At 40.7% G+C, this 72,089-nt stretch overlaps 1 pseudogene; it reads left to right on the top strand.

Annotated features, from left to right (window-relative positions):
- The first annotated feature begins 35,002 nt into the window (after positions 1–35,002).
- LOC138084754 (kallikrein-7 pseudogene) lies at positions 35,003–35,773 on the top strand (annotated as a pseudogene).
- Positions 35,774–72,089: the final 36,316 nt, after the last annotated feature.

Genomic DNA, 72,089 nt, shown 5'->3' with positions numbered 1-72,089 from the left:
CTTCAGTGAAGTTAGGACTTCAGTTACTGACTGGGCCAGCTACTCTCTAACTTGCTTTCTCCATATCCTTCCTCCAACCCCTATGAAATGCAACTTCAGTGGGGACTGAAGATAAGCCTGCATGAAGGTACCTTGGCTGATTTTTCCATAAATGTGCCAGAATCAATCATCCAAACGGAAACTGGACTTCATGACAGGCTGCAGATTTCAAAAGATGATGTTATTGTGCTGTGCAATTTGGGGACTATTCTCTGGCATCTGCCGAAAGTCACTATCTTCTTTTGTGTGTGTACTTAATTTTTTGGAACAGATTAGAAAAAAATCATTCAAAACCTAATTTGGTGAATTTAATTGAGCCTTTTACTTCTGACATAAAAAAAAAAAGGAAATTAAGATGACTGGATATTTTATTAAGTGTATAAAGAAGAAAAAGAGCTAAAATTCACTTTCCATGATGTTAGATGATTTTACAGAAGTCCTTCCAGTTAACCTCAAGACATCATTTTCTCTATTTCTAGATGTAAAAGCTAAGGCTCAGAAGGTTGAGGAACGTGCTGAAGGCTCCACAGGTAAGTGTCAGAGTAAGACTCTGAAGTCCATGATCCTTTCGTTGCAGCTCAGTGCTTGAAGAAGAATCCTAAAGAGGGAACCTATAATAGTTCAGATTAATGAAAGCAAAATCACCATTCCAAGGGGGAGAAAAATTTCAGGATACTTGGGCATATTCTTAGTACATAAAGTGTTATTAAACGTAGCCAGAATAAATGAGAAAATGTGGTGCCAGTTAATACAGGTTCCTATCATTCCCTGTGTAACTGGACAAATAATGACTGGTCTAGCTCTTATCAAATTATTTAATTTATTATTTAATATAAATTAATCAATTTATTAATATTATTTTATATTTAAGAATATAACATTATTTAGCATCCTTGAATGGAGAGTATGTTCTTGCTGTTGAGTCCATATAAAAGAAACCTATTTGTGGGGCACAAGTAGAGACACAGACATAAAGAATGGATACGTGGACACAGGTAGGGGATAAACTGGGGACTGGGATTGACATACATACGCTGCCACGTGTAAAACAGATAGTTGGTGGGAACCAGCCACACTGCACAGAGCTCGGTTTGGCGTTCTGTGATGACCTAGAGGCGTGGGGTGGGGTGGGCTGGGAGGGGTCCATGATGGAGGGGATGTGTGTATACACATAGCTGATTCACTTTGTTGTACAGCAGAAACCAATACAACATTGTAAAGCAACTATACCCCGATAAAAAATGAAAATACAGTCAAAAAAGAAAAGATTTTATTGCATCCCTATATATAAACATCTCATTTTTAATGTAAAAAGAGATATGAATGGCTTTGTTAACTGAACATCGGGAACACCTCATTCCCACTTGCTCCGGGTGCTCACCAGACTTAGTCCAGCTCTGACTAGAGTCATATTCAATCAGCCAGAGTTCCCACAACATCCTGTTCCCCTCCTCTACGTCAGCCCACTCTGTGTGCTGGGAACGCATCCCCTATCATAACTGACTCTTACTGTTCTGTGTCCAGATTAGCTTATACCTTCTTCAAGGCACCCTCCCCTGACAATCCCCCAACTCCAAATTAGATCAGCTGTCCTTTTTTTGAACTCCCAAATAACATAAGAGCATAATCTCTCAATTTGGTTTGCCCTAAGTTTGTCAAACAAGTAACTCAATGAGTGAATATTTGGTTGCATAAATTCCCTTGCATTTAGTATGATTAGAGCTACCTTACATTGCTTGGGAGACTTACCCTTTTCCCTTTTCAATATGCAAAATAAATCTTACTTCATAATGCCACAATTCTCTTTTCAGCAAAACAGCACTATGCAAATGCAGCCATTTCATTAAGTGACAATTGATGTCAAAGACATCTTAAACTAGATTTAGGCATTGTAAATGCTCAGAGCTCTCATCCTCTGGAGATCTCTAAACTGTGATTATGAACAATTAGAATTAAATTTATTTGTGGCATTTAATACCTAAAAATATTCCGTGTCCCTGGGCATCCTAATTGGTGACTTTTTTTCTCTGAAATATTCCTCTTAATTGCCTCTGGCAGTGGTGAAGACAGATCCAATTAAGGACTGATTCCTTGGAGTTAAAAAAAAACAACTAACAACACTGGTGTCAAAAAAGCAAGGTAAATTACAGTTGATGGACTTTTCAAAGCTGTTCAGGGTTCTCAAACCAGAGTGATTCCAATATAAAGAAATAAGAGCTTCTCAAAAGGGTTATACCATAGTGTTCTTGTCACTTATTGTAACAATGCACAAACACTGTGGCGTGCTGTTCAGCCAGAATCGTTGAAACTTAATGAACCGTCCTTGACAACAGGAGAAAAACTCACAATCTTTAGGGGATAAAAATCAAGACTTTAAACTTGGGTACAACTTATGACTTGTATTCTGTTGTGTCGCCTTAGTCAACTCATCTAAAATTTTGACTGTAACTTTACCTCTCTGTAAAACAGAAGTAATACTACCTTCCTTAGAAGCTTCTGGAAAAATGAGCTGAGATAATGAATGAGGTACTATCTCAGCACTGCAGACGAAGTGTCTTCTCAGTCAATGTCTTGCCTTTTCTTCTTTAGCTTTCTTCTCTAGCCCCCTCCCGACTATTTTAATAGACATGGCTCTGCTAAACTAAGATCTCTAAGCCCTCCTCTTCCTCCTTCTCCTCCTCCTCACGGACAGGTGAGACCCTGGCTCTTAGATTTTTGTACTTCATGGACTATTATTTTAATGGGGAACTGAGAGAGGGTTAGCTATTTCCTTTGCAATGTAAGGATATTTTGAAAAACAAGTGCTGTCTACTATCATCATCATTTCACTCACACACACACACACACACACACACACACACACACACACAAAGACCTTTTAACAACAACAACAAAAGGATATAATCCCAGGAGAATAAAATAGTCCTGACGTTGAATATATTTTTAAATCATGAAAAATTAATTCCTTCTATTTACTCTGTTTTTCTCACGTAGTCAGGAACATTAGTGAGAGTTACATGAGTGACCAGCACTGGTCTGCACCCTGGCATATGGAGCAATGGACCCAAGATGTCCCATCTTCAGAAGGACATCCTCCAGGCATGGCTGGAGGCAGGATTTCTCATAACTCAGGGGCCTGGGTAACTGAACTCATCTTCCAGAGACTAAAGAAGCCAAGTTGGGGAGAGGCTGAAGGCTTTATCTGCCTCAGGTATGTCAGGGCAATATCTGGTGGAAGGGATGCCCACTACTCTTATAGGAGAAGTGCTAGATCAATACTTTATTTACAGAGAGACAAATTTCCCAGTAGAATTCAGGGCTCTGCCTCCTCTCTACAGCTCAAGGCTCAGGATGAACACCAAGGAGGGTGCAGGCGCACGTGTTACTGTGTGTTTATGTGGGCGTGTTTGTGTACATGTGCAGACGTGACTGCACACACGTGTGAATGTGTGTGTATCTGTGTGTTGTGGAGCAGTTATTAGTCAAGTCCGATTTGTCAATACCATTAGGTGCTAAGTGTCAGTCACTCAGCCACATTCGACTCTTTTCAACCCCATGGAAGGTAGTCCACCAGTCTCCTCTGTCCATGGAATTCTCCAGGAAAGAATACTAGAGTGGGTAGTCATTCCCTTCTCCAGGGGATCTTCCTGATCCAGGGACCAAACTCCTGCATTGCAAATAACCTTCCCTAAAACAAGCTCTTTTAAAATGCACCCATCAATATGGGGGTTGGAGGCTCTGTAGGAGCAGCTGTGGTTTAAAATTTAAAAAAAAGACTAAACTCCAAATGTGCTCATACATGAAGAAAGACCCAAGGCTGGCCCACATGGCTCAGAGGGCACAATCTATCATCAAAAAGCTGAATAACTGACCATGGTACTGAGGAGAACTTAAGACTCTCCCCCTGCCCCAAGTTTCACCTGGCAGGGCACTGATGAAGCCTTCGATGGAGAGATTCAATTTTCTAAGACATCTGGTCAGTTAGTACCTGTCTCCCTACTATTCAGCTGTGAACACTCATGAAATCAGACCAATCAGCATTCAAATTCTGGTTTTACCATAGGCTACCTGTATGAACTTGGGCAAGCTATTAAATCTCTTTGCCTCAGCTTCCCCATCTGTGCAGTGATTATCCTACCACCATGAAGGGTGATTGTGAGAATTAGAAATAATAAATACAAAGATCCTGGAATTAGTGCCTGCCACATCAGAGATTTTCAATAAAAATGAACCTAATACCTTTGTTCAGTTGCACTCTTTATGTCAGAGAGGATGCTGAGTAATTTCGACATTTGGATGCAGAAAACCTGGTTTAGTTTTATGTATGCTGTTACAACCTTAGGCGAGTACATCGGGAACAGGAGCAGCTTGAGCTGGCTGATTTTAAAGACAGTTCCAGCTCTAATATCTACTCTTCTTGCTGGGTTGCGAATGAAATGACCAGCATGGGTGTTCACAGGTGTATCCTTGTCTTGTCTCCCCTTCCTGCCTTGTCTTCAAGCCTTCTGCCACTTTCTTTCCTCACCATTTCTCTAGGCATCCTCATGTACTTACTGTTTTCTCTCCCTTTCATTCAGGTGGCACAATGGTAAAAATTCTGCCTGCCAAAACAGGAGACGCAAGAGACACGGGTTCGATCTCTGGGCCGAGAAGACCCCCTGAAGGAGGGAATGGCAACCCATCCTTGTATTCTTTCCTGGAGAATCCCATAGAAGAGGAGCCTGGCAGTTACAGTCCATAGGGTTGCAAAGAGTCAGAGATGACTGAGTGACTAACACTTCACTTCACTCCCATAATCTGAATTAGATACACTCCCCAAATGGGAAAGATATTGGATGTGAACACATGTTCATTTTCTCTGATTCTGGCCCTGATGGGTAAGTTAAATCTTTCTTTTCCTAGTTTCTTAGATCTTGGTTGCTGTGAATATGAGATCTTGGTTGCTTTGTTTATTAGACTAATTTGGGGACTTTCTTCTGTTCTGGGTCAGAATTCCCCACTCCAGTTTTCTAACTTCTTGAGTCCCATTACAGAACTAGTCCCCAGATTCCCTGTCTTGAGGGAATAGGAAAAAGGCTCAGCCCACTGAGCATGTCTTGGTCCCTCCGTTTGCAAAATGACAGAGTTAGAGCTCAATGGATATAAAGTTTGAGTATGAGAATGGCTACATCAGACTCATCTGGAGGATACACTTGACACCAGTGTGTGGACAGACCTCTCAGATTTGTGGGTGGTTCCAGGATGGGTCTTTATTCTTTCAACAATACTCAGATGATTCTAACTTTCAGCTGGTTTTGAAATCCACTCACATAGACACTCCCTAATGGTCCTTCCAGTCCAAATATTCCATTATAAATTATATACAATTGTGACTTTTAGGCACCAATGCCAGTAGGGAAGTGTATTTTTGAGCTAGTGAATTTTTTATTGCCCCTCAGGCCTTAATATTTATATATACTTGGGATTGACTTGATGTTGAGAATGGCTAAGCTAAGGTGATCACAAGGGTATAAATTTTAGGTTTATATAGTGAGTTGTAGTCTTGCCTGGAGAATCCCAGGGACGGTGGAGCCTGGTGGGCTGTGGTCTATGGGGTCGCACAGAGTTGGACACAACTGATGCGACTTAGCAGCAGCAGTGAGTTGTAGACTCTTAAAACCTTTTATTTACATTGTATGTCTCAATTGTTACAACTCTGGGAATCCATCAGAATGGAGGTTAATTGTCCAAGGTTTACATCTATGAATACTGAGGCTAAAATGGCATGTCTTTCCTACTCATTGTTATATGGGTAAACCAGCCATATCAACTTGTTAGAAATGTTGTATTTCAGGCCCCACCCACGTCCCTACTGGGAAACACTCAGAATTTAGTAAGATCCATGAGTAATTCTCAAAATTTGAGAAACTTGATTATATGATTTCCCACCCAAGCTCTGAGATCAGGCACAGCTCATGGCATATAGATTATCAGGAAGTGAAGATATCATTTACAAGGAGAGAGATCATTGCAGCCAGTATCAAAATCAGGTTGTGCACAGTTTTCTTGTTGAGGATGCTATCTGGCACAAGGAAGGGAGTCAGCATCCATCAGACACCCAGGCAAGGAGCAAGAGAGGGACAGAGGTAAGAAAAGCATTCCCTCTGGAGATGACTCTGAGATCAGGGCTTCTTTCTGCTGACAGGTAAGGGGAACTGTGTGTCTCTCAGGGTCTGACTTTCCCATAGTGATACAGAAGGGAAGAAGAGCAAGGCAAATTGAGAACTTAACATCACCCAAACAGTAATTAATCATGTTCTTGGAGAAGGAAATGGCAATCCACTCCAGCACTCTTGCCTGGAAAATCCCATGAACGGAGGAGCGTGATAGGCTACAGTCCATGGGGTCTCAAAGAGTCGGACACGACTGAACGATTTCACTTCACTTCACTTCACTTCACTTAGTTTTATTCAGTAATCCTCAGTAACTTAAAAAGAAAGAACATTTGAAGTCTTTTTTGTTTTCTCATACCATTTTCTGACAGCACTGACTTATAGGCAGTACTGAGAAGTGCCCATTCCTTTATTCACTCATTCATTTTATATTTGCTAAGCACTAACCAGGCACTCAGTGTTTGGGCTATGAAAATGAAGAACACAAGTTCTTAACTTATGATGCAATGGGGAAGCAAATTGAGAAGAGGGATCATTTTAATATAAAATCGTACTTTTATTTCATTTTGCCTCATGTGAAGATATGCCTACTTGATTTTTTCCCCAAATATTTACATCTCCTGACCAGAGAGAAAAGAAAATGGCCCATCTAGCCCCATCCAGATAAAACCTAGATAAAACTGCATGAATTTAAGTTGCATTCCCCTCTATGAACCATTGCTATGTCCAGAGGACTAGAATCACGGGGGAAGTTTGAGCCACTAGGTCATTTCTGTGATTGGGGTGGGGACAGAGAAGTTATTAAAGACACAGGAGAAAGAGTGTTCGGAGGTGCTATTTCCAGGAAATAACTGTGTGATTATTTTGCTTTAGTGGCCAAGTCACGTCCAACTCTTGTGACCCCATGGACTGCAGCCCGCCAGGCTCCCCTGTCCATGGAAATCTCCAGGCAAGAATACGGGACTCAGTTGCCAGTATTTCCTTCTCCAGGGGATCTTTCCCATCCAGGGATCAAACCCATGTCTCCTGCATTGCAGGTCAATTCGTTACCGACTGAGCCTGCAGAGAAACCCAATACATCCCTGCATTTGAACTCAGAGTCTTCTAAGGGAAAGAATCTATGTAGGTGCACCATGACAGCTCGTTCAAAGATATGAATTTTAAGTTGGGTTTGGCTGAAAACTGGGTGACCGTAAACACACCCAATCACAAATAGCAATGTTAGATTCTCTATAAGGAATGGTATTTGGTGTCTGGCAGGCACTAAAATTAACTTATAAAGTAAAATTAAAATGCAATTTAAAAAAATTTAAAAATGACTTCTACCTCTGGGAAGATGCAATAGACATACTTCCTATTCCTCTTAGGAACAGAACTTAATAGTACAACAAAAGTTCTGTAATTACACCTAAAACAAATATAAGAGAAAGCAGACCATCCAGGGATTTTAGGGTTTGGGGAGCTACACATCAATGAGTTCCTGAGTTTTCTTTTTGCCTCATCTGTACCTGACATGGAGGTAGAGAAGACAGCAATTGGACATACAGAGGCAAACAAATAAGTAAATAAACCTTGCCCTAAGTCTCACACCATCCACAAAAGTTAGCTCAAAATGAATCATGGCCATAAATGTAAAATATAAAACTTTTAGAATGAAAACATAGGAGAAAACCTCTAGGGTCCAGAGCTAGGCAAATAGTTCTTAGACTTGGAACCAAAACATGATCCATAAAAGGAAAAACTGATAAACTGGGCTTCACCAAAATTTAAAATTTTTACTTTGCAACAGCCCGTGTTAAGAAGATAAAAAGACAAACTAGAGAGAAGTAGAATGTATTTGCAACTCACATATTCAACAAGGGACTAGTATCCAGATTATATAAGGAACTCTGAAAACTCAATAGCCAACAAAGCAAAGTGCTAAAAATCCAACTAGACATGAACAAAAGACATGGATATATTTTACTAAATAAGACACAGATGGCAAATAGGCAGGTGACAAGGTGTTCAACATCAGTAGCCATGAAATAAGTGGAAATTAAAAACACTTTGGGTGAAAAAAAGTCAATTCTGAGGCACTACATACTATTTGATTCCACTTATATGTAATAGTCTTCAAATGACAAGACTCTAAATATGATTGGTTGTCCAAAGTATGGAGGAAGTCAGGGTGGAGGGAAGGGGGTGTGGTTATGAAAGGGCAAACTTGGGGATCCTTGTGCTGATGAGCATGTCCTGCAACATGTCAATATCCTGGCTATGATATTGTGCTACAGTTTCTGTAAGAGTTTAGCATTGGAGGAAAGTAGGTACAGGGTACCGGACCTATGTGCATTAGCTCTTACGACTGCACATTAATCTGTAATTATTTCAATAAAAAGATTAATAAAGGGGGGGGGGAGAAGGAAGGAAGAAAGAAACAAAAGAAGAAAAAGGAAAGAGAGAGAAAGAAACAGCAATTGGTTCTTCTAAGAAATAACAATATTAATCTATTCTCAGAGCAGAATAACAAACCTCCACAGAGGTTGAGTATAAAAACTGAAGTCTTCCTGAGGGCATGGTCTGGAACAAAACATGGCAGCAAGGGTGAAGAGCTGACTTATTGAAAATAATAAATAATAAAGAATTTTGAATTTTCAGAGGAATCCCACGAAGGAAGCAGTAAAAAGAAAAGGAAATGAAGAAAACAGGGAGAGGCAGAGGGCCAGAAGCTTATTGCAAGAGCCTCTCAAAAGGAAACAAGGCCAGAGAGAATTCCACATGGATGAAGCAACTGAGGAACTGTTACCAAAAAGGATATCTAACAAATTATTTTAGTTATCATATAACAACACTTCATTTCTCCCAGACACTTGATAATAACTGTTTTTGTTAGTGTTCCTTTGGGGGTCTAAAAGAGAAATGGTCCCATTTCTTATTTGGGATGATGGAAGGCAGAGAAAAAAAAAAAACTTCCTAAAGTGAGACTTCAGTGAGAAGAAGGGCGTGGTAAAAATAGAAAACTGGAATTAGAGGTGATCAGGAAAATAAATCTCTATAGTTTTACAGAAAATTTGAAGTCCCTGGCTACCAAACACATAGTACATAAGGTAAGTATTAAAGCTCCAACTTCCATCCCTACCATTTTATAAAAATTGTAAATGAAAAAACACCCCAGAAGACTGATGGGGCAGTGGATTTCCTACTGACAGACAGGTTACAGACTCAGTATGCAACCTGAGTTACAAACTCATATGCTTGATTTCACGAGTAATTATTGTTGTTTAGTCACTTAGTTATGTCCGATTCTTTTGTGACCTCAAGGACTATAGCTTTCCAGGCTCCTCTGTCCATGCAATTTCCCAGGCAAGAATACCAGAGTGGGTTGCCATGCCCTCCTCCAACCCAGGGATCAAACCGCAAATCCTGCATTCGCAGGCAGATTATTTACCACTGAGTCACCAGGGAAGGCCCAACATCAGTAATAGCATTGGTCAAGTCCTTTAGCATTTACAAGGATGCTCTGTGTGCCAAGTAGTAAGCTATGAACTATCAGCTCTAAGACCCCTGTTCTATGCTCTTCTTTGTGACGCAAAAACTGGAATTGTGCACACCACCTTCCTCCTTTACCAGTGGGCTCCCTGCTGGGTTCCATCCATCGGGGACCTTAGGAAACTGGAAAACACAAGCAAGGAGAGAGCACGTGCCCTTTTGCACGTGCTTGTGCTTCCTGCCAGCCAAGGCTCTAGCCAAGGCTCTTCCCCTTGGCAGTGAGAATCTGTTCCTTAGTCTCCAGCTTTTTTCCCCCCAGCAACCTCTAAACCAACTTCATCATGTCAAAGACAATAGAACTGACTAGATTGTAGCCCTTCTCAGGAGTCTAGTTCCAACTGTTCTTGGTTTCTTCATCAAGCATCTAAGGTTTGTTAATGCTGATCTCTTCCCATTGTTGCCCCATCCTAAGAGGTGGTAGCTGTTTGCTGCAAAAACTATCTCAGTGATGGCTCAACATTCCCTTTTCACATTTTTTTGTTTCATAACATGTTCTTAGCCAAACTCTAACATTAAGTTTTTTCAGTGGAAATACTGTATATGCTTTTTTTTTTTCCTGGCTAGTCCCTGATACTATACTCATATAAATTATATTCATAAATGGAATATTTATGATGTACAAACTAAATGCCTCACTTCCTTTGAGACTGAGATGGACAGCATGCAGAACTCAGAAAGCAGTTGGCACTGTCTGGGAGAGCCACTTTAAATTAATCATCTTTTATGATACTATAGAACTTATATTTTCCCAAAGAATAGATTTAAGAGGAACAGTTCTGTCTCTGGGTATAAAATAACACTATTGGGTAGTTTCCCTACCAGGCTACATAGGAGGTTAAAACCAAATCACTTATTTGTCTTCTAATCCAGTCTGTTATAATAACATGAAAGAAATATATTTCACTAACAAATTTACAATGGTCATAGCAAATGGGATGAGGGTTGAGAAGGCCAAAATTGAGGCTTCAAGTTTTTCTGAAAAGGTGCTTGTACAGGTAATGAATAGGCACTTAGCATTCACGGATCTCCCCCTCAGTTACTGCATGTTTGTTCAAGCACAAAGGCACGCAGGATGTAACTGAGATACAGTCAGATTTCAGTTTTATCTGAGACACTTGTACACACACACTGGATATAGTCAAATGCCTCACTGGGTGGCCTAGGAGAGTCATAGATTAATTCATGGAGTTGTTGAAAGGTAACTGGCTACTTAAGAATGAATTTAAATGAGAAGCAGAGAAGCCTGGGTAAGGAAGGTCTCTCAGGTAAGACTTCCTGAATTGAAAAATGCCAGTTTTGACAGGACTTCATTTTCTGCCATTGCTGTATTAGCTTAATGCTAAAGGGAAATTTGTTAAAAAAAAAAAGCAAAGTCCAAGGTTAGTCTTCTCTAAGTATAACTTGATTCAGGGATCAAATAATGTTATATGGATCTGTCTCCTGACTCTGCTTCTTTAGAACTGGTTTGGTTGTCAGTTCTGCACAGAACATTAAGGATGCTCCACACTTACGGCATCTCATATCTGTTCAGCAGTTGGGAGAGTCTGCTTTTCTGAGCACTCCAACAGAAGTCCTCAATCTTCTTGGCTCTGGGGGACCTGCCTTGGGACATAAGCCCATCTCAAAACCATGTGATGGCAAGAAGGATAGAATAAGGTGACAAAGATAGTCTGGACCACACATTGCATTCTTGTGGCCCGTGTATGAAATCCACTTTATCTCAAAAATGACATGGAAGTTGGAAACAGGTGGCTTTCCCAAAGGAAAATGAAGGTATCAGTGCCACAAAAAGATGGAGAGGATTTTAGGCAACAAACTCCAGCATGTTTTTCTCCTATTACAAAGTCACACTGAAGTTCCTCTCCTGAGTACTTTTTTATGGCATCTCTGCTTCTGCTTCTCTGCTTTGAAAATGCCCAGCAATTGCCTGACTAATCGGAATCTTGAGTCAGCTTCTTTCTTCTTGCAGTCATGGAGGGTTCATCTTTCTTCTGTGGTGAGCCTTCATAGGTAATGTTTTGAGTGGTGTGTAGCAGGCTGTCCTATTGCATTCTTAAGGGCATTGATGAGGCTCTTGAGGAAATGTAATTTAGCTGACCATAGTCTCTGTCCTTTGATTCAACCTTGATGGCTTGACTCCAAATTAAAAAAAAAAAGACAAAAATGCAGTAAGATGGCCCACCCCTATGTCCCCTAGCTGCTGAGTTCAGAATTAGAAACGCCCAATTTGTAAGATCTGAGCAACCCAGACAGTTTGAAGCCCGGGCTTCAGCTGTCGGAAAGGTGCAGTGAGATGATTCGGGCAGTTTTTGCCTATACAGTGGAGAACTAGACATAACTCTGCCTACTCAGAAGGAAGGGGAGAGGAAGAGGGCTGAAATTGGGACCTAAATGCTTATATAACACATGGGAAACCAGGCTGTAGGGAAACTGGTCACCTGGACTTTTCACAGCAGGCTAATAGTACCAGGATCCAAGAGAGATGCACCTTACTGTTCTGGGCCACCACCCATTAAAGAAACTAAAGGAAGCAGAGGGTAGCTTTGGTGAGATGGTAGGAGGAGCCCATAGTGACAGCCTGGCTGTTCTGATCAAGGAGCTCAGCGAGCTGGGCCTCCCAACCCAGACAAAGTAGAAACTCCTTGCACAAATCTCTTTCTAAGGTGCCTTGCAAATTCCACATTCCAAGTTTGTCCCTTTCTTCTGATGGTGTCAAACTCTGTCCCCAAGAGAGTTCAAATACTGCCATCCAGCCTGAATTTCTTTCTCAGCAAATATTCCCTGTTCATGGTCATAGCTGATATGCCCAGGGTGGACACAGGATCCCAACCTAGGAGCCTGCAACTGGGACCTGGGAATGGGGAAAGTGAGCAATTTGGCCTTGAGGAGCTGAGCTGAAAGGTCTCCTTGTTCAGATTTTCTGGAGGGTCTAGTTGTATAATGAGGCACAAGACTCACATTTCCCCCCCACCACTCCCTCTCCCCCCACCTCTGCACATTATCCAAATGCCCCTCCTTTCCTTCTTGACTTTCCTGCCTCTCTTGCTTACAGCAAATGGAGCTGCTGCTTCTTTAATCAGAGAATACACATACATTTCAGTTTTGCTCTCACTCAAGTGTTAAAAACACAGCACAGCAAGAATTAGAGAGGTGTGCTATGCACTAGCTAATGAAAAGGTCACAGACATCAAAAGTCCGTCATATACTTGTTACTTTAACACATGCATTCCCTCTGAATCATCGAAGCTAACAGAAGAGACTGATACCATGGGTGATCCACATAGAATTCCGGTTTGGCTTTGAAAATTGTGCTGTTCTGACATTTGAATACTGAAGTGCCTGGAGTTCAGGGAATTCACAGCAGGGAAGCAACCATATGGCACCTGGTGGCCAGTGGTCTCTGAAAGAAAACGTGATTTCTCAATCTCACCTCTGGCTAACTGCCTCCTTGCTCTGGATCCCTGGCCAGCGATGAGCAGACAGGCCTCCCACCCTACTGCACAGCACCAGCCAACATGGAACTAGCTACACTCTCTCATCTTAGGTGGTGCTCTTTCTCCTCATACTTTAAGACGGACAGCAGATATAATAGAAAGAGAAAACCCAAACCACCTTCTATTTTTCCTCCTTCTTTCCCCCTTTTCCTTAGAAGAATACGTTAAATTCTCTTTGGGAGGACAGAGTTCAAGCATGCTTAAAATATTACTCCTGTCTTTAAAGACTTTGTTCAGCTTACTATCCATTGGATGGTTAAAGAATGAAAATTATACTGTATAGCACAGGGAACTATGGTCAATATCTTGTAATAATCTATAAAGGAAAATAATTGCAAAAATAATATATGTGTATCATCAGTTCAGTTCAGTTCAGTCGCTCAGTCGTGTCCAACTCTTTGTGACCCCATGAATCGCAGCACACCAGGCCTCCCTGTCCATCACCATCTCCCAGAGTTCACTCAGACTCACGTCCATCGTTCTGTATACATATGGCTAAATTACCTTGCTGTGCACTTAAAACATTGTAAGCCAAATATATTTCAGTAAAATATGTATATTCAGAGCAAATAAAATAAAAATAAATACATATATAAAACAAGAAAATTAAACTATGCCTAAAACAATTTTCTGAATGATCATTTAAAATGATAATCCAAATGATTATTTGAAAAAGTTAAGTAACTTGCCCAAGGCCACACAGGACAGTAAAGGAGTAGCAAAAAGTGGTGTTTGTGTTAGTGTGCTCAGTTGCTCAGTCATGTCTGACTCTTTGAGACCCTAACGACTGAAGCCTGTCAGGCTCCTCTGATGGAATTTTCCAGGCAAGAATACTTGAGCAGGTTGTCATTCCCTACTCCAGGGGATCTTCTAAACCCAGGCATCAAACCCCAGTCTCCTGCTTCCGGCATTGGCAGGAGGGTTCTTTACCACTATCACCACCTGGGGAGTCCCACAGACAGAAGATCACCTAAAATTCAACTCCCACTATGGCTGGTTTAAATAATTACATTGAATCCACACAAAGGAAGCAAGTAAGGCCTTTAAAAGATTGAGATAAACTTATGTATGTGAAAATATCTTTTCATACTGTTCATACAAAGCCTTTGACTGTGTGGATCACAATAAACTGGAAAATTCTGAGAGAGATGGGAATACCAGACCACCTGACCTGCCTCTTGAGAAATCTGTATGCAGGTCAGGAAGCAACAGTTAGAACTGGACATGGAACAACAGACTGGTTCCAAATAGGAAAAGGAGTACGTCAAGGCTGTATATTGTCACCCTGCTTATTTAACTTCTATGCAGAGTACATCATGAGAAACGCTGGACTGGAAGAAACACAAGCTGGAATCAAGATTGCCGGGAGAAATATCAATAACCTCAGATATGTAGATAACAGCACCCTTATGGCAGAAAGTGAAGAGGAGGTAAAGAGCCTCTTGATGAAAGTGAAAGAGGAGAGCGAACAAGTTGGCTTAGTGTTCAACATTCAGAAAACGAAGATTATGGCATCCGGTCCCATCACTTCATGGGAAATAGATGGGGAAACAGTATCAGACTTTATTTTGGGGGGCTCCAAAATGACTGCAGATGGTGACTGCAGCCATGAAATTAAAAGACGCTTACTCCTTGGAAGGAAAGTTATGACCAACCTAGACAGCATATTCAAAAGCGGAGACATTACTTTGCCGACTAAGGTCCGTCTAGTCAAGGCTATGGTTTTTCCTGTGGTCATGTGTGGATGTGAGAGTTGGACTGTGAAGAAGGCTGAGTGCCAAAGAACTGATGCTTTTGAACTGTGGTGTTGGAGAAGACTCTTGAGAGTCCCTTGGACTGCAAGGAGATCCAACCAGTCCATTCTGAAGGAGATCAGCCCTGGGATTTCTTTGGAAGGAATGATGCTAAAGCTGAAACTCCAGTACTTTGGCCACCTCATGCCAAGAGTTGACTCATCCGAAAAGACTCTGATGCTGGGAGGAATTGGGGGCAGAAGGAGAAGGGGACGACAGAGGATGAGATGGCTGGATGGCATCACTGACTCGATGGACGTGAATCTGAGTGAACTCCGGGAGATGGTGATGGACAGGGAGGCCTGGCGTGCTGCGATTCATGGGGTCGCAAAGAGTTGGACATGACTGAGTGACTGAACTGAACTGATGAAAATACCTCCAGGTTGTATTGCTAAAAGAGGTTACAATAGAGAGTGTACTTGGCATTATGTCTTTAATTAAGTACCAAATTTTTGTACCAGTGTAGAAAAAATTTAGAAAAAAGCCTATCACACTACTAATAATGGTTACCTCTGCAGGAAAAATTGGATAAGTAGGGCTGAGGAGCTTTTACTCTCTATCTTATGGCATTCAAATGTAGCAAAGAAATGAGCGATGTTTTTTGTTACTCTTTTTATTTTCATGTTAGTAAATTGAGTGTTTTTCCAACTCTCTGTGGTCCTATTCTCTGAAAAAAATTTAAAACAAATTTATCTAAACACCTTTTCCTTACTTCTAAGTTTACAACACTGATAGTGTTTTAATGAACAGGAGAAGTGTTTTATATTCTTGTGTGTTTTGTTTCTTTGATTCATTTTTTTGCTCACTGAAAAATTTTTTAGACAGTTTGTCTTGATGACATTTACTTTAAGTGTTTATTTTAAATTATGTTAATTTGTATTAGATTTAACTAGATCTAAATACACTTAACGGCGTCATTAAAAGAACTCTGTATCACTGGGGAGACAGGATTCAAAAGAACTTTCAAACCTGTAGCTTATTTGATCAGATGAAGTGACACTCTACAATAGCTTTCATTTCATATAAATTAGTCTTCAATTGTAGATTGCAGATTGCAGGCGTGCTCAATTGTGTCCAACTCTTTGTGACTATGGACTGTAGCCTGCCAGGCTACTTTGTCCATGAGATTCTCTAGGCAAGAATACTGGAGTGGAGTGCCATTTCCTTCTCCAGGGGATCTTCCCAACTCAGGGATTGAACCCTCATCTCCCATGTCTCCTGCAGTTGCAGGTAGGCTCTTTACCTCTGAGTCACTAAGGAAGTGAAGTGAAGTGAATTGAAGTCGCTCAGTTGTGTCCGACTCTTTGTGACCCCATGGACTGTAGCCTACCAGGCTCCTCTGTCCATGGGATTTTCCAGGCAATAGTCCTGGAGTGGGTTGCCATTTCCTTCTCCAGGGGATCTTCCCAACCCAGGGATCGAACCCGGGTATCCCGCATTGTAGATAGACGCTGTACTGTCTGATCCAAGCAGTCTTCAAAAGAATTGATTTAGAACACTTTTAAAAGTTAACACAATTTTTGGAGCAATTTTAGGTTCATAGCAAAATTGAGGGGAAGGTATAGAGATACTCTGTACACCCCCTGTAGAATTGATTTTTTTATGTAAACTAGTTTTTATCAAAATGGCTTTACCAAAAGTATAACATTTAAAAGTAAAACAAAAAAGTGCTACCAATTAAAACTTATTGAAAGCTTATTTGCCAGGTGTAATATGAGTATATCACATGTATTAACTCATTTAAACCCCATTAAAAAACTATAGCTCCACAATCCTCATATTGCAGCTCAAAAAAGCAGCACAGAAAAGTTCAATAACTTGCCCAAGGATACACAGCACAACACAGGAGCAACAGAGATTAAAGGATAGATGAGATTATTCATAGATTTATGAACCAGGAACTATTAGAAACTAAGGAAGGGAGAGACTGACTACCCCAGGAAAACTGGGAAGGCTTCTAACACTGGCTGCAGTGTTGTATGTACCATGTGAGCAATACTATTAAGAGATGAGCAAATAAATTAGCTATTTAGGCAAAGGAAGCAATTCCATTTAAAGAACTCCAGTGGAAGAAGACAGGTCATACTGTAAGCAGCTCACTTTCAGATAAAAACTAAAATACAGTATTAAGGGTACTTTTGAAAATAAGAAAAAAATATAGTCTGACAACCTCAAAACAAAAGTGATTTTCAACTTACACTTCTCAAACCTATATTGGAAGACTAGCTCTGTGAGTGCTCTCTTCTAGGTGCTGGTATGTAAAGATATAATCAACATAATTCCCACTTGCTCATTCTAAAGATAGGGAGTTAAGAATATTACAATAAGTATATTGTCTATTCACATCCAAGTTGTGTTTCTAGGGGGAAGTCTCTTTCTGAGTAATAACCACCTGTAATTGTTCTTTATAAGTCTCCTTGGATAGATAGAAAATACGCATGATAACAGCTGGGCCAGCATAGCCGAGATCTGTCTACTTTATCATTCAGATGCATGTGCACACGTCATCATGTTATTTATCTCATTTCTTCTGAGCAAACTCTCAGCACTGTGGGAACCACCACCTCCACTGATGATACCACTGCTGGTGTTCTAGAATTGATTAAAGTAGGCCAGGAAAGGCTCCCAGGGGAAACCGATGAAGCTGTGTAAATGCAGCCTGCTTGTCAGAGTTGTAGCTCATCAGTGGAATCAGCCCTGGCATTGATGGATGACTGCTTTGTTACAGACTGGCTGGTCAGGCCCCTGAAGAAGCCCACCCTTTGTTCATCGCCATGTAAAAAAGCCCCACTCTTCAGTGGCACCAGCTGAGGCTGTCACCTGCCACATCAGTTTGCTTCTCCTAATTCTCATTTAGACTGATCTTAATAACTTAGCAACTGTCTTATGTACTTGGGCTTCACTACATGATTTCAGGGGCTAAACTTGCTATTCTTTGGGACTGAGGATACAGGAGAAATAATAGCATTTTATATATTTAGAATTGAGTTGGACAGTTCTTCAGAGATGGTTTAGGTTAATTTAGTCTTCTGATTTCACAGATGAGGTCAGAAAGGAGAGCTGACTTTCCTGAGGTCACACAGCTGGCTGTGAACTGAGCTGGCACTCGTCAGATGATTTCTTTGCTTCAAGGCCAGCACATTCCCACTACATTTTAACTGATAATAATCTAGTAACATTTTGTGATTTTAAAAAAATGTTAGGGGATGCAATAACTTTTTCGAAACTTCAGTCAGGAACATTGGTTTGGGACTTTTGAAACAGGCAGGAGAGAAATCAGGTTGAGAGACCCGAGGATTGAAATATGAGGTGGGCGTCATGACAGCAAAAGGGGCTAATGGAAATTCTTTCATTGTTTCGATCTGTCTACTAATATCCATGGACAGAGAACTCTGTATTAGAAGTCAAGTATAGGTCATAGCTCAACAAAGTGGCCGTCTCTGTACTGTGTTAAGCATATGTGAGTAGGGTCTGAATAGGAGAGGTGTGGGGCATTCTGACGTGAACTCTTCTCTTCTGCTTCTTGTAAGGCTTAACACAATTACTATTCTGTCCATAAAATTGTCCTGTTCACAGGACAGCAAATATTGATATTAAAAAAGATAAGTGTATGCCAAATAAATGTGGAAAATCCTTCCAGGTCACTCCAGACAGATGAGTGCATTAAACTTTGTTTCAACACTAGTGATAGAAAGTAGATTACTTATAGAGACAGCGTATCCCACAACTGGATAACTTAATAGGAAGAACTATGACCTTCCTTAATGCCGTCATCTGCTTCCAGTGACATTTACCCACTGGTTCCCTCATGGGATGTGAGATTACCCTGAGGGACTCATGGACTAAAAAACTCCGCCTTTGGTTCCCTTTGCCCTGTAACTAGCCAAGATCATCGCTGCTTGGTGCCTTCTCTGGATGTCTTTGTAAACAAATATTTACTGTACAATTATTCTATTCCTAGATTGTGCTAAAAGCTAGCCAGATAAAGAGTCTCTTTGTCAGTTCATAACACAGATATTTAGAAAAATAATCAGAGTGGAACACAACAGGGAAGAACATCACACAATGGGAACACGGAGGAATGAACAAATACATCTAGTATCTGGTGCATGGTAGCTGCTTAATAAATATTTGTACAAAAAGAAAAAAATAAGTTCCTGATGTTAACAGTGAGGCGAGGGTGATTAGAGACACTTTGGGAATGAGTTGGCATTTGAATTAAGCCTATAAAAGCTAAACACTTATAGATTTTACCACTTAAGAGGTACCAATCTGAACTCAATAGTGCATCGAGATGCTGGATTTAGCAGAGAGTCAGGTATGGTGAATTGTCATGGCAGGAGTTTCATCCCCTTATTCTGGCTTGCAAGTGTTTCCAGCGGGAGAGATGAACCGCCAGCAAGAGCAGGCCCTCTGGGTTTTCCTCTGTTCACGACCTCACGGTCCCACAGTCCCCTCAGTCCATTCTTCTCCACCACCCCGGGTGCACAGGCTTGCTAAGGAAGTGGAAAACTTCAACTTTCCTTCCCTGAGCTGTGGCTCCCGGCCAGGAGTGGACCGGCAGCTGCTGCAAGTTGCTGAATGGGCTCGCTGACAAACAGACTTGGCACTGACACCCATGCTGGCTGGGCTGCGCCTCCCATGCCACAGGCAGCGACCACCCTGCCGCGGACCCTGGTGTGCAGGCTGCTGCTCAGGGGCACTACGAAGCCTGTCATTCATTGGCTGAAGCTGCAGAGGACTTGGCGGCGCGGGTGCTGCAGGGAGTGGCAGAGGTGTAGAGGCGCGTCCACGTGTGCACGCTGGCGTCTGTGGTGCGGGTGCTTCCGGGAGTGGTGGAAATGCAGAGGTGCGGTCCACGTGAGCACACTGGATTCTGTGGTGTGGGTGCTGCCGGGATTGGCAGAGGCGCAGAGGCACGGTCCATGTGAGCGCGCTGGAGTCCGGCGTGGGTACTGCCGGGGGCGTGGGTACTGCCGGGGGCGTGGGTACTGCCGGGGGCGTGGGTACTGCCGGGAATGGCGGCGATGCGGTCCAAGTAAGCATGCTGGCGTCTGTGGCGCGGGTGCTGCTGGGACTGGCGGAGATGCACAGGCGCAATCACGTGAGCGCGCTGGCGTCTGTGGCGCGGATGCTGCCGTCTGTGGCGCGGATGCTGCCGTCTGTGGCGCGGATGCTGCCGTCTGTGGCGCGGATGCTGCCGTCTGTGGCGCGGATGCTGCCGTCTGTGGCGCGGATGCTGCCGTCTGTGGCGCGGATGCTGCCGTCTGTGGCGCGGATGCTGCCGTCTGTGGCGCGGATGCTGCCGTCTGTGGCGCGGATGCTGCCGGGAGTGGCAGAGGTGCACAGGCACAGTCCACGTGAGCTTGCTGAAGTCTGGTACCCATTCCGGTTCCTTTGCTTGAACTGCGCCGCAGATGGTCGCCCCCGGGCCAGCCTCCCCAAATGAGGCTTCCAAAAAAAACCTCTTTCCACTCCACCGTTTCCCCGGTCTGCTTAATGCACCTACGGGCCAAGGCGTGCAGCACAGGCCTCAGGGAAAGCTGGCGTTGCCAGGAGGCCTGACCCGGAAAAAACCGGGGGGCCTCGCGGTGGGGCCGCTGCAGGGACGGTCTCAAATGTGGCAGCAGGTTCATCAGAGAGTTCCTGAGATGGCTGTGGAACCCAGTTCTGCAAACCCCCATGGACTTCCACAACAGCCCGGTGGGTATGAAGGTAGGTGACGCGGCGTGAATGACGCAGGGGAAGGGAAGATGGCTTGGGGCTTAGGGCCGGTCACAAGAGCGGCAGAGGGGCTTCGGTGGCTGAGAGGGCTAGTAGGGGAGGCTGAAGAGGAAAGAGGGCAAGAAGGGGAACCTTTTCCTCTGTGGCTCAGTTTTAGCCATGTGGTGCAGCCAGGGCCCTTGTATCTTGCTTTGGCAGAGGGGAAGAAAACAAAAAACAACCAAATGGGTGAGCTCTGAAGTAGCCCACAGTACTGATTCATAGATCGTTATAAAATATTTGTTCCTTCTTCCCTGCACACTTTCTATAACCACAGGTTAAAAATAAGATCCTGAAGAGACCACTGAGAGACAAGAAAGACAAATGTAAAACCTAAGTATAGCTGATAACACTGTTATCAGGTAATTGAAATTTGGTGAGAGAGTAGAACAAATTTTCTCACCAAAAAAACGTAAATATGCGAGGTGATGGATGTGTTAATTAACTCAATGGGGAAATTCTTTCAGGATGTACCTATATATCAGATTGTCACATTACACACTTTAAATAACATAATTGTCAGCTGTACCTCAATAAAGTTTGAAAACATTTTTAGTTAGTCTTAGGATCAACAGGAAATGTTCGTTTGTCATACATGCACACATATACATATGTACACATGTACATACACATAGGCATATGTGCACATATACAGATACATTATATACATGAGGATGGCAGAATAGTACAGTGGAAATAGTTCTTTGGAGTAAGGTAAACATTGGTTTGAACCCTGCCTGGACCCCTTACGACCTGTTTGACCCAAGGTGGTCCCTTGACATTTATAAATCTTTGTTGCCTCAGTGGTGAAGGGGAATAAATTTGCCACCCATTGATAAGCATTATCTGAGAGCATATGGGTGAAATCTTTTTCCCTTCCAAAATGGAGGAAGGGCTTGCCTTCACCGTGAAAATCTGTTGCCTGGTAGAGTATGGCGAATGTCCCTTGGCAGTGGATACATCACGTTAATAAGCTCGTCTCCCAGTACTGTGCTCTCAAGGCTCACTTTCTGTGAGAGATTTGCCCAACAGGAAAAGGCCCACCAGTTAATGTTATAATTTATGACTTCAGAAGATGATTTTGCAAACCAGTTCACATTTCCTCATAAATGTTACTCCATCTGAGATCTTTTTACAGTGATTGGAGTTTGCTTTTAAGTGTCCTGCACTTGCAAAACTGTTTTCACACAGCAGGTGCTCTGCAAGTATTTGTGGAGCAATGAAGATCAGTGTGATAAGGAAAAGGGGCACAGGCATGTGTATTTTGAACTCAAATACATATTTTGACACTTGCCAGGGGCCTGGGCAATTTAACTTCCCAAACTTTCCTTTTCCTATCAGTCAGATAAATCAGTGTCAGAGGATTAATTAAATTACATTACTAAAGAATTTACAGCAATGTCAGGCATCTCGTTTAGAATGAAAGTGTGTGTATATGTATCCTTAGCTCTTAGGGAGGAAAGAAGGCCTTGAGATGTTTTGTTTTATTGCTTTTCCATCTCTCTGATCTTCAGTCACTCTCTGACCTGGAGAGGTGGACATGATAAGAGGTGTCAGCCACAATCTTTGCAAAAGTTTGCTATTTCCTCTGAGGCTATGGCTCCTCAACTGCAAAACTGTGATGCAGATGCTAACTTCACAGCGTCACCAGGAGAATTAAAGGAGATGGCAGCTGTGCAGTGATTTCCTCAAAGCAGGTGCTTAATTAATGGCAGCAGTGATTATTAGTATCATTAAATGTATTTATGGCACCAAGTGGTCTCTTCCCTGTTACAACACCAGAATTGTTGGTTTGCATAAGAAATATTGTTGGTGTCTTTTAAAAGCTTAAGCCTTTAGGCTGCTGAAAAGCCACCGTCACAAACCTCATGCACACACACACACACACACACACATAATTGATTTTTATGTATTGGAGCAAGATTTAAATATCTTACATTCTCTTTGTTTGTTAAGATGCCCCCACTAATGAGTTAAGAGCAAAATAAATGAGATTATTTTGAGAAAAAGAGATACGAAAGAGATTATTTCTAACTCAAGTATCAGAATCTAAGATAAAGATTTCTAAACTACCTTGTTTCCTGTATACTTGGGAAAATAGAAAAAAGGATGAGCCTTTTGATGAATGAATCTCATTTTCTAGAGTTTCAGCTTAGCTACAGCATTTGAGAGTGCCAACCTCTCCTTCTCTTTCATCCTCAAAGGCAATAATATGAGAACTAATATTCATAATTAGCAGATATTACTATTTCCATCTCCTTAGCCTAAGACTACCATGTCTAAACATCATGTAAGATTAGTCACTGTTGTTTTGTTATTTATTTATGTTGTCTGGGAAGGGAACAGTTATAGCAGTGATCAGTTGTTACATGCATGTCAAAGTCAAAATTAGTCAACCAATCTCACAGTAGTCATGACTTTTCCACCCGTCTCTTTTTTTCTTCCATCCCTACTTTCATCTCCCCTTTCTCCCTTCATTTTTCTCTTCCCAGTTTCCCTTATTCCCCCCACCCCCGTCCCTCCCTTCTTTCATGTCTTTTTTCTTTCCTGCTCCCTCTTCTCTTTTCCCTTTCTTTCATTTTCTCCTTATATCCCATCCATCATCCTTCTTCTTTTTCTCTTTCTTTAATCCATGTACTGAATGTGACCACAGTTCAGCCACTCTATAAGGTTATTGGGCTAACAAGATGAATAACCGGCAAAATTTCATATACCTCAAACCTTACGTTGACAATTTGCTCAGTGCTTTGTCATGTACAGAGAATTTTTGCTCCTTCATTTTCAGAGTGGAAGAAATCTCTGTAAGGTAGACTTAATTATCTTGAAACTAAGAAAATTTGAATTGAATATTTAATAAGAGTATGACAAGGGAATTAAGATTTGCTTTTTATCAAAAAGGTGAAAAGATATAAATAGGAAGATTATGTGCTTGAACACGCTCCATGAGAAAGTGGATAAAAAGTGGGAGAAGCAAGAAATTTTTATCATTAAAATAAGCACTTGCTCCCAAGGAACTGTCCTGTATTAAAATATTTAAAGTAGGCAGCTTTTTCAAAAAAAAAGAATAATATGAAATTAAGATGATCCCAGAAATAATAGAATTCTCCTCTGTAGAGGGTGTGTGCTATGGGGGTGGATGACAGGTTTACCCGTATATTCTTTCTACTTTTGAGGCTTCACAATCTGCCTCCTTAATGCAATATAATTACCATCTAAAGTGACACACTGCATGAAGCATCTTGGCACGGAAGTGGAGTTTATTGTGTTCTGGAAATATTTACAGTAATTTAAGTTAGATACTGTCATGAAACTAGTCTAAAATATTGTTTAAAGTGTTTAAGACATTCTCTTTAGAACAGAGGATACAGGTGCTTTGGAGAACTGTGTGTCTGAAGTAGCAGATACCCATTGTTGTCTTGCTCCTTCCTTATGGCTGGCAGAATTCTGACTCCCCTCAGGTTCAGCCCTGTGCTTTTGTGCTTCAGTGGCCTCAGACTCTGGGTTATCTCTTCAGTAGTTTTTATGGAACATGCTGCTTCAAAAATGGAGTTTATTGTGATGCAGTAAGCTGTCTGCTACCTGAGAAAAAGAAGGATCTGCTAACCAATTTTTAAATTCAGTTATTCATATAAATATTTACTGAGGGCTTACCTTGTGTAGACATGTACTAGGGCCCATGGATACAGGAAAAAAGTCAAAAGGCATGAATAGTACAGAAAGAGTGAATATGTATGTATTTAAAATATAGGTATACCACCACTACTTTTTTACATAGCATCATACACACACACACACACACACACACACACACATACATACACACATTCATACACATACATATATGATGTGTTTTAACACTGTGTTAAAGCTGAGCCTGAGAAGCATGTTTAACCTTGCCATGGCTTCAGGAACACGATGGTTTTAGGATGAGAAATAAGAGGCCACTTTTGGGATAGCAGATAGGTATTATCCTCTATGGAAACTCTTTATCAATTAGTAGTACTGGAGGTATGAAGTTAAAAAGGATCAAGGGATTATATAGATTGCTCTCCCAAACAAGGTCGAATAATAACTAGATTCAGCCTTTTAACTAAAAAAAAAAAAAGATAAAGCATAAGAAAAACAGTTCTTAAAAAGGGAATATCTGGCCATGAAGGAGAGAGGGCCATAAGAGACTGGTTACAAATGAGATTAGCCCTATCATTCCTTAGCTTTCTATCCTGATAAAGTGTTCAGTTAAAGATATAGGGGAGAGGGAAACCCGGGCAACAGTTTCCCTGACATGAGAAAGAAGAGCTGGGGGAGCACGGCTGAGAAGAATTTGCCAAACAGAATACTGGAGAGAATTGAGCTGTATGGAATGAAAACTGCAGAGTTCTGCAGGAATATCCACCAGAGAATTCAACTGACTGCTAATCAGTACGCACAGATGAAAAACTCTCCAGGCCATAGCACTAAGATAATACCTAAAAAGATAATAGGAAATAGTGTCTTAACCTCTCTTAGGGTTATGAAGAGTGACATCATCCAGAATGGAAAAGCCTCAGAATTCAAAGGATATCAGTTAAAGTACAATGAATGGTTTTGGTTCAATAACAGTAAAAGAGAGTAGTCCAAGATTAAACACTGTTTTGACCCCATCTAACAAACTCTAACAGCAAAATATGAAAGGATCCAAATATTTGAAGTAATTTTAACCATGACCCAGAAAAATACTCAAAATCATGTCTAGTAATAGAAAAGTATCTATCTCCTGACAAGGTAAAATATACAATGTTTAGTTCCAATTCAGTCGCTCAGTCGTGTCTGACTCTTTGCCACCCCATGAAACACAGCACGCAAGGCCTCCCTGTCCATCACCATCTCCCGGAGTTCCCTCAGACTCAAGTCCATCGAGTCAGTGATGCCATCCAGCCATCTCATCCTCGGTCGTCCCCTTCTTCTCCTGCCCCCAATCCCTCCCAGCATCAGAATCTTTTCCAGTGAGTCAACTCTTCGCATGAGGTGGCCAAAGTACTGGAGTTACAGCTTTAGCATCATTCCTTCCAAAGAAATCCCAGGGCTGATCTCCTTCAGAATGGACTGGTTGGATCTCCTTGCAGTCCAAGGGACTCTCAAGAGTCTTCTCCAACACCACAGTTCAAAAGCATCAATTCTTCGGCGCTCAGCTTTCTTCACAGTCCAACTCTCACATCCATACATGACCACAGGAAAAACCATAGCCTTGACTAGACGGACCTTTGTTGGCAAAGTAATGTCTCTGCTTTTGAATATGCTGTCTAGGTTGGTCACAACTTTTCTTCCAAGGAGTAAGCGTCTTTTCATTTCATGACTGAAATCACCATCTGCAGTGATTTTGAAACCCCTCAAGATAAAGTCTGACACTGTTTCCACTGTTTCCCCATCTATTTCCCATGAAGTGATGGGACTGGATCTCATGATCTTCATTTTCTGAATGTTGATCTTTAAGCCTACTTTTTCACTCTCCTTTTTCATCAAGAGGCTTTTTAGCTCCTCTTCACTTTCTGCCATAAGGGTGGTGCCATCTGCATATCTGAGGTTATTGATATTTCTCCTGGCAATCTTGATTCCAGCTTGTGTTTCTTCCAGTCCAGCGTTTCTCATGATGTACTCTGCATATAAGTTAAATAAGCAGGGTGACTATATGCAGCCTTGATGTACTCCTTTTCCTATTTGGAACCAGTCTGTTGTTCCATGTCCAGTTCTAACTGTTGCTTCCTGACCTGCATACAGGTTTCTCAAGAGGCAGGTCACGTGGTCTGGTATTCCCATCTCTTGAAGAATTTTCCACAGTTTATTGTGATTCACACAGTCAAAGGCTTTGGCATAGTCAATAAAGCAGAAATAGATGTTTTTCTGGAACTCTTTTGCTTTTTGCATGATTCTGCAGATGTTGGCAATTTGATCTCTGGTTCCTCTGCCTTTTCTAAAACCAGCTTGTACATCAGGAAGTTCACAGTTCTCCAAGCCTGGCTTGGAGAATTTTGAGCATTACTTTACTAGCATGTGAGATGAGTGCAATTGTGCAGTAGTTTGAGCATTCTTTGGCATTGCCTTTCTTTGGGATTGGAATGAAAACTGACCTTTTCCAGTCCTGAGGCCACTGTTGAGTTTTCCAAATTTGCTGGCATATTGAGTGCAGCACTTTCACAGCATCATCTTTCAGGATTTGAAACAGGTCAACTGGAATTCCATCACCTCCACTAGCTTTGTTCGTAGTGATGCTTTCTAAGGCCCACTTGACTTCACATTCCAGAATGTTTGGCTTTAGATGAGTGATTACACCATCGTGATTATCTGGGTCATGAAGATCTTTTTTTTACAGTTCTTCTGTGTATTCTTGTCATCTCTTCTTAATATCTTCTGCTTCTGTTAGGTCCATACCATTTCTGTCCTTTATCGAGCCCATCTTTGCATGAAATGTTCCCTTGGTATCTCTAATTTTCTTGAAGAGATCTCTAGTCTTTCCCATTCTGTTCTTTTCCTCTATTTCTTTGCATTGATCGCTGAAGATGGCTTTCTTATTTCTTCTTGCTATTCTTTAGAACTCTGCATTCAGATGCTTATATTTTTCCTTTTCTCCTTTGCTTTTTGCCTCTTTTCTTTTCACAGCTATTTGTAAGGCCTCCCCAGACAGCCATTTTGCTTTTTCGCATTTCTTTTCCATGGGGATGGTCTTGTTCCCTGTCTCCTGTACAATGTCATGAACCTCATTCCATGGTTCATCAGGCACTCTATCTATCAGATCTAAGCCCTTAAATCTATTTCTCACTTTCACTGTATAATCATAAGGGATTTGATTTAGGTCATACCTGAATGGTCTAGCGGTTTTCCCTACTTTCTTCAATTTGAGTCTGAATTTGGTAATAAGGAGTTCATGATCTGAGCCACAGTCAGCTCCTGGTCTTGTTTTTGTTGACTGTATAGAGCTCCATCTTTGGCTGCAAAGAATATAATCAATCTGATTTTGGTGTTGACCATCTGGTGATGTCCATGTGTAGAGTCTTCTCTTGTGTTGTTGGAAGAGGGTGTTTGCTATGACCAGTGCATTTTCTTGGCAAAACTCTATTAGTCTTTGCCCTGCTTCCTTCCGCATTCCAAGGCCAAATTTGTCTGTTACTCCAGGTGTTTCTTGGCTTCCTACTTTTGCATTCCAGTCCCCTATAATGAAAAGGACATCTGTTTTGGGTGTTAGTTCTAAAAGGTCTTGTAGGTCTTGATAAAAGCGTTCAACTTCAGTTTCTTCAGCATTACTGGTTGGGGCATAGACTTGGATTACTGTGATATTGAATGGTTTGCCTTGGAGACGAACAGAGATCATTCTGTCATTTTTGAAATTGCATCCAAGTACTGCATTTTGGACTCTTTTGTTGACCATGATGGCTGTCCATTTCTTCTAAGGTATTCCTGCCCACAGTAGTAGATATAATGGTCATCTGAGGTAAATTCACCCATTCCAGTCCATTTTAGTTCGCTGATTCCTGGAATGTCGACATTCACTCTTGCCATCTCTTGTTTGACCTCTTCCAATTTGCCTTGATTCATGGACCTGACATTCCAGGTTCCTATGCAATATTGCTTTTTACAGCATCAGACCTTGCTTCTATCACCAGTCACATCCACAGCTGGGTATTGTTTTTGCTTTGGCTCCATCCCTTCATTCTCTCTTGAGTTATTTCTCCACTGAGCTCCAGTAGCATATTGGGCACCTACTAACCTGGGGAGTACCTCTTTCAGTATCCTATCATTTTGCCTTTTTATAATGTTCATGGAATTCTCAAGGCAAGAATACTGAAGTGGTTTGCCATTCCCTTTTCCAGTGGACCACATTCTGTCAGACCTCTCCGCCATGACCCGTCTGTCTTGGGTTGCCCCATGGGCATGACTTAGTTTCATTGAGTTAGACAAGGCTGTGGTCCTAGTGTGATTAGATTGACTAGTTTTCTGTGAGTATGGTTTCAGTGTGTCTGTCCTCTGATGCCCTCTTGCAGCACCTACCATCTTACTTGGGTTTCTCTTACCTTGGGCATGGGGTATCTCTTCACGGCTGTTCCAGCAAAGCATAGCCAGTGCTCCTTACCTTGGATGAGGGGTACCTCTTCACTGCCGCTCTTCCTGACCTTCAACGTGGGATGGCTCCTTTAGGCCCTCCTGCGCCTGCACAGCCACTGAAAAATAGTTGTCTTAAAAAAGAAAAACTTAACAAACTTTAAGAAAGCTCAGAAAAGCAGTTTAATGGTCTCAGTAATAAAATTAATGAACAGAAGGAACAGTTTATAAAAGAGATTGAAGCTGTATTAACGAACTAAATAGAAATTTTATAGCTGAAGAGCTCAATAAATGAGATGAAGAATGCAATAGAAAGCATTCAAAATTGAGCAGACCATATGGAAGAGAGAATTAGCAAGCTCAAAAATAGAAATCTAGAAATGATTCAGGTAGAAGAGAAGAGATCTTTTTTTCACAATGAAGAAATTCTGTGAGAACAATCTGAGTCCATCAGGAAAAGCAACATAAGGTTAATGAGTATCCCCCAAATAGAAGAAAGGGAGAAGGGAGCAGTGAGTTTATTTTAAAAAATAATAGCTGAGAACTTCTCAACCATGGGGAAGGAACTGGACAAACAATTCCACAAAGCCAAGAGAACATCTAATTGTCTCAGTGTCAAGAAACCTTCTTATAATCAACCTTCTTCTAATAAAACACCTTATATTAGAGCTGTCAAAAATCAATGTTAAAGAAGAAAAGTCAATGATAAGCAATTTTGAAGGCAGCCAGAGGAAGAAAGACAGCAACCTACAAAGGAACACCCATCAGGCAGATGGGTGTGATGAGCAGATTTCTCAGCTGAAACTATAGGCCAGGGGAGAGTAGAATGACATACTCAAAATATTGAACGATTAAAAACTGAGCCAAGAATACTCTATCCAGCAAAGTTACAGATATGAAGTAAAGGCTTTCTCAGGCAAACAGACTTGCCTCACAAGAAATGTTAAAGAGAGCTCTTACACATGAAAAGAAAAGGTAAAAGTACAGAAAACTTTGAGTAAGGTGATAAATTGAAAGTTGCAACTCTATATCAGAATATATTATTAAATGTTTAATTTTAACGTAAAAGTTATAAAGGAATAAACAGCAGAAACAGTGGTTACTTCAATTTGATAATGAGCTTACAACGTAAGAGAATAAGTTGAGACAACAAAAGTTTTAAAGAGGAAGAGGAAATGAATGAACCCATATAGGCAAATAAAGATAAGATGCTTTCAACAGAAAAAAATTGGTCATATCATCTATGAGACACTTTATATGAACCTGAAAGTAACCTTAAAACATAAATCTAGAGCAGAGACATGAAACATAAAGAGAAAACTGAGAAAAATATTGTAAAAAAGTCACCAAACCAAAATGACAGAAACACAGAGAAAAAAGATACAGTGCAACCTATATATATATAAACAGTGCTATGTACTTACCTGTCATTGATAATCCTAAGTAAATGGATTCATAGCACCAATCAAAAGACAGAGTGGATGGATGGATTAAGAAACAATACTCACCTATATGCAGATTTCAGGAAATTTAGCTCTGAAGACAAACACAGATTCAGAGTTAGGAGATGAAAGATGATATTCCAAGAAAGTGACAGGCAAAAGAAAGCTGAGGTAGCCTCACTCATATCAGACAAATAGACTTAAAGTCAAAAAAGACAACAAGACAAAGATGGGCATTATATAATGGTAAAGGGAGTAATTCATCAAGAAGACATGATACTTCCTAATACATGTGTCCCTAACATGGGATTACCAGAAGTACATAAAGCAATTACTAATAGATCTATGGGGAGAAATTGACAGCACCACAATAATAGGGGACTTCAACACCCCACTTATATCAACACATAGACCTCAAGACAGAAGTCAACACAGAAATAATGACTTAAATGAAGTATTTTTCTAGCTGTACCTAATTGATACGGCTTTCCAGCTGGCTCAGTGGTAATCTGCCTGCCAATGGAGGAGACTCAGGTTTGATTTCCTGGGTCCAGAAGATCCCCTGGAGGAAGAAATGGCAACTTACTCCAGTATTCCTGCCTGGATAATCCCTTGGGCTGGGGAGCCTGGTGGGCTACAGTCCATGGGGTTGCACAGAGTTGGAGACGACTGAACAGTTGATACATATATAGGCTGTTCCATACAAATGCAGCAGCTTCTCAAGTGTGCAAGGACCATTCTCAAGGATAGTGTATATTTTGGGATGTAAGTCTCAAAAAAGAGTTTAAGAAAATTGAAACTGTATTATCTTTTTTGACCACATGGTATGAAACTGCATCCGCAAGAAGAAAGCTGGAAAAATCACAAATACATAGAGACTAAGCAATATGTTACTGAACAGCTATTGGATCAATGAAGAAATGAAATGAGAATCAAAAATACTTAAGGACAAAGGAAAATGAAAGTGCAATATAGCAGAAGCTCTGGGGTGAAACGAAAGTGATACTAAGAAGGAAGTTTATAGAAATACAGACCTACCTCAAGAAGCAAAAATCTCTGAAACAATCTAACCTTACACCTAAAGGAACTAGAAAAATAAGAACAAGCAAAGCCCAAAATCAGTAGAGGAAGAAAATATCAGAGTGGAAATAAATAGACTACAAAGGCAATATAGAAGAGATCAGTGAATGTAAGAGCTGTTTTCTTTGAAAAGACAAATTTGACAAACCTTTCACTAGACTCAAGAAAAAAAGAAAAGGTTCATGTTAAAAAAAATGAGAAATCACAATGTGTAACAGAAATACAAAGGATAATAACAGAATACTATAAACAGCTAGCTATATGTCAAAAAATTGTCCCTATATGACAACCTAGAAGAAATGGACAAATTCTTAGAATCATACAATCTTCCAAGACTGAATCACAAAGAAATAGAAAAATCTGAATAGACTAATCACTATTAAGGAGATTGAAATAGAAATCAAAATCTCCCAAAAAACAAAGCCAAGGACTAGATGGCTTCACAGGTGAATTCTGCCAAGCATTCAAAGACAATCTAATTCCCACCTTTCTCAAACTCTCAAAAAATTGAAGAGGAGGGAATGCTTTTAAATAAATTTTATGAGACTAGCATTGTCTTGATAACAAAACCGTAGGTAACACACAAATTGCAGACCAAAATCACTGATGAACATAGATGCAAAAATCCTCAACAAAATATTCAATTCATTTCAGTTCAGTTGCTTGGTTGTGTCTGACTCTTTACGACCCCATGAACTGCAGCACACCAGGCCTCCCTGTCCATCACCAACTCCCAGAGCCTACTCAAACTCATGTCCATTGAGTTGGTGATGCCATCCAACTATCTCATCCTCTGCCGTCCCCTTCTCCTGCCCTCCTCAATCTTTCCCAGCATCAGGGTCTTTTCAAATGAGTCAGCTCTTTGCATCAGGTGGCCAAAGTATTGGAGTTTCAGCTTCAGCATCAGTCCTTCCAATGAACACCCAGGACTGATCTCCTTTAGGATGGACTGGCTGGATCCCCTTGCAGTCCAAGGGACTCTCAAGAGTCTTCTCCAACACCACAGTTCAAAAGCATCGATTCATCTGTGCTCAGCTTTCTTTATAGTCCAACTCTCACATCCATACATGACTACTGGAAAAACCATAGCCTTGACTAGACGGACCTTACTTGGCAAAGTAATGTCTCTGCTTTTGAATATGCTGTCTAGGTTGGTCATAACTTTCCTTCCAAGAAGTAAGCGTCTTTTAATTTCATGGCTTCAGTCACCATCTGCAGTGATTTTGGAGCCTCCAAAAATAAAGTCAGCCACTGTTTCCACTGTTTTCCCATCTATTTCCCATGAAGTGATGGGACCGGATGCCATGATCTTCGTTTTCTGAATGTTGAGCTTTAAGCCAACTTTTTCACTCTCCTCTTTCACTTTCATCAAGAGGCTCTTCAGTTCTTCTTCACTTTCTGCCATAAGGGTGGTGTCATCTGTGTGTCTGAGGTTATTGTTATTTCTTCCAGCAAACTTATTTCCAGCTTGTGCTTCATCCAGCCTGGCATTTCACATGATGTACTCTGCATATAAGTTAAATAAGCAGGGTGACAAGATACAGCCTTGACGTACTCCTTTTCCTATTTGGAACCAGTCTGTTGTTCCATGTCTAGTTCTAACTGTTGCTTCCTGACCTGCATACATTTTCTCAAGAGGCAGGTCAGGTGATCTGGTATTTCCATCTCTTGAAGAATTGTCCACAGTTTATTGTGATTCACACAGTCAAAGGCTTTGGCATAGTCAATAAAGCAGAAATAGATGTTTTTCTGGAACTCTCTTGCTTTTTCCATGATCCAGTGGATGTTGGCAATTTGATCTCTGGTTCCTCTGCCTTTTCTAAAACCAGCTTGAACATCTGGAACTTCACCTTTCATGTATTGCTGAAGCCTGGTTTGGAGAATTTTGAGCATTACTTTACTAGTGTGTGAGATGAGTGCAAGTGTGTGGTAGTTTGAGCATTCTTTGGCATTGCTTTTCTATGGTATTGGAAGGAAAACTGACCTTTTCCAGCCCAACAAAATATTGGCAAACTAAATAAAATAATACAATAAAGGTATCATACTGCGTGATCAAATACAATCTGTTTCAGGGATAGAAGGATGATTCAGTGTCTGTAAATCAATCAGTGTGATACACCACATTAACAACCTGAAGAATAAAAATTATATAACCAACTCAGTAGATGCAGAAAAAGCATTTGACGTGATTCACACATGTTTATGATAAAAACTCAATGTACCTTTATACAATAAAAGCAATATGTGAGAAACCCATAGCTAACCTTTTAGTGAGAAAAACTGAAAACTTTTCCATTAATAAAGATCAAGAGTTAGACGAGTATGCCCATTCTTGCCATTTTTATTCAGCATGCTATTGAAAGTTCTAGGAATAAGGAATAAAAGCATCCAGATTGGCAAGGAAGAAGTAAAATTCACTATTTGCAGATGATGTAATTTTGTATACAGAAAACCCTAAAACTAACAAAATACTAGAAGTAATAATTTAGCAGAGTTTCAGGGTAAAAAATTGGTATAGAAAAGTCTTGATTCATTTCTTTGAACTGTCAGAAATATAGAAAATTGTCCCATTTATTGCTGCAGCAAAAAGAATAAAATACCTAGGAGTAAATTTAACTAAAGATGTGAACGATAGTACACTCAAAACTATTAAGATATTCTTTAAAGAAATGAAAGAATACCCTCAAATAGAAATATTTTCTGTGTTCATGGATTGGAAGAATTAACTGTGCAAAAATTTCCATATTACTTAACATAATATGCATATTTAAGGTAATCTCTATCAAAATCCCAATGACATTTTTTTAGAGGAATAGAACAAAAAAATCCTAATACCTGTATGGAACAACAAAGGCTATGAATAGCCAAAGCAGTCCTGAGAAAAAGGAACAGATCTGGAGGCATCACACTCTCTTATTTCAAGTTAAAGTTCAAAGTGTAGCAGTCAAAACAGCATGACATTGAAAGGAAAGCAATGACAAACCTAGAAAGCATATTAAAAAGCAGACATATTATTTTCCTACAAAGGTCCATATAATCAAAGCTATGGTTTTTCCAGTAGTCATGTATGGATGTGAGAGCTGAACAGTAAAAAAAGGCTGAGTGCCGAAGCATTGATGCCTTCGAACTGTGGTGCTGGAGAAGACTCTTGAAAGTCCCCTGGACAGCAAGGAGATCCAACCAGTCAATCCTAAAAGAAATCAATCCTCAGTTTTTGTCAGAATGACTAATGGTGAAGCTGAAGCTCCAATACTTTGGCCACATGATGTGAAGAGCCAACTCATTGGAAAAGATTCTGATGCCTGGAAAGATTGAAGGCGGGAGGAGAAGGGGATGACAGAGGATGAGATGGTTGAATGGCATCACCGACTCAATGGACATGAGTTTGAGCAAGCTCTGGGATATGGTGAAGGACAGGGAAGCCTTGTGTGCTGCAGTCCATGGGGTTGCAAAGAGTTGAACACATGTGAAAGACTGAACAAAATTGTTAGAAAAAGTAGACATTGATGCCTGGCTCCCAACCAAGTCTGGCGCCCAGATCAGATCTGACCTTCCAGACCTGAGAAGGGGCTTCATTTATGCCCCAGCGGAAGAGAGCCCTCCCTTGCTGGCAGCCCCTGAAAGACTCAGAGGTCACCATGGTGGCACCCTTGCTGATCCTATTGCTGTCCATTGCCCTGGGATCTGCCGCACAGGACACCCAGGGTGACGAGAATTTGGAGATTATTGATGGAGTCCCATGTCCAAGAGGCTCCCAGCCCTAGCAGGTGGCCCTGAGCGAGGGCAGTCAGCCCCACTGTGGAGGCGTGCTGCTCAGCAAGCAGGGGGTACTAACTACTGCCCACTGCATGATGAATGAGTACCATGTGCACATGCACTGTGATCGGCCGGTGGGAGGCCAGAATATCAAGGCCACACAGTCCTGTCCACCATCTGTGTTACTCCACACAAACCCACACTAACAGCCTCATGCTGGTGATGCTAAATGGCTGGGCCAGGCTGTCATCCAGTGTCAAGAACATCAACCTGCCTTCCCACTGTGACCCACCACCTGCCCCAGACCACATGCACTGTTTATGGCTCGGGCACCACCACTAGCCCTGATGTGACCTTTCCAGTGCAACTCATGTGCACAGATGTCAAGCTCATCTCCCCCCAAGACTTTAGGTAGGTTTGTAAGGACTTGCTGGGGTACTCCCTGCTCCATACTGGCATCCTGAACTCCAGCACCTGTGGAGTGGTGTGCCTGCAACAGTGACTCAAGGAGACCACTGATGTGCAAAGGTACCTTGCAAGGCCTAGTATCATGGGGAAGTTTCCCTTGGGGCCAACGCAATGACCCAGGTGTCTGTACCCAAGTCTGCAAGTTTGTCGATCGGATAAAAGAGATCATGAGAAGATACCGCTAATCTCTCCCTACTCCCATCTCTCCATCCCTATGCCTTGGAACAGGAAATTCACAGAAATAAGGACATCAGTGACCTACAGTTCTACTTGAACTTATCTTTCCTCAGAGACATGTCAGAGCCTCAGCAATATGTGTATAACCCAACAATATGTGTGTAAGCCAACAATACGTGTGTAAGCCAACAGTATGTGTGTAAGCCAATCAAATCAGTTAGGACCTAAAAACCAAAACAAATACAGAAACCTCAGTGCTGGTAAGGATGTAATGAGACCAGCCCTATCTGCCACTGAAACTGTAAATTCAGTTTTTATGGAAGATGATTTGGCAATTTGAATGGGAACATTTGTTCTCTACCTTTGACCTAGTATTTCTAGTTGTCTACTAAAAAAAAAATCCAAAATATGGAGCAGAGTTTGAATTTATCACAATATTGTTTTTCATAACACAATAGTGGAAACACTGAAGGTGTTTAGAAACAGTGGATTGGATAAACAGTAGGCTGGTTTGAGGCAAGGATATTCTGAAGCACTTAAGGGTAATAATTATGCAGAATTTTTAGTATTATCTGAGGATGTTTATGCTATGTGACACTAAATGAAGGAAGGAAGATACAGAAATATATATGTATGTGATTCTCACTATGTAAAATGAAAATATTCACAAAACCTGAAAGGACATTTACTAACCTGCATTAAAAAAAAAAGACTTGCAAATCAATGGAGTAGAATTAAAGGGCCCAGAAATAAGCCCACACCTATAGGGACAGTTAATTTATGACAAAAGAGCAAAGAAATACAATTGAGAAAGGATGTTCTGTTAATAAATGGCCTTGGGAAAACTGGACAACCACATGGCAAGAGAATGAAACTAGTCTACTGTCTTACATAGCAAAAGAATTAATTCAAAATCATTTAAAGACTTTTAGACCTGAACCCATAAAACTCTTAGGAAAAAACACAGTATGCCCTTTGACATTCATCTTAGCAATATTCTTTTGAGTGTTTCCTCAGGCAAAGGAAACAAAAGCAAAAATAAGCAAATAGGACTACAAACTAACAGCTTCTGCAGAGCAAAGGAAACCATTAACAAAATGAAAATACAACACACTGCATGGGAGAAAATATTTGCAAATTATATATCTAATAGGGAGTTAATATCCAAAATACACTACCCTGTAAAGCATCTGCCTGCAATGCAGGAGACCCAGGTTTGATCCCTGGGTTGGGAAGATCCACTGGCAGAGGAAATGGCCACCCCAGTTCTTCCCTGGAGAATCCCATGGACAGAGGACTCTGGTGGGTGACAGTCCATGGGGTCACAAAGAATTAGACACAACTGAGAAACTAACACACACATCCAAAATACACATGAAGAACCTACAGAACAACAACAAAACCAAATAAAAATGGTTAGAGGATCTTAACAGACATTTTCCCAATGAAGACTTGCATAGGACCAACAGGCATATGAAAAAATGATCAACACTAAAGAAATGCAACTAAACCTACAGTGAGATATCATCTCACAGTCATTAGAATGACCGTTGTTAAAAATATAGGGAATAACACATGTTGGAAAGGGTGTGGTGAAAGGGAATGTTCATACACTGCTAATGGGAGCATAAAATGGTGCGGCCACTATGGAAAACAGTATGGAGATCCCTCAAGAAATTAAAAATAGAATTATCATATGATCCAGCTCTTCCACTTCTGGGTATTTATCCAAAGACTGCTGCTGCTGCTGCTGCTAAGTTGCTTCAGTCGTGTCCGACTTTGTGCAACCCCGTAGATGGCAGCCTACCAGGCTCCTCTGCCCATGGGATTTTCCAAGCAAGAGTACTGGAGTAGGTTGGCATTTCCTTCTCCATATCCAAAGACTACAAAATATTAAAAATATATATGTGTGTGTGTGTGTATGTGTGTGTGTGTGTGTATACATACGCCTGTGTGTTCATGGCAGTAACTTACAATAGCCAAGAATCAAAGTACCCATCAATGAATGAACTGACAAGATGTAGTGTAGATGAGAACATCAAAGTCCATACCATTTGGGGAAAAAAAGAGACGGTGATTAATTAAAAGTAAGCATGTGTGCCTAGTTATTTCTTTAGTAACTGCAAAACTCAGTGTGCTCTGCTGAACATCGGTTTAATGGAATTAGAAATTCTGTTTGAAGCCTGAAGTTTCCATACAGTTGCCAATTTAGTCACTGAGGGCATGTTCACCCATGTTAAGAGAAAGTGGAATGTGGCCTGAGGTTGAATTTTGCATCCTGATGGCAGTGTCTTAAGTATAAAACCCCACTGTGAGGTCAAGATTAGAAAGATTAAGGGCACAGAGCCACTTTTCTTCGAAGAGCAAGCTCTAGACTTGTAGGTCTGCTTGATAAGAGGGCTTTGATCTTTCTCATTTTGTTAATCTGTAAATCCAATCACACTCAGAGTTGAGCACAGGAATTTCATTCCCTCTCATGAGCAAGGCATTCCTCTGAGCTGCTATATGGCCAGGCAGAAATTGTCCCTGAGAGAATTCACAGTAAGTCTCATGACTTACGGTTACAAAATGTTTTAAAAGGAAAAAGGAACGACACAATAACTATTGTAAATATTGTGTACAATTAAGATAGAGGTGTTAGAATCAGTAAATCAGACATTTTCTAACCCAGCATATTTATTGTATATATTCTACGTATTTATATGTAGAATTTGCACCAGAAAACAAGTGTTAGTAAACTTAACCCATTATGTTGGATTTGTAAAGGTTTCTAGGATTATGTGTGTGTGTGTGTTAGTAGAACATAAACACAGCATTCATAATGGGAAATAGAAACATTGTTGAGCTAACTTTCTAATCAGTCACTCAGGTAATGAAATTATTCAGTGAATGACATTGTCAACTGATTATTAAAAAATCATTACTTCAGTTCTTAAAAATCTGTTTCCCATGGATAAAAATTTAAATGTTGGAAATTTGAAAAATTAATGTGTCAAAGGATGCCCATAGGACAATTTTTAAACAAATCTTTTATTATGTGTTTGGATTTTTGTGGTCTTAGGTGTGGCATGCAGGGTCTCTGTTGTGGAGCACAGGCTCTTTGCTGTGGCGTACAGACGTCTCTTTAGTTGTGGCACCTGGCTCTGCAGTGGGCAGGCTCAGCAGCAGTGGTAGCGGGCTTAGTTGCCCCACCGCATATGGGACTTTAGTTAGCTGACCAGGGATCAAACCCTTCACCTGCACTGGAAGGCGGATTCCCAACCACTGGACCACCAGAGAAATACCTGACAACTTTTGAATAGTCATGTATTAGGGAAAAAAGGTTATGAAAACTGAAAACCAGAGTGGAAATTATTGAAAATATTGTCTATGTAAACATTTTAAACAACTGGGGGTAAGAAACCGTACAAAATGTACAAAAGTAAAGTAAGCCTCTGTATGTAAAAGTTAATATTTGTAACGTGTCAAAGAACTAATCTCTTGATTCTGCTTGAAAATCTTGCAAATCAATAAGAAAGGGACCAACTTAAAAGAAGTAGGAAAGGGGACAATGATTAAGAATAGGCATTTTAGACTGAAAGAAATATAAGTAACTCATAAATCAAATGTTCTATTTTAATCATACTAAAAGAAAGGTAAAGGAAAAAAATGAGTCTGTATTTCACATATCAAATGAGATAGATATGAAAGTTTGATAATACATAACTTTGGGAAGAGTGTGGAGAAATAAGCATTGTTTGTGGAGGTGTAAATTGAGAAACTCTTTGGAAAAAGCCAACTGTATTGACCAAAAGGTAAAACTGTATGTAACTGTTTAATCTAGCAATCTTAGTTTTAGAAATTTACCTAGTCATATTCACACATACACAGAGATACATGTACAAAAATAATTAGTGCAGTTTTATTTTAAAAGGCAAAAATCTGAAAATAACCTTGATCCTATCAATAGGGAGTGTTTACATAAATAGCTATACAACAAATGTGATGCAGCTATTAAAGAGTGGTTTTTGCTGGGAAATCTCATGGGCAGAGGAGCCTGGAGGGCTGCTGTCCATTGTTGCAAAGAGTTGGGACATGACTTAGTGACTAAACAACAAGAGAATTAAAGAAGGAGATATGTTGATGTGTGTCAGAATAGAAATGACACACAAAATGAACAGAACGTATCTTTGAATGAATAATAGCAAAGTAGAGAAGCATATATAAAAAAACTCCCATGTGTATAAATATGAAGAAACTATAGGCACTCATATCTATATAGCCATGGCAAAATTTTGGAAAAATATATGTGAAACAGCTAATGATAACCTTCTCAGAAGTAATATTCGAGCTCTGCGGTGGCAGGAATATCAGTTCAGTTCAGTCGCTCAGTCGTGTCTGACTCTTTGCAACCCCATGAATCGCAGCACGCCAGGCCTCCCTGTCTGTCACCATCTCCCAGAGTTCACTCAAACTCACGTCCATCGAGTCGGTGATGCCATCCAGCCATCTCATCCTCTGTCGTCCCCTTCTCCTCCTGCCCCCAATCCCTCCCAGCATCAGAGTCTTCTCCAATAAGTCAACTCTTCGCATGAGGTGATCAAAGTACTGGAGTTTCAGCTTTAGCATCATTCCTTTCAAAGAACACCCAGGGCTGACCTCCTCTAGAATGGACTGGTTGCATCTCCTTGCAGTCCAAGGGACTCTCAAGAGTCTTCTCCAACACCACAGTTCAAAAGCATCAATTCTTCGGTGCTCAGCCTTCTTCACAGTCCAACGCTCACGTCCATGCATGACTACTGGAAAAACCATGACTAGATGGACCTTTGTTGGCAAAGTAATGTCTCGCTTTTGAATATGCTATCCGCTGCTAAGTCACTTCAGTCGTGTCTGACTCTGTGCGACCCCATAGACGGCAGCCCACCAGGATTCTCCATCCCTGGGATTCTCCAGGCAAGAATACTGGAGTGGATTGCCATTTCCTTCTCCAATGCATGAAAGTGAAAAGTGAAAGTGAAGTCTCTCAATTGTATCCGACTCTTAGCGACCCCATAGACTGCAGCCCACCAGGCTCCTCCGTCCATTGGATTTTCCAGGCAAGAGTACTGGGGTGGGGTGCCATTGCCTTCCCTGGAATATGCTGTCTAGGTTTGTCATAACTTTTCTTCCAAGGAGTAACCGTCTTTTAATTTCATGGCTGCAGTCTCCATCTGCAGTGATTTTGGAGCCCCCTCAAAAAAGTCTGACACTGTTTCCAATGTTTCCCCATCTATCTGCCATGAAGTGATGGGACCAGATGCCATGATCTTAGTTTTCTGAATGTTAAGCTTTAAGCCAACTTTTTCACTCTCCTCTTTCACTTTCATCAAGAGGCTTTTGATTTCCTCTTCACTTTCTGCCATAAGGGTGGTGTCATCTGCATATCTGAGGATATTGATACTTCTCCCGCCAATCTTTATTCCAGTTTGTGCTTCTTCCAGCCCAGCATTTCTCATGATATACTCTGCATATAAGTTAAATAAGCAGGGTGACAATATACAGCCTTGACATACTCCTTTTCCTATTTGGAACCAGTCTGTTGTTCCATGTCCAGTTCTAACTGTTGCTTCCTGACCTGCATATAGGTTTCTCAAGAGGCAGGTCAGGTGGTCTGGTATTCTCATCTCTTGAAGAATTTTCCACAGTTTATTGTGATTCACACAGTCATCAGGAAGATAAATTATTTTGAATTAATTGGCCCCAGCTACATGGCATGCAGTATTGTAGTTTCTTGATCAGGGATCCAACATGTTCCCCCTGCAGTGGAAGCGCAGATTCTTAACCACTGGGCCACCAGGAAACTCCTTGGATCTGTGTAACTTTTTGTACTATATAGATTCTTTTTACTGTGTATATCTAATTTTTACAATAAAATATTTTAAAAATATCACTGCACTGTTCTCTAGATCGGCATCTCCATCCCTTCCCTGTAGATAGGTTCATCAGTACCATTTTTCTAGATTCCATGTATATGCATTAAATATTTGTTTTCTCTTTCTAACTTAACTCACTCTGTACAACAGGATCTAGGTTCATCCACCTCTTTAGAACTGACTCAAATTCATTCTTTTTATGGCTGAGAAATATTCCATTGTATATACACAGTAGGGGAAGGAAAGAATGGGATAAATGGAGAAAGTAGCATCGACATATATGCACTACCATGTGTAAAATAGTCAGCTGGTGAGAAGTTGCTGTATAACACAGGGAGCTGAGCCTTACACTCTGTGATGACCTGGAGAGGTGGGATGAAGGGAGAGGAGGGAGGCTCCAGAGGGAGGAGATACATGTATAGTTATGGCTGATATGCATTGTTGTACAGCAGAAACAAGCACAACATTGTAAAGCAATTTTCCTCCAGTTAAAAAATTTAAAAAAAATCATTGCACTGAAGTTTTTAATGTATGACTTCAGAATAATAATATCTACTGAATGGGTGCCTATCATGTATCAAACACTGTGCTATGTTTTATCAATATTATTTCTTTTAAAAAATTTTATTTTATTGAAATATAGTTGATTTACAACGTTGTGTTCATTTTTGCTGTTCAGTTCAGTTCAGTCCCTCAGTCGTGTCTGACTCTTTGCGACCCCATGAATTGCAGCACGCCAGGCCTCCCTGACCATCACCAACTACTGGAGTTCACTCAGACTCACGTCCATCGAGTCAGTGATGCCATCCAGCCATCTCATCCTCTGTCGTCCCCTTCTCCTCCTGCCCCCAATCCCTCCCAGCATCAGAGCCTTTTCCAATGAGTCAACTCTTCGCATGAGGTAGCCAAAGTACTGGAGCTTCAGCTTTAGCGTCATTCCTTCCAAAGAAATCCCAGGGTTGATCTCCTTCAGAATGGACTGGTTGGATCTCCTTGCAGTCCAAGGGACTCTCAAGAGTCTTCTCCAACACCACAGTTCAAAGGCATCAATTCTTCGGTGCTCAGCCTTCTTCACAGTCCAACTCTCACATCCATACATGACCACAGGAAGAACCATAGCCTTGACTAGATGGACCTTAGTCGGCAAAGTAATGTCTCTGCTTTTGAATATACTATCTATGTTGGTCATAACCTTTCTTCCAAGGAGTAAGCATCTTTTAATTTCATGGCTGCAGTCACCATCTGCAGTGATTTTGAAGCCCCCCAAAATAAAGTCTAACACTGTTTCTACTGTTTCCCCATCTATTTCCCATGAAGTGATGGGACCAGATGCCATGATCTTCGTTTTCTGAATGTTGAGCTTTAAGCCAACTTTTTCACTCTCCTCTTTCACTTTCATCAAGAGGCTTTTTAGCTCCTCTTCACTTTCTGCCATAAGGGTGGTGTCATCTGCATATCTGAGGTTATTGATATTCCTCCTGGCAGTCGTACAGCAAAGTAATTCAGATATATATATATTTATATATACACACATTCTTTTTCATATTCTTTTCCATTATGGTTTATCACAGGATATTGAGTATAGTTCCGTGCTCTACAGTAGGATCTTATTGTTAATCTATTCTATATATAATAGTTTAAATCTTTCAATCCCAAACTTTCAACCCATCCCTCCCCAACCCATGGCACCCGCAAGACTTTTCTGTATGTAAACATTATTTCTAAACCTCACAGCAACTATGAGGTAGAAATTATTTCTCTCTTCAATTTGAAGGTGAGTAATGAAAGCCTGGGTATGTTAAAAGACTTGCAGAAATTCACACAACTGTTAAGTGTTACATTTACTCCATCCAAAAGTCTCCTTAACCAAATGAGTTAGAAGTTTGGGTTCTTAAGAAGCAATGCCAGGATCTAGCACATTTGTGAAAATGGGAACAATTTGTTCTCTTTTTGAAGCTTTATTGTTCATTAGATTCATAAAATGTTCACGGCAGAGAGAGGACCCCTAATCCTGGCATGACTCAGTAACTGGTGATGGTCTAGCCCAACTGTCATGAACAACTATAAAACTAGGTAAAGATGTGAAGAAACACTTTCAGACACTGTACAACCCACATAACAGAACCGTGATCCCTAAATAAGGGAAACAGGTAAAGTGAGCTCCATGGTTATTGCAGCATTCTGCTCAGAGGCACATTGTGGTTGTAGCATTTGGGACTGGAGACCAAGAAGAGCACAGGTGTCTGGCTGAGCAAAGGAGACAGAGTTCAGAGTGTGGAGACACTGTGGGGCCTGGAATTACAGACAGAGCAATAGGAGACAACTGTGCAGGAAAAGGACTGTAGACTCCCACTTAGTGTTTAGCCCATACTGCAGTGTGCTTGCACCGGGTGAGACTCTGAAAGGCAAAGCCAGTTACCACGGAGCTGAGAAGGTAGTGGAGATTCCAGAGTTTACATGTGATGTGACGACATTTGAGTTTCACCTGCCACAGACTTTGTTGACGGCCTCAGATAACTGACACTTTAGAAAGGCCACATCTGAGGATTTAGCCCAGCTCTAACAAAATTCATAAAAAATCTCAAGATGATCAAGCTGATATACAAGTAAACCAATAGTCTGCATGTTAAAATTTCTCTCTTTAACTGGGACCAAAAATATAGCATCTTCAATATCTAGGATTAAGTAAAACATTATTAGACATGCAAAGAGACAGCAAAATGAGAAAAACCAGTCAAGTATTCAGGACATGCAAAAGTGACAAAGATGGTAGAATTAACTTACCAGGACATGAAGCAACTATTATAAATACAGTCAAAATACACACACAAAACTCCCACTGTATGAATAAGTTAATATTTGTAACATATATCAAAGAACTAATGTCTTGATTCTACTTTAAAATGTTACAGATCAAGAAGAAAAAGACCAATTTAAAAAAAAAATAGGAAAGGGGACAATGATTAAGAATAGGCATTCTAAGCAGAAATAAGAACTTAAAGGAATAAATGAGAATAAGGAGAGAACAGATAAAAGTATTGTAGTGGAAAAAAATGGAAACTATAAAAAAAAATGAGCATTTTGGTTTTGAAAAAAAATCTGAAAAATGTTTTATCAGATAGACTTGTAAGTAAATTATAAACTGTAGAAAAAAATGTATCAGTGACCTTGAAGACAGGGGAATAGAAATTATTAAATCTTAAATAAGGAGAAATGAATCTCAGTGAACTCTGGGACAGTAACAAGTAGTAAGACGTGTAATTGGAGTCCTGGAAGAAGCCAAGAAAGAGCTAAGGGGTAGAGGGAGGCAATGTGGGAAAAATAGAGAAGGAAACGATGATTAAAATTTTTCAGATTTCATGTAAAATACAAGCTCATAGATCCAAGATTCAAAAGCCCCAGGCAAGATAAGCAAAATGACATCAATGCCCATTTTAATCAAAATATTGCAAACTAAGGATAAAGTCTTAAAAGTAACGAGAAAGCAGAGATACTACAGATGACAACAGAAATTCATAGAAGAAAGCAATAGAGAAAATTAACAAAGCCAAAGTTCGTTCTTTGAAAATAAATGTTAATGATGATAAACCCTTAGAAAGATAAATCAAGAAAAAAAAAACACGAAATGTATCACCAAGATGAGGAATAAACAAAAGGATATCACTGTAGGTATATGCTACAGGCACCAAAAAGAATATAACAAAATTCATGAACAACTTAATACCAATAAATTTGATAACTTAGTTTTTTGTACTTTCCTGTGTTGATGCCTTTGTTAAGCCTTCTCCTCCCTTTGCATGAAATTTCTCACATGACTTGAGGTGAAAAGGAAAAATCTGCAAAACATAATACCATATTGAATGCAGGGAGTGGTTCTAGATGCTACATAAGCCACGCCACATTCTCTAATATTAAGATAGTTTTGGTTGGCCCATGAGCTGAAGGACTTTCTTGCCTGATTATGATTTAGTGTCCTAAAATCTTTTCTGAAACAGGATGACACTTTTAAGATTTCTAGCATTAAGTACAGTTTAGGTTATTACTTTATTCTGGGATAATTAACTGTTCAGTTTGAATGTGTGGAATTTACTCCTCTCTCAGAATCCCTGACCTTCTGTGGCTTATTAACATTATTGCAGGTCAGTATATCTGCTGTTCTTTTGGGGCAGAGGCGAAACAATGACTTAGCAGCTTTGGGAAATATGCTTCCATGTGCTTTCATGCTGACGTTTATAGAACTGTTGCTGATAAAAGTTGAATGAGGCTAATGGAAGGATAAAATTCATTAGGGAGAAGAATTTACACTTTCCTGATGGGATGTTGTGTTCCACATTCCTCAAAACAACTCTGAAAATTGAAATGGGAACCCCATGAAACGCTGTAGAATCCAGGAACAACAAAATAGGCTGGACTTTTGGTTAATTCAGCGAGCATGTACTGAGACCGTGTTAGGTGCAAGAATCAGAAAAACACAGATACATATGGTAACCTTGCCCTGGAATCAGTGTGCAGTGATTTTTATTAATAGCTCTTAGTGCACATGAATCACTTGGGAAGCTTTTAATAAATATTTATGGAAGGAACACACCCCAGGCAATTAAACCCTCATCTCTGGAAGTAAGGCTCAAGCATCTGCAGTTTTGAAAGGCCCTGCATTACTTCTCATGTGCAGACATGGTTTACTGAGGGTGAAGGCACCAGAGGAGACAAAACTGGAAGCTATGATTTAGTTGGTGTTGGATGTAGAGAAAAATGTCTGCATGAATTCTGAGGATTCAAAGGAGGTGGTTAGAAATGAAATGAGGTTTCTAGTAAGTGTAACAGGAAGGATTTGGTGGGAATTAATAAAGGAAGGAAGTAAGAGAAAAATATGCACAAGAGAAGGGTGAAAAGGGGGAAACACTAGCAGCTCTTCACTGCCCCCTCTTTTCTTCTTTTTCTTCCCCCTCCTCCTCTTTTTTTTCTCTGTAACAGCAGGTCAGAGAACATGGGAGAGATTAAAATTGGGTAAACATTAGGAATAGTGATGTGTCTGACAAAAGGTGAGAGAGTGTGGAGAAGAGGCTTTTACAGTGCTGATGGGAATGTAAATTGATAGAGCAACTATGGAGAACAGTGTGGAAATCCCTTAAAAACTAAGCATAGAACTACCATATGACCCAACATGCCTACTCTTGGGCATAACCCTGAGAAAACCATAACTCACAAAGACATGTACCTCAGTGTTCATTGCAGGACTATTTACAACAGCCAGGACGTGGAAGCAACCTAAATGTCCATCGACAGATGAGTGGATAAAGAAGATGTGGTTCATGTATCCAGGGAAATATTCCTCAGCCAAAAAAGAGGAATGAAATCGGATCATTTGTAGCGATGTGGATGAACCTAGAGTCTGTCATACAGAGCAAAGTAAGTCAGAGAGAGAAAAATGTATGTCAGTGCATACATATGGAATCTAGAAGAAAGGTACTGATGTACCTATTTGCAGGCAGCAGTAGAGAGGCAGATGTAGAGAATGGACTGTGGGTGTGGGGGACGGAGAGAGTGAGACGAGGTGAGAGAGGAGCACTGCAGATGCACGCCACCTCATGTGAAGTAGACAGCTAGTGGGAAGCTGCTACATAGCCCAGGAGCTCAACCCAGTGCCTTGTGACAACCTAGAGGGGTGGAGTGGGGGGTGGAAGGGAGACTCAGTAGGGAGCAGGTATATGTATACTTACGGCTGAGTCATGCTGTTGTACAGCAGAAACTTAACACAACATTGTAAAGCAATTATACTCCAATATAAAGGTAACCTTTGGAGCGAGTTTCTAAGGTGGTGAAGATGAATGTTCAAGAAAGGACCGATACCACCTTTAGGCACTTACTTAAATGTTGTTTGTTGCTGTTTTGTGAGCAAGCTTATGGATTTTATGAATTATGACCTGACCAAGATAATAAACATTCTTCCTGTCTCTTCCCTTTGCAGACGTGGGGGATCCTAGAAAGGCAGCGGGATTTTAGTTCCTCTGTGTCAGTCTCCACTGGACTAACACTGGGATGTTAGTGGAGAATGAAAGTAGGCTTTGGGACCTTGGCAAGTGCTGTTTTCTTACAGTTTTAGTTTAGAAAGTTTTAGTTCACTCGCACCTTACTTACGTGGAAGACTTCCCAGGTGGCACGGTGCTAAACAATCCAGCTGCTGACGCAGGGAACACAAGAGACGTGGGTTTGATCCCTGGATAAGGAAGATGCCCTGGAGAAGGAAGTGGCAACCCACTCCAGTATTCTTGCCTGGAAAATTCCATGGACAGAGGAAGCTGGTGGGCTTCAGTCCATGGGGTCTCAAAGAGTTGGCACAAGCAAGTGCAGAACAGCTGCACCTTATTCCAGCTTAGTTTGTCTTTCATAACTCATCTCAATGTTCCTGTCTTCAGGCACACCATCCCTGGATGACTCAAATCTATTTCTGCCTTTTAGGACACTGGGATAGAGAAGAATAATTGTGTTCCTTCCCTGATGCTACTTGTCCTGAAATTTTCCTTTCAGCCCATGGAAATCATAAATCATAAATCCTACCTCAATGAAGAGGTAGGAGTTTTTCTTGATGTGACAGTAGCAAAAAAAAAAAAAAAAAAAAGGCAAAAAACCCACGTGCATAGTACAACATAGTTCATGTAGAATTTTATAGCATGTGTCCTCTTTGATGATTTCCAAATCCTTCAAAAGCCATTATTAAGAAATGGAAACAGACTTAAAAAGTTAAGTTTTTGCCAAAGTCATTTGGCCAGCACGTTTCTTTCCAGACTTGTACCAGACAGTGCCTTTCTTCCACGCCTTTCATATGCATTTGAAAGGCATTCCTTTCCAGTTCATCAGAAATGTGCCAGAAGCTCCTAGCATCTGAGAGTCAGAGGAAATCTTAGGCCACTCCTCTATTTATGCACCCAGTGCATAATCCCCTCCACAGGGTTCTTTAAAAGTAGACAGTTAGCTTCATTGAAATATCCACAGCAGTGGGCACCTTATTCTTTCCTCAAGCGGCCCATTTCAGTGTTAAAGTGCCCTACTTGTCATCTGCCTCCACACCAATATCTAGTATCAGCAAATTTACACAGATAACTTAATTCCTGCCCAAGTGTTAGCAACAGCGGCACCATTTCTGAGAATATTTGCGTTAGAAATAAAAGCCTTCAGACAGAATACCTTAGTAGGAAGCAGTAAAACTAGAAGTACAGTGTGTGTGTGTGTTAATTACTCAGTTGTGTCCGACTTTTTGCAACCTCATGGACTTCTGCTGGGACTTTTGTGACACCCTGCTGGGCTTCTTTGTCCACGGGATTCTCCAGACAAGAATACTGGAGAGAGTAGCCATTCCCTTCTCCAGGGAATCTTTCCGACCCAGGGATTGAAGGCAGGTCTTCGACACTGCAGGCAGATTCTTTACCATCAGAGCCACCAGGGAAGTCTCAAAGTGTAATAGCAGGCATCAGTAGGGGTTGTATCTGGGTCCTGCCGTACTGGGGAGCCTCGTCATCCTCACTCCATGAGGAACTTCTGGTTTGTCTTGTGACCACATCCTTGGTACCTTCTGCCATTCTGTCTTGTGGCAAATAGTAACAGAAATTATTTCCATAATTATTCAAGTAAGGAGCTCTTAGAAAAACCCAGAGGCATAGTTGGGAACTGGTGAAAAACTTGCATTCCCCACCCTACGAAAGTAAGAATAAAGAACCCCAAGACTATAACAATATGCCTTGCTAGAACTTTAGAAACAATGAGCATTGAAACGTGTGACATTTTATTCATTGATGTAGTTCTTAAGTATTTATTCAGCACCCAGTGTGTGCCAGTTGTTAAGCATAGAGCTGAAGATACAGTCCTGAGCAAGACCAGACAGGCCTCTGCTGTTGTAGGGTCCACAGTCTAGAAAGGAGGCCCTTATTCATTTTCAAAATTGAAAGTAAATGTGAAGTTGCACCTGAGGTTTGCACTCAAAAAGTGATTTTGTATCTTGAGATTCAGGGAAAGTGACTCTATGGAGTTGACTGGTCTGAGATATGAAGGTGACTATCAACATTATTAGGAGAAAAGAGTAGAAGGCAAGGGGTGAGGAAGAAAAGTGTTTCTCCCTAAAGGTAACAGCATGTGCAAAGGCCCTGTGGTTGGTGGGAAGATGGTATATTGGGGAAGTGAAAGTAGTGCATTTGAAGAACAGGCACTGAGTGAGTTCATAGTACCTGGTAAGGCCTTTCCCTGGAGAAGGTCAGATGTTCATTTCAACTAGTCACAATTTTTACTATCTCTACAAAGTTGTTGGGGCTTCCCTGATGGCTCAGATGGTAAAGAATCTGCCTGCATTGCGAAAGACCCAGGTTTGATCCATAGTCTGGGAAGATCCCCTGGAGAAGGGCATGGCAACACACTCCAGTATTCTTGCCTGGAGAATTTCTTAGACAGAGAAACCTGGTGGGCTACAGTCCATAGGGTCTCAAAGAGTGTGATACAACTGACTGACTAACATTTTCACTGAGTTGGTAGCTTTTAGAGGTTATTCATCTATCCAGTTGAACAGTTGGAATGGTTTTTTATTTTTCCCCTCTCGTGAATATAACCTAGATTCACAGACAAAAAAAGTAAAAAATCATTCAATCCTGAGGTGGCAAATAGATATCATTTCCAGTGCCAGTCCTTCCATTCTCTTGGCAGAAGCTTGTAGTCATGTCATGACCGGGATTCTGAGTCCTGTCTGTCTCAGGTTCCATCTTCTTTTTATCTTTTGGTCAGACCCTAACTGAATTCTAGTGTCCTGATCACTCTGCTTTTCTGCCTTTGTCTTGGAAAGAAAGAAAGGCTATAAGGCTATATTTTCCACTGGTGCTGAGACTTACTTGGAGACATCTTTCCCTCTGGGTTTTAAAAATAGAAGTGGACACCATTCGTAGCATCCACTTTGGAAGGGTAGTTTGCCTTTGAATGAATTCTGGAGCTATATCCTCATTCTCAGCTCTTAAAAGAAATTCCAAATGGACTGGTACTTTACAATTCTCTAAAATTTAGGCAAATGTATGCATTTGTTCTGAAAATTTGGGGAATAAATCCTTCCATTGATAACATTTTTGCTGTTTTTCAGTTTCTTTAAAAGAGATCAATGATACCAAAACTACAGAGGAAATTACAAAAATATATATCCAAACACTAATCAGTATTAACTTCAAGAACTTCAGGTTTTTAAGATTTGGGAAATTTGGCAGCAGAACTTTGTTTCAGATATTGCATGCTACCCAAGAAGATGAAATATTTAGAAACTGGAGATTGCTGGAGGCAGAAAATATCAGTGTTTGCAAAAACCTGCAATGATAAAATATTTACAGCCTTTCCAAGTGGAATTTTAATAAAAGTGTCAGCAAGTAGAGCTTCAGGGTCAAATCTGTAGGCATATTGGCTGCCCCGTGATTTTAGACATGTGGGAGAGGTTACCAAGAAGAATGCAGATTTTAATTTACGGTTCTCATTAGTTTGGGGGCAAGTTTGAAGAATTGTTTTAAATGCATATTTATGTATGTTTGTTCTACATACTTTAAAAGTATAAAATTTCCCAACTGGTAGTAAAAATACTCTCTTCTAAGTTATAGAGTGTCTCAGATGTGTGGACTTAAAAAGCAAAAACAGTATCAGTAATACAGGCTTCAAGTAAAAGATGTCTATGGAGTCTTTTTGCAAGCAAGTAAACTATTAATGAATCATTCTTGTGCCCAAAGCAATTGGAATAGGATGAAATCAGCTGAATCCAGAGCAGAGGAACAGGCAAGCTCTTCTGAGAGTCTAATATGTACCAGGCTGTTTGCTGCATACTTTATACATACTAGGCTCTTTAATATTCATAAAGACATTTAACACAGATAGCACCAGTCCTGGATTGCAAAGGAGGGAATTGAGGGTCTATAGGATAAGTCACTTACACTACGTGCACGTCTGGGATCTGAACCCATGTCTGTCTGACTTAGAGATGCCTCCTCTCTTTCCCACTCCCTGGAGATACCTGTTGAGAAGACAAATAATTCTACTTTTTCTGTCCCCTAGTTCAACACCCACAGGAGACTTGCTTTGGATAGTTTTTAGTAGCTACATTTTGAGATTAATGGAAAGTTGGAGACTGAATCGTCTTTGTCATAACCCTCAGTAGAGAGCAGTATGTGTGATGTAATGTATCTACATGCAATTTGAAATGGTTTTCTTCTTCCTACATGCGTTGACCCAGATGCCAGCAAACACTGCCTCTCCTGATTTCTAACCAGATTTTTGCCTTCTCATAATGTACCACTTTTGGTATAGACATCTTGTGATCTAGAGTTTCAGAGACTCTTTCAAAAGTTGTTTGGAGAAGGATTTAATGACCCTTAACATGATCATCTTCTAAATGTCAGTGGAAATGGAATATCAGGGAGCATGTGACTCAGCAGTAGTCATGCAGCTGCCTGACTTTAAAATCACATAAAGGGAAAGGGGGCCAAATAACGTGTACCAAGGTGTCTCAGACGGTAAAGACTCTGCCTGCAATGCAGGAGACCTGGGTTTCATCCCTGTGTTGAGATGATCCCCTGGAGAAGGGAACAGCAACACACTCCACTATTCTTGCCTGGAGAATTCCATGGACAGAGGAGCCTGGCAGGCTACAGTTCATGGGGCTGCAAAGAGACAGACAAGACTGAGTGACTAACACTTTCACTTTCAAGGCACAAATGCCTACAAGGGAATAGTGTGTACAAGAAATATTCCTTTCAAAGACTTGGTTTGTACCCTCCTTTACAGCACTCATCACAGTCCGCTTTACATTTGGAATAGTAAGTATGAGTCTCTCTTCTCAACCAGGCTGTCCATACACTCTGTTTCATTTCTGTGTGGCCCAGTGGCCCGCACAAATTCAGCCTTCAAACTGTGTGTGCGCTGTGGATTGGAAGTGGACACACACCAAAGCAGGGTCAGGCACACTCGCCTGCTGTGAAGCTGGGTGGGGCAGCAGCAGCAGTGTGAACACTGGAGTCTGTGAACACTGTGTGCCTCAGTCACTCATCCATGAAGTGGGGCCAGTAGTCCTTTGTTTTCTGAGTGGTTGGGAGAAATAAATTTAAAAAAACTTTTTAAGTTTCTCATCACATACTTGCAGTGAAACAAGTTTCCTGAGTCCCTGACACCCCCTCTTCTCTTGCTCCTCAAAGCAAAGGCTTGAGGAGTCAAAGTGCCTCCCCCTAACCCTGGGCACCTCATGGAAGGAGCCTATATTCCCTACAACCTTACAACCCCTGCCCCTTTCCAAATCTGTATACCGTATCTGACACCAAGGAAAGAGTTATGTTTAAGTATTATCCCCACCCCACCCATCATCTGTCCTGTATTTGACTCTCATCTGATCCATCACGGATATATCATGCCTTCAGTTTAGCAACCACACTCATGAGTCAAACAAGCTGCTTTCTTTCTTCAGGTTCCTCACTAAAGCAGTTCACCGCCAGTTCACACCCAAGAGTGCTTTTTATTCTTCTCTTTAAACAAACTCAGTCTGTTTTCCAAGACTGAGTAACCATTTCTGTTGAACTCCATCAATCCTACAAAACGAGGCCAAGAAGGTGCTGGAAAAACACATTTCTTTTACAGAAATAGAGATGACTTGATACGTTGGTGATTAAGGTGGCTACTATAGATGGCTCATTTGTAATCAGGGCTACTTAACCCCTTCTTTTTCCAAAGAAAGGAAATTCAATATGTTTATAGTCCTAGCTACTTCATAATATTAAACATTTTATATTTGTTTTCTTTTAACCTCATAGAAATGTTTTGGTGAGTAAATGAATACATATCTGTATATATGTAGTTTGTATATTATGTGTGTATATATATATTAATACATATGAAAAAGTATATTTCATATATATCATCCAGCATACTTTCCACACAACAGCAGACATACTGGATGTTATTTTAATACTGTTGTTCCAAATTTTAATATGAAATGAGTATCATCACTACCAGGCAAACAATAAAGTGCCAAGGGTATTTTTTTAACCAGTACAGCAGAATTTATGTGTTCAAGTCATTGAGGTACATCTGTATCTCACAGTGATCTCTTTAAGAAGCAGCACATTTAAATCAGTAGTTTCACCCCTGGTGCATAATATGGTGGAACTACTCATAAGGAATCTGGTATATAATACATCATGAAGATAATTATCATGACCATCATTAAAATGGCTAGTGGGAATTCCATGGTGGCCCAGTGGTGCTCTCAATGCCAAGGGAAAGGGTTCAATCCCTAGTTGGGGAACTAGCATCCTATAAGCTGCAAGGTCTGGCAAAAAAAATACTGTTTTTGACTATCTAACAATACTCCTTTACTCTTGGACTAGCATGTCCTTTCTCTGCAGAACTGTGTCTTCCTCCCTCACATCTCAGTCCTGCACACCTGAGTGGCTCTCTGCCTCTTGGTCACAGCTGATTGGCCTTAGCTAGGCCAACCAAACCCCTTCTCAGCATGTTTCTAAACAAGAACTAGAAGAGGATCCAGTCACCTTTAGAAATTAAAACTCTTAAGAATCATGAGGCTTGAAAGCTTGCCAGTGTAATGTTTCCTGATGTATGAAAGACTCAGTCTTCAGTGAGAGAAAAGGAACTGAGGCTCTGCCCTATCATTGAACTGTTGTTTCTTGAAAACAGTAGTCAAAATGAGAGAGGAGATCAGAGCTGGCTTATGGGCATGTGACCTGTGCAGAAATTAGAAGGGCCTCATTCTGGCTTTAATGTTCTGCTGTTGCTCTCTTGACATTCATATTAATTTTTTTAGCAAGAGGCCCCATGCTTTCATTTTGCATTGAACCTAGATAGGATATCCTAGTTCAGATATAGTAGTTCAATACCTGACACACAGTGACTACTCAATAAGTGAATGAATTCATCAGTGAATAATTTTTTTTCCTTAAATGCAAATTGGAAGTTTCCTAGTAGAAAAGGAAACTATTTTTCAATACAGAAAAATATTTGTGTGGAAGCACAGAGGAGAAAAGAACTTCTGTGATTCCAGAAATGATAGGAAATTTGAATTCATGACAAGCCCAGCCTATTTGGACTTCCTTGGTGGCTCAGACAGTGAAGAATCTACCTGCAATGCAGGAGACCTGGGTTTGATCCCTGGGTTGCAAAGATCCCTTGGAAGAGAGCATGGCAGCCCAATCCAGTATTGCCTGGAGAATTCCATGGACACTGGAGCCTAGTGGGACAGTGGAGTCCATGGGGTCGCAGAGAGCTGGACACGACTGAGTGGTTAAGCACAGCACAGGGAGAGATGAAGTTGGAAAAAAACATAATGAGAATTTTGGAAGCTTTGCATGCCATTCTGAAGAGGCTGCTGCTGCTACTGCTAAGTGGCTTCAGTTGTGTCTGACTCTGTGTGACCCGATAGACAGCAGCCCACTAGGCTCCTCTGTCCCTGGGATTCTCCAGGCAAGAATACTGGAGTGGGTTGCCATTTCCTTCTCCAATGCATGAAAGTGAAAAGTGAAAGTGAAGTTGCTCAGTTGTGCCCGACTCTTAGCGACCCCATAGACTGCAGCTTACCAGGCTCCTCTGTCCATGGGATTTTCCAGGCAAGAGTACTGGAGTCAGGTGCCATTGCCTTCTCCGCTGAAGAGGCTAGGGTTTACTATATGGCTTAAATAATTCATATAAGTCCAATAAACAGGTAAATAACAGGGATATGGTGTAAAGTTTAGAAAGTTTCTTTGGCTGGTGACAGATGGACTGAGGGCTAGGTAAGTTTCAAGGGATACTTAAGCAGTAGAGGTATGTTGGGAAGGAAAAATAATTTTTCTCCTACCTTTCTTAGTTCTTGGCTAAGACCCCCTGGGATAAAAGATGGATCAAGAAGAGAAAAACAAATTTATTACCGTGTATGTCTGCTGTATTTATGAAAGATAGCCAGGGAAAAATGAGTAACTCTCTGAGGTGGATTAGAACTCTGACTTAAGTACTCTCTTTGGCTAAAGACAAAAGAAGAAAGGCGTGTATCTTGTGAGAGGAGAGGTATGGGGAGAAAAGTTGTAGAAGAGTTACCAGGAAAAGCACGGTAATCAAGATCATGTGTTTTCCGCTGACGTAAGCTGGTGCCTTCTCCATAGACAAAGTTCTGTTTCATTTAGTTGTCCTTCTCCTGGCACTGAGAGGAAGGCTTCCCTACGAATGGATATTTCCTTTACAAATGCAAATTTCCTACAAAGGAGTGATTTCTGCCCTGTGTTCAGAGTCTCTTCTGTGCTGCTGTTTGTCAAAATAATCAACCCCCAAAATCCTTATGACAAAGAAGCTTATTTTGGGATGGCATATTCTGCTACCATTAACCTCTCAATCATGTTTTTCAGTGTCCAGTGTACATCTTACATATATTTCCTCCATGGGTAATTGATTTTTTAATCCATATTTTAAAATCTATTGTTTTAATTTTTCAACTGCTTCTCACTAGCATATAAAAATGTCTTTAAAAATTATTGACTTGTCTTTGCAGTGAACTATTTTTGCATAATTGTACACTATGATTAAACATTTTGAAGGTTGAAATTTGTACATTTTTATTATGTATCTTTTCTCAAATGTATTTATTATATATGTTAGATTATTTGAAGAATTTTCAATTATATAATCAGTTCACCAAACAGGCTCAGTTGCATATAGTCTCATGAGATACCTTCTCTCAGAGGTTTAATAATATTAAACTCAATATAATAAAATATAAGCATCACATATTCAATCCAGATCTGCTCCATCCACAGGCCATCCCCATCTCATTTGGTAGCAACTCCATCCTTGCAGTGGCTGCAGCCAAAACTCTTAGAGACAGCCTTGATGCCACTCTTCACATTCCATGTCTAATAAGCAGATCCTGGTGACTCTAGCCAAAATACATCCAAACTATAATTCAGCTTTTATAATTGACCTAGTGAAAGTGAAGTGAAGTCGCTCAGTGGTTTCCAACTCTTTGTGACTCCATGGATTGTAGCCTACCAGGCTCCTCCATCCATGGGATTTTCTAGGCAAGAATACTGAAGTTGGTTGCCATTTTCTTCTCCCGGGGATCTTCCCAACCCAGGGACCAAATCCAGGTCTCCTGCACTGCAGACAGATGCTTTACTGTCTGAGCCTCCAGGGAAGCCCATAATTGACCTAGGAACAACTTAAAATATTTATATACAGAAGAAAATATAAGATTTCTTAGCTTTGACAGTCAAAAATCAATACATACAATTTGACAGTTGGCTGTCCGTATCCACAGCTCCATGTCTGAGGATTCAATAAACTGTACATAGTTCACGTAGTACTGTCGTACATACTTAAGAAAATCTGTGTGTAGGTGGACCCACACAGTTCAAACCCATGCTCTTTAAAGGTCAACTGTATATGAACTTCAGAGTCTTTTCTAGTCCCAAGATTCCATTGTTTCATAGTTTTTCATATTACATAGTTAAGTAAAAATATATAGAGGTGATTCTCCCTAATTCCACCAGATTGTGAGCTCTTAGAAGGCAGATACTTTTACTTCTTCACCTCTACAAATCTAATATGTAGAGTAGTGTTCTGTACATAGAATGTCTTTAAAAAATCTTTCTTAAATCATTTTCTATCATTTACAATTTTTATACAGTTAATAGAACCAATAAATCACTCACTATGCCTCTAATACTATGAAATTCTCTAAATACTGGCAGTATAGAGGAGAGGTATAATACCTGCCCTTACGATATATAGCAGAGAAAATAGCATGTGCTAGCAGCAAAAATAACAGGAAAGCAAATGTGCACACACACATGCAGTATGAAATAGTGTCCCATAATGATGTAGCAGACTATGAGCTTCTGTTTTTCAGAAAAACTTGGGTTCAAATGTATATGCTGCTACTTTAGCTGCTGTTAGCCTGGAAAGATTTCCTGGTTTTTGTGTGCTGCTTTTATAAAACTGGAGACAACACTTTATTTTTCAGAAATGTTATGAGGATTATATCACATAATATGTGCAAAGGGCGAGTATTCCAGGGAAAAGTAACAACTCTGAGATTCTTAGACCAAAGAGCAGAGTCAAACTGACTTTGCTTTTGTCATTATATTTTTGCTTGTATTTATTATTATTATGCTCATGTTTCCTCATTACATAAGATTGACCTGTGATAATAATCGTTCAAGTTGTCCCACATAATCTTGGGATCCATTCATGAGTTTGCTCTCTCCCTTCAGCCATGTGCTATCTTCAATTTTTTTGAGATCTTACTGTCCTTCAAGTATTGTGTTATAGCATTTATTACATCCTTTAATCCCAACAACCAGTCTTGCCAAATTGTTATTATTTTCCTGATTTTACAGAAAATAAAATGATGCTTAGAGAGATTACATAATTTGCTCAAATTCATACCACTAGGAAAAAGTGGAAACAGTGACAGATTTCATTTTCCTGGGCTCCAAAATCACTGCAGATGGTGACTGTAGCCAAGAAATTAAAAGACACTTGCTTCTTGGAAGAAAAGCTATGACAAACATAGACAACGTATTGAAAAGCAGAGACATCACTTTGCCAACAAATGTCCATATAGTCGAAGCTATGATTTTCCCAGTATTCAAGTCTGGATGTGAAAGTTGGACCATAAAGTAGGCTGAGCGCTGAAGAATTGATGCTTTTGAATTGTGGTGTTGGAGAAGACTCTTGAGAGTCCCCTAAATAGCAATGAGATCAAACCACTTAATTGTAAAGGAAATAAACCCTGAATATTCATTTGAAGGACTGATGTTGAAGCTGAAACTCCAGTACTTTAGCCACCTGATGTAAAGAACTGACTTATTGGAAAAGACTCTGATGCTGGGAAAGATTGAAGGCAAGAGAAGTGGGAGACAGCGATGAGATGGATGTCATCACCAACTCAATGGACATGAGTTTGAGAAAACTGAGGGAGATAGTGAAGGACGGGGAAACATGGTGTGCTGCAGTTCATGGAGTCACAAAGAGTCAGACATGACTTAGCAACTGAACAACAACAAAATACCACTAGAAAGAGCATAGTTTTAACCCAGATTTTCAGATTCAACCTTGCTGTTAAACATCACTTTCTGTTACTTTTCAAATATTTTCAGAACACCACACTAGAGATAGAGTACTGTGTAGAGCACATGACAAATGCTAGTCAGTTTCTGGCAAATTAAATAACTAAGTTCTGTTAAAGAAAAAGGTAAGAGTGGCCAGGACAACAGGGAGTAACTAATGTCAATGAAAAACTGTTCCCTGCCATATCAGTCTACAAAGGATACTGCAGCTGTCAAGTCATCACATTACAGTGGCCCAGTGATGAGCCTTGGGGGACCTCAGGATAGAAACAGGATGCCCACCACCTAGCTGACAGCAGCTGCAGCCACACCTGAGGGTGCAGCCTGAGGAGACTCAGGCTAACAAAGCCCAGGGCGCTGGCCCCAGGTGGTTGCGGTGTTATCAGAGGAGTGATTTCAATGAGCCCAGACTCGAATATTCTGGCATATAGAAACACTAAATTCTTTAACTTGAGATACCTGGTTTTCTTTAACAGTGATCATTTAATGTTCCAACTGCCTGGTCTTTGTTGCAAAACCCCTATATGTCCTAGCTTCTCCTTTATTTTTTCAAAGCAGTCCCTTAGCACTATCTGAGTGGCTGTGTTTTGGGCTTAAGTCCTCCATTATGCCCGCCAAATAAAACATAATTCTCAGCTTTTAGGTTGTGCTTTTTTTTTTCAGTTGACACTTAGGACTAATAGGACCCACATGGGGTCTCATTGATAAGATGGCTCCTTATGTTGACCTCGCAAACAATAAATCACAGTGATCTATGAGACTGACTGAATTTCCCAAATGGCATCCTGTTTCCTCACTGGTGCCTATCTTCTCAAAGCTGTGAGACCACCAGATTCGCATCCCTTCAGAGAATTTCTCATTGGTGGGTTATAAGAAGGACTCCTGTCAGAAAGGGAGAACGCTGGTTCTCTTTAAGAGCCAGTCAACCTCTCTTTTCCCTCTAATAAATTTCCTTTTCTTGCCTGACTGCCCAGCTCGCTGTCTTTTTCTCTGCACTCGCTGTACAAGGACTCAGTTTTTTCTTGATAGAGCACGTAGGATAAGGTGGATGTTGGAGTCAGACTTACTTTGGGTTTGAATCTCAAAGTCACTCACTGACTACAAGAACTGGGAAAGTTGTTTAGCTTCTCAGAGTCTCATTTTTATGTAAAGGAAGATGGTAATTGTAAACCTGCTGGGTTTTTGTTTGCCTTAAAGGAGATAATGAATATGATTTGGTCACAGTTAGCACACACAGGCACTCCTGGGAAGACAGTTCTCTTTTCCCATTTCATGGGTTAGTTTTGAGCTAAGTATCTCATTCTCATTTTACAATAAGGCCCTTTCTTCAAGAGAGTCAAACTGGCTAAGGAAAACTGTTTTCTATTTCCTCTACTCCAACACTGGTTGACACATGTAATCTTTTATTTAACGCATTCATTCAGTACAGTGATATACCACACAGCGTGCTGGACATCAGTGTAAAAAGGAAAAAAAAAAAAAGAGAGCTTCAGCATCAGGATATCTATGAGAGCCCTGGCTCTATCAGGTGGTATAACCTTGGACAATTAGCTCGTGTTTCTAAACCTCACTTTGTTTATGTGAAATAAACAAAATGCTGTCTCTTTTATTATTGGGCCGCTATAAGGATTAGAAGAGATAATTAAAATTGCTTTGCACCTAAGAAGGGGTTAGTTTAAGAGTATTTCTCCTGACCTTGATACCCTTGGGTAGAATCAGACTGCTTGAATAGTTGCAAACCAAGCGATGGTGTATTGGAAATGTTTAACGACAGGCTCTCTGGTGGGTAAAAAACCTCTGGTTGTAGCATTTGATGATGTCTGTGATATAAATTCTTCCAGGCAGCTCCAACCTACCACTGACAGCTGTTTCTCTTGCTCTGTCTTAATAGCATGCAAGTCCAGTGATTCCCTTTGTGATAAGGTATTCTCAGGTTCCAGAGATTAGGGTGTGGACATCTCTGGGGGCCACTTTTCTTTACCACACACGGCTACCATTTCTTTTGCTCTCTGTGCATTACTGTATCCTCTCAACAACATTAAGAGAGATACTTACCCCTACTTTGAGGATGAGGGAAGTGTGACTCGGAGAGATGAATTTGCCAGAAGTAACCTAGGCAGCAAGTGTCAACAGGTCTGAACTGGCGTCATTCAATTCCCAAGACCATTTATTTCTCATCTTCTTTTTGTTGTCTCCTCTATCAATTATGCAGTAAATCAATTCCCTGGTTTAACAGAGAATTTCCATGGCAACAGTTGTGTTGCTGTGGTGGTGGTAGAGGGGGATTTATTTTCAGAGTTGCATGGAGTGATCTAGAGTTAATCTGAAAATAGAAGTTGCTCTTGGTGGCATGTCCAGAGCAACCCCACCCCCCTGCCCCGAGAGTATTTCTAGATATTCTAGAAATACTAGGTTTATTTTAACAAGGTTTAACTAGTTTCCGTTCAGTTCAGTTCAGTCGCTCAGTCGTGTCCGACTCTTTGCAACCCCATGAATCGCAGCACACCAGGCTTTCCTGTCCATCACCAACTCCCGGAGTTCACCCAGACTAGGTTAATTTCACAAAGCTTTGCCCACCGTGGTCACACAGGATATTTATCTAAAATTAAAATAAGAGAAAATCAAATGAATCCTTTCCAAATAGCTGTGTTAGAACTCAAAGCTGTCTTATGGAGCAATAAAAATAGAAAAAAAAGAGTAAATTCCACCTTAATTTCAGCCAGGTTTATTGTCATCTTTGGGAGAGAAGGAAAGCTCACAAAAGCCATGCCTCATAAAGCCATTTTCTGAAAAGTAATACAAGTACTCCTTAAGAAAATATGTTAACTCAGTTTCCATGGGAATCATCCCTAATGTTGATATTCTATAGCTGACAGGAGAAAGACACAATGACAGAAACCAAAATGTGTAGCTATAGAGATTTCTTGTTCATTATCACATCCCATTTGATTTTTCCTTGAAGTGCTAGACATCAGACCCTATTATATTTTGAATACAGGAACTGACCCATTCAGTTTACATCCATATCATCTAGCATTGTGGCAAACGGGAACTAAGTTCTCATACATGTTGGTAGAATGAAGGTGAATATTACATTATGCTGGTAAAGTGGTTCCCAAATGCAAGCAAGCCTCAGATTAGTAGTCTTAGAATTACCTAAGCTTGTTGTTCAGTTGCTCAATCATGTCCAACTCTGTGACCCCATTGACTGCAGCAGGCCAGGCTTCCCTGTCCATCACCAACTACAGAGCTTGCTCAAACTGAGGGCCATTGAGTCAGTGGTACCATCCAACCATCATCTCTATTGCCCCCTTCTCCTCCTGCACTCTTATCTTTCCCACCATCAGAGTCTTTTCCAATAAGTCAACTCTTCCCATCAGTTGGCCAGTGTGTTGGAATTTTAGCATCAGTCCTTCCAATGAATATTCAGGACTGATTTCCTTTAGGATTGACTGGTTCGATCTTGCTGTCCAAGTCACTCTCAGGAATCCTCTCCAGAACCTCTCCAGAACCATAGTTTGAAAGCATCAATTCTTTGGCACTCAGCTTTCCTTATGGTATAACTCTCATATCCATACATGACTACTGGAAAAACCATAGCTTTGACTTTATGGATCTTTGTCAGAAAAGTGGTATCTCTGCTTCTTAATATGCTATCTAGGTTTGTCATAGCTTTTCTTCTAATAAGCAAACATCTTTTAATTTCGTGGCTGCACTCACTGCCTGCAGTGATCTTGGAGCCATAGAAACACTAATGGACATTTTATTATAAATTATTTAAAATTGTCTATATTATGTCTACATAAGATATGTCTGCACCTGAAAGTGTGCTCCACGGGGAAAATGACCCATCTTTCCTGTTCACCATTCTATTCCCAATGCCTTTTGTGGACCCTACTCATCAGTTACTAGTTGAATAGATGAATAAATGAAAGAGAGTGAGTGCGTGAATAATCTTGGGAATGAAGTGATTAAAAAGGAAATTCTGTTTCTTTTCAAATACTAACTTGAGAGGTCATTTATCAAGCATAAAATATAGAAAGAGTGCTGGTCATATAAAATGTATACTTTCTGTACTAGTCATATAGGATATATGTTTTCTGTTCCCATGCTTTTCTCGCCAAAATGGAATATAAAATTCCTCAACTTGAAGCAGTAGTCAATATCATCTAGTCTCAATGTGATAAAGATAAACTCCACAGTTTCAGTCTAACACAGTAAAACATAGCTTCTTTTTCCTGTCACAACTCCTTGAGTGGTTCTCCTATAAGCTGTGACTTGGGGAGCTCAACTCTTTCCATCTCATGGCTCCACCATGGAGCTCTTTGAAATCTTTTGAACACTTTCTTTTCAAAGCTTTAAACTGGGAGTAGAAAGAACAGGGAAGGTACGTGTGGCATGTTATGGCCAGGACATGAAATAATATACATGACTTCCTCCGTATTCCATTAGCATGGTCTCATCGAACTGTAAGGGGCTGAAAAATGTATCCTGTTTGCCAAGGGGGAAAATTGTGCTTTAGTGAACACATGGCATTGCCTCTTGTTATTTTTTCTACACTGAGTTTAAAAATAAGATGAGCTATACTATTTCTAGTCATGGCCAACAGGTATAGAAAACACAAATGGGAAAAAAAATAGTATATACAAATTCTTTAATAAAGACCCAGTATTAAGATGTCACTGAATTCATTCACTAGATATATATGAAGTTATTACTATATACCACTCTGTGTTTTATAGCCTACAGTTTAGAAAGAAAGATGAGTGTATTGATAAGAGTATGTTGTGGGAAAATAGTAATATTTTAAAATGATAACAATTACTAAGATTTTGAACATTTGCTGAGTATCGGGCACTTGAAAAATATTATTGCGTTTATTTTTCACAAGGATAACAGGTAGACACTATTGTTGTTGTTTTGTGGGTAGGTAAATCAAGCCTTAGAGAAAATCAGAAGCTTACTCAGGGTCACACAGTGATTAATATACTTCAAATAACTGAATAGGCAGTGATTAGTCTTGGTAATGGGCTTCCCAGATGACTGACTGGCAGGGAATCTGCATGCCAAGCAGGAGATGCAGGTTCAATCCCTGAGTCAGGAAGATCCCGCACAGAAGGAAATGGCAACGTACTCCAGTATTCTTGCCTGGGAAATCCCATGGACAGAGGAGCCTGGTAGGCTACAGTCCATGGAGTCAGAAGAGTCTGACCTGACTTAGTGACTTAACAACAACAGCAACCTTGGTAATAAAAGTTTCTAAAACAAGAATGAGACAGTTTTATCTCAGATTATGTCACATAGAATGAAACTATGTAAAACTCCCAGAGGAAAACCCACATGAGATGAGCACTGAGACTGTTCCATGAGCACACAGAGATTCTCACCAGCTCCTTTGTGAGGAAGAACCAGAGATGAGATCCACTATACGTCCCTTCGGTCTGCTGCACAGAGCACTGGAGATAAAGCCCACAGACTTCCCATACTGGAGTGTGTGCCCTACTTCTTTTAAGCAAATATTTTTGTCTTTTTGTAGTCCCAACGGAGAAGGCAATGGCACCCCACTCCAGTATTCTTGCCTGGAAAATCCCATGGACGGAGGAGCCTGGTAGGCTGCAGTCCATGGGGTTGCTAAGTCGGACATGACTGAGCGACTTCGCTTTCACTTTTCACTTGCATGCATTGGAGAAGGCAATGGCAACCCACTCCAGTGTTCTTGCCTGGAGAATCCCAGGGACAGGGGAGCCTGGTGGGCTGCCGTCTATGAGGTCGTACAGTCAGATACGACTGAAGTGGCTTAGCAGCAGTAGCAGCAACTTAAAAAAAATCAGCATCACTGCAAAACACTATATCTCCTTATCCCTTTATCTATCCATCCACCATCTGTCTAGTCTACCATTTACCTACTTACCTATTGACCATCTATTTAATATCTATCACCTTTATCTATCTATCTGGTGGTGTTGTTTATTCACTAAATTGTGTCCAACCCTTTTGTAACCCCATGGACTTCTGAAGCCCACCAGGATCTTCTGTCCATGGGATTTCCCAGGCAAGAATACTGGAGTGAGTTGCCATTTCCTTCTCCAGGGGAGCTTTCTGATCATTTGTCTACGTCTAGTCTTTGCCTCATACCTATCTGTATAGTATTGTTGTCATTTATTTGCTAAGTCATATCCAACTCTTTTGTGATCTCATGGACTGTAACCTGCCAGGCTTCTCTGTCCATGGCAAGAATACTAGAGTGGTTGCCATTTTCTTCTCCAGGGGATCTTTCTGACCCATGGGTCAAACCCATATCTCTTGCATTGGCAGTCAGGTTCTTTACCACTGAGCCACCTGGGAAGGACATTTATCTTGTTGTATATTATCTGTCTATCATCTATTGACTTATCTATCCATCTATCTGATCCACTTTACCTACCTATCAATCATGTAAAGATGGGCACAATAAAGGAAAGAAACGGTATGGGCCTAACAGAAGCAGAAGATATTAAGAAGAGGTGGCAAGAATACACAGAAGAACTATACAAAAAAGATCTTCATGACCCAGATAACCACAATGGTGTGATCACTCACCCAGAGCCAGACAACCTGGAATGTGAAATCAAATGGACCTTAGGAAGCATTACTATGAATAAAGCTAGTGGAGGTGATGGAATTCCAGTTGAGCTACTCCAAATCCTAAGAGATGTTGCTGTTAAAGTGATGCACTCAGTATGCCAGCAAATCTGGAAAACTCAGCAGTGGCCACAGGACTGGAAAAGGTCAATTTTCATACCAATCCCAAAGAAGGGAAATGCCAAAGAATGCTCAAACTACAAAAGTTATACTCATCTCACACACTAGCAAAGTAATGCTCAAAATTCTCCAAGCCAGGCTTCAACAGTACATGAACCATGAGCTTCCAGATGTTCAAGCTGGATTTAGAAAAGACAGAGGAACCAGAGATCAAATTGCCAGCATCTGCTGGATCATTGAAAAAGCAAAGGAGTTCCAGGAAAACATCTGCTTCTGCTTTATTGACTATGCCAAAGCCTTTGACTGTGTGGATCACAATAAACTGTGGCAAATTCTTCAAGGGATGGGAATACCAGACCACCTTACCTGCCTCATGAGAAATGTGTATGCAGGTATGAAGCAACAGTTAGAAGTGGAAATGGAACAACAGATTGGTTCCAGATCAGGAAAGGAGTACGTCAAGGGTGTATATTGTTACCCTGCTTATTTAACTTATATGCAGAGTACATCATGAGAAATTCTGGGCTGGATGAAGCACAAGCTGGAATCAAGATTGTTGGGAAAAATAACAATAACCTCAGATATGCAGATGATACCACCCTTATGGCAGAAAGCAAAGAAGAACTCAAGAGCCTCTTGATGAAAGTGAAAGAGGAGAGTGGAAAAGTTGGCTTCAAACTCAACATTCAAAAAATGAAGATCATGGCATCCAGTCCCATCACTTTATGGCAAATAGGTAGGGAAACAGTGACAGGCTTTATTTCGGGGGGCTCCAAAATCACTGTAGATGGTGACTGCAGTGACATTAAAAGATGCTCCCTGGAAGAAAAGCTATGAGCAACCTAGACAGCATATTAAAAAGCACAACATTGCTTTATCAACACAGATCTATCTAGTCAAAGGTATGGTTTTTACAGTAGTCATGTATGGATGTGAGATTTGGATTATAAAGAAAGCTGAGCGCAGAAGAATTGATGCTTTTGAACTGTGGTGTTGGAGAACACTCTTGAGAGTCCCTTGGTCTGCAAGGAGATCCAACCAGCCCATCCTAAAGGAAGTCAGTTCTGAATATTCATTGGAAGGACTGATGTTAAAGCTGAAACTCCACTACTTTGGCCACCTGATGTGAAGAACTGACTCATTTGAAAAGGCCCTGATGTTGGGAAAGATTGAGGGCGGGCAGAAATGGAGATGATAGAAGATGAGATTGTTGGAAGGCATCACCGACTTGATGGACATGAGTTTGAGCAAGCCTTGGGAGATGGTGAGGGACAGAGAAGCCTGGCGTGCTGCAGTCCATGGGGTCTCACAGAGTTGGACACGACTGAGCGACTAACCTGAACTGAACTGACCTAGAGAGAGAAGTGAATTGTAGTGAAGTAGGTGCTTCCTTTCATATTTGTCTTTTTTGTTGGGACGTGCTATGCATGGTGGCAATGTGGTTACATCTCCACATAAATAAAAAAAATATTTGTGAGTACACACAGTCCCTTTCCAAGTAAATGAGAAATTTTATGGTCAGTTTAAGTAATTTATTATTTTACTGATTGATGTAGGCATTAGTAAACAACACAATTTATATTTATGATATTCTTAATATGAACACCATTATCTTTCCATAGTCAAAAAACAAACCCAAAGTAGATAGAGTTCTGCCAAGCTTTTAAATATGTCCTGCCTCCCCCCACCCCGCCCTAACTTCTTTGGCCGAGCCGAATTTACATTCCTAGGCAATATAAATTTTCCCACTGCAGCAAAAGAAAGATCCAATAATTGTTCTGCAAAGTAAAGAAGCCAGATAGGATAGGCTACTTGACTTGGGTATTTTCCATTGCAGTAGTATGAAAATAACAGATGTAATGAGAATGGTATAATGAGGTAGGGGAACAATTTCATCCTTGAGCCAAAGTCACATTTTTCTCTCCATAGGATGGAGTAAAGAGGTGGATTGAGCAAGCAGCTCACCTGGTGAACCCACTGTTTTTGCAGATGTAAGTGGCTCACAGCTGGATTTCACTGCTGTGATTTGCTTACCTGTATGTGATATTACATGAAATAAAGAGGAGCTGAAACTGGGGAGTGGAAAATGCAATTTTTAGCACAGTCTCACTGTCAGCAATGGGAATTGTTTTTCTAAAACAGAAAGTATCCTTGATGAAAACGTTCTTTGACATACTCAGCATTGCCTTGGGATAAATTCTTCCAGAAACCATGGAACACTTCCTCTTCATTTTGCAGTTTTATAGCATTTCATTGTCTACTTTACGAAATGTTGTGAAGCTCTTGCACTGCCCTCTGCTGTTTTGTGAGCTGAATAACTGGGATCTTCACAAGCAAGATGCTGCGATCATTTAATTCAAACGAAGTGCTTCTCTGAGCACCTGTTAAGCACTAGGGATGCAAGTGAAACCCGCTCAGTCATGTCCAACTATTTGAGACCCCATAGACTGTAGCCTGCCAGGCTACTCCATCTGTGGGATTTTCTAGGCAAGAGTACTGGAGTGGGTTACCATGTCCTTCTCCAGGGCATCTTCCCAGGCATGCAAGAACAATTTAAGAAAAACAATTATAAAGAGTAAAGCCCAGGTGTTAAAAGTCAGGCCAAATGCTTTCTGATCCCAGCCCTGTTTCAAGCTGGCTACCGGATTGTGGGAATTTATTTAAATTTTCTCAGGCTTAAGTCTTGGTTTTCTTAGATACAAAATAGGAATAGAACACTCAAGTGGAGCTTCTGAGGTGGGGCTAGTGGTAAGGAATCTGCTTGCCAATACAGGGGACATGGGTTTCATCCCTGGGTTGGGAAGATCCCCGAGAGTAGGAAATGGCAACCCACTCCACTATTCTTGCCTGGGAATTCCCATGGATAGAGGACCTGGCAGAGTCGGACATGACTGAGCAGCTGAGCACCTAAGAAGTAATGCATGCCGAGAGTCTGAAACAGAGCAGACACCACAGTGTAAAACTATTACAATAGAGATTAGTCATGCACTCAGGAAGGGGATGGGAGAAATGAGGGTCTGGAAGTTTAGGACTATGGTAGCAGGTAGAGGATGTGATTGGATGGCTCCTACAGTGAGCCAGAGAGTGAAATGGAGTGAGCCTCACCAAGGACATCAGCTGTGAGGATGAAACTGGTTTAGGAGGGCCATACTGCTAGCCAAGTGGAGCCCATTCAGCAAGGAAGTCGGGAGAGACTAGAAGATGGATTGAGCTAGATACTTATGATTTGCCCGTTTTTCTGTATGTGTATTTCTATGAAAGTATATTTTAAAATGTACAAGATTTGTTGTAGATAATTTATGTTTTTCATGGGGAGACACTAATAAAGATTTAAAGTGTGTGTATGTATGTGTGTGTATATACCACAAACTTTGGGATCAGGTTTGAAATCCTAGAACATATCACATATTTGGGGATTTGTTTTGTAGATGTCGTCTTTTTTTTCACACGACGCCTGACATCTTACCTAAGCCGAGCTGGTGGCAGAAGGTGGGGAGGGCTTGTTGAGAATAGATCACAGTCTGCTTCTCTGGAATCTAGACATTTCAACAGCTTGTCCTGGAGGCAGTGAGAATACATAATGACATGCTTTGACAAACAGACTAACAACAAACTTGAATCATATTTGGGCCCTCAGGTGAAATCAACTAAACATAAAATGATTTTCTCAAAGTTGTTTGGTTCAGTTTTTACATATTATATATTAAAGCTAGTGTTTGGATCCAGATTAAAGTTTGGAACAAATGGGATTGTTTGTATGTAAAATATAGTTATGAAATCATTTTAACATTTTGAATACTATAGTAAAACACAATGCTATGAGTGGTGAAAAAACAACAACACAAACTGCATAAAACGTAGGATTGAATGATTGTATTGTGAATGAAAAACCACAGTTTTTATTTGGTCTGAACAAAAAGCACAAACAGCAAGATAATGATTGTTATTCCATACACAAACACCAGACTGGGAGAAGCCCCACACGGCTGAGGCTGTCGCTCTCATCTCCTTACTTTTCCTTTCCAGACCTCAGCTTCAGGAGTGGAGTCTGCGAACCAGCTTGGGCAGAGCATAAGAGCAATTGTGTTGTGTCTCTGCTTGATAATCATTTCTCTGCTGCAATTTACATGGACATCTTTTTTAATGTGAATGTTATTAGAAAATATAAACAGGGTTCTAATTTAGCTCAAAATCACCCAAAGGAAAACAAGAATAAAGAAACAAGTACAACTCAGAAAACCAGAGGAGCCAGTAGCTATAGTAAGGAAGAGTGATGGAGCCCTGGTGACAGTAGGTGTGTAGGCCCTGCAATGATTTTTATTTTATTTGACAAAAGGTGTTTCTTTAAAAAAAAAAAAAAAAGAATTATGTGTAGAAGTGAGCACAAGCTGCTACATCATGAACGGAAGACCTAATTCAGCTTTGGCACAAATCTGTTTTATACATCCCTGTATAGCAGTATTTCTGAGCCTTTTTCACGGTGACTCACAGCGGGTGATGTTCATATGCCTGTCATTCTGGGCATACACAGATTTTTCACAGAATTACAGAGGTTTTTGTGAAAACAGACAGTAACTAGCCCCACAGAAATCTTTACTTTTCTGTGAGGCACTCAAGAAAGTGAAAGTCGCTCCGCCGTGTCCGACTCTCTGTGACCCCATGGACTATACAGTCCATGGAATTCTCCAGGCCAGAATACTGGAGTGGGTAGCCTTTCCCTTCTCCAGGGGATCTTCTCAGTCCAGGGATAGAACCCAGGTCTCCTGCATTGCACGCAGATTCTTTACCAGCTGAGCCACAAGGGAAGCCCAGGAATACTGGAGTGGATAGCCTATCCCTTCTCCAGAGAATCTTCCCAACCCAGGAATTGAACCAGGATCTCCTGCACTGCAGGTGGATTCTTTACCAACTGAGCTCTCAGGGAAGCACTCATGCAAAATATTGAGAGCCTGTCAATAATAAAATTGATAATAAAATCAGTCCCAAATAAGTATTTGCTCTAAAAGGCTAAAGAATATCATGACTAAAGCTATTTTTAGAAAGGTCTGGTTTTTTCCTGGACTTCTGTTCCACAGGTATTATCAAGATGAACAATTTACTTTCATTTCAGGATCAGCACAGACATAATTTTTACTGTTAAAGTTGTAATAGAATTTTCTGACTTTCATCATGTATTTTATGGTACTAATTTTTTTTTTCTCCAGAATTAGCTTAATCTAGTTGCTTTTGATTTGGCAGTAGGTGCATGCTTTTGACATCAGTGCTGGAAGTATTCTGTGCATCGCACAGGAACACCGCCGATTGGCCGGGCTTTGCTGGACTGATAGGGAGGATGTAGGTTATGGGCTGTCTCTTACTCAAGAGAGCATAAAGGAATGCACGTGAGCAAAGACGATGCGATTAGAGACCATTCCGAGTATGCCCCAGTGTTTTTTAGCAAATGCTTCACAAACACTTAGCAGAAATCAAGGAAAACAACAAAAATTGCCTGATATATGCCTTAGAATGACAGCACTATAACAGTTGCGCTGTGATATATCCGATCACAATAAGATTGCAGCATTTTCCAAGGAGAGTCGATACTTTTGTTAATGCAGGCCTGTTCACAGAAGCTGTGTAGTGGGTTGGGCAAGCCTCTTCTCAGGGTTCCCGTTCAGGCCCTGAAGCTATAGTGACTGTGAGTGGTCATTTAATTTCTCAGAATCCCAGTTGTCTAATATTTAAGTTTAGTATAATATTTACCACCTAATATTAAGGAAGATTAAATTACATAACATGTATTACCTAATAATAAGTGGAGCATACTAAACGATCTAGCAAATAGTAACTGAGACCTTGATGAAAGCAAATGATGATCAGGAGGCAGAGAACATTAAAGGACATTTTGCCACAAAAATGTAAGTTGTAATAATAGTGACATTTTGAATGGTTCGTTTTATGGTTTTACTTCCCTGGATGCTGGTGGGAGAGTGAGGATAGGATAGGGCAGTGGGAAAAGTCAACCAGGAATGAGGCCCAGCCGCAGACTCCCTTCAGTCTGTTCCCAGCAGGAAGCTCTGACGCATGAGCAGTCTGGCAGCGGTGGCCTTTGTTACACCCCTCCCAGGGAAGTCCGTCATTGGCCGCCACATGTGGATCCAAAGGACGGGGTCGAGGTGGGGAGCTATCTTGCCTAATAGGGGGCACTCCTGGAAAGGAAGCGCTTGAAACGCCTGGGGGTGATACACCAACCAGTAAAGGGGATGTGGGTAGAGCCCCACATAGGGTCCCTGTGACTACCTTCCGAACTCAGGAGGGGCTGTTCAGTAGCAGAGATGCTCTCTGCTGGGAGTATATGGCCTAATGTGTGCCTACCCTCACACATTAAAGATAAGGAAAAGACTTATCCTTTTTTTTTTTCTTTTATTCCCTCCCCCCGCCCCCCAATCTGGATCAGTCTAATTTCTGTTGTCACATTCTTTGTTCCGTAATGTCCTACAGTTCAAGATATTCCATGCCATACTTGTCATTTCTGTATATCAGTCTTGGTATACCTACTGCAGTGGGTTTCAGCAGCTTTGTCCAAAACTCGAGTGTTTTGTCCT

Source organism: Capricornis sumatraensis, chromosome 8, assembly GCF_032405125.1.
Source record: "Capricornis sumatraensis isolate serow.1 chromosome 8, serow.2, whole genome shotgun sequence".
NCBI classification, from domain to species: Eukaryota; Metazoa; Chordata; class Mammalia; order Artiodactyla; family Bovidae; genus Capricornis; species Capricornis sumatraensis.
This window is presented reverse-complemented; position numbering and strand designations above follow the sequence as displayed.